Source organism: Stegodyphus dumicola, chromosome X2, assembly GCF_044657685.1.
Source record: "Stegodyphus dumicola isolate Sdum_Otavi_A_Nest chromosome X2, ASM4465768v1".
Lineage (NCBI taxonomy): Eukaryota > Metazoa > Arthropoda > Arachnida > Araneae > Eresidae > Stegodyphus > Stegodyphus dumicola.
In genome coordinates, this window is record NC_140781.1 from 188,562,590 (window position 1) to 188,634,678 (window position 72,089).

General features: G+C 33.6%; 1 protein-coding gene across 1 annotated transcript; it reads left to right on the forward strand.

Moving 5' to 3' along the window:
- The first annotated feature begins 3,938 nt into the window (after positions 1-3,938).
- Positions 3,939-32,774, forward strand: LOC118184790 (14-3-3 protein zeta-like). Its single transcript, XM_035354550.2, has 6 exons — positions 3,939-4,092; positions 7,167-7,474; positions 18,740-18,863; positions 23,680-23,843; positions 26,840-26,935; positions 31,552-32,774. Exons 2-6 carry the CDS (start codon positions 7,181-7,183, stop codon positions 31,609-31,611), a joined length of 738 nt encoding a protein of 245 aa, XP_035210441.1. The 5' UTR covers positions 3,939-4,092; positions 7,167-7,180; the 3' UTR covers positions 31,612-32,774.
- The last annotated feature ends 39,315 nt before the right edge of the window (positions 32,775-72,089 follow it).

Genomic DNA, 72,089 nt, shown 5'->3' on the forward strand with positions numbered 1-72,089 from the left:
CGAAAATAGGTCGATGTGTACATAGATAAAGTTAAGAGTGTGCGCAATGCCATTTTTGTGCAATTCTGGGATTTTTTTTTAAGTGAAAATAGGTCGACGTGTACATAGATACCGTGTATGTGCAATTCTTAAAAACGCGGCAAGCAGTTTGCGATTCTGCACTTTCTCCTGATTTCGCACCTAATCTGCGTCATGATTAAGCATTTTTGTTCCATAAAAGTTCTACTATAAGCGTAATTCGGCTAGCAGATTTTTGGAAAAAATGTTGAGTTAAAAAAAACATGCCTTTACTTCGTGAAAACAAAATGGCGTCCAAAACAAAACTAGCAGGTTGCTGTAGGAGGGTTGGTCGCCAAATTTTCGCCAAAAAATCGCCAAGTTACAATAATGTAAATATTTACCAAAAAATGAGTAGCTTAATCCGAAGACCTTGGTTGGAACAGTAAAGCATAAGGCTCCTATATAGAGGAGCTTTTACTTTAGTAAAGCATGGTTATGGAGATGTTCTTGTGTGAAGGTTTATATCAACATCAGGATGAAATAATTTAGTGTTCATTGATGGCACAATGAATGCTCTTTATTTAAACATTTTAAAAGATAATTTTAAATTATCCACCCAAAATTTGGATATTGGAAAGTACTAAGTAAGCAAAAAAGTACTAAGGCTATATAGATAGGCTTTGTAAAGTAAGTATATTTTTCCCTTTCTCGTCTGACGGAGCCACTCCTGCTTTGGAGAAGCGTTCGTTCTTAACATACATGCTCTTTAGTAAAAGCCTTAACAATTCGATAGAAACAGGCTCTTGAAAGTATCATTTTACCTGCGTTAGCAGCAATCGAACGAGATGGACGTCATTCTTGCTTGCTACGTCATTCGCATCGAGATCTTTTTGGATAATGTTTATCAGGATTTTAGAAATACATATGTTTGATAATTTTTAAATGTTTTGAAATTTATTAGCTAAATGATAATAATCTACTTAATATGAAATAATATTCTACAATATAAAATTATCGAGAAGTGTTAATTAAAATCCTTGGGTTTACTAAGAAAATAAATTACATAAGCATTATACAAATCTCATTTCAAATTTATGGAAAGATACATGTTTATAACATTATAAAAGCTGAGTATTTATTCAAAACTAATCCTACTTCAGAAAATTCTCAACACACAGTTTTATAGTTTTACATATATGTAACAATTATGAGTACAATATTATAAAAGTAACATAACCTTTTCATTTGTGGTGTCAAAAATCAAGATCCGAAAGAGCTTGAAATGACCTACTGACACCTACTAATTGTTTTTATAAACTGTATTAATCTATCACATGAGAAACTTGCAATATTTTCACATGAAAATATTTAGCAGAAAATTATTCGTAAAGTATAGACGAATTCATAAAAAATGTTTCTACAATTGAAATTGATCAGAAAAACAGAAATCACGACACATGTAGAATATATAATAATTATTCAAATAAGTAACTTATTCTTAGCGCAGGCGGCAATCCAGTAAAATCAAGTCTTCAAACAAAAGCTGTTAGTTCAGAACAGAATACAACTGTTTATCTTCCCTAAATAACTTTATAAACTCCTTAACAGATAATGCAAACGTATCCAGTCTGCTTCGGAACATTCTTCTTTGAAGTGAATTACGATGATGTATTCAGTTTAAAAGATACATCGCTAAACATTCATCCGACGCCATTACTTTTCGATCGCAAGATTTTTAAACGGTTGCACATAAGCAGCCGAACACCAGACGATCGCTACGCCGCACGAAATGGTTTCGATCGGTGCTCGAGGGTTGCAAATTGTCGCTCCGCACGAAAAACCCATCATATGTGACTTCACTCTTGTATCGAGAACTCGTCGCACGCAAGGAGGATACGGCCCGAGGAGACCCTCTATAACAGAGGTCGCCAACCGGTGGTCCGTGAAAACTTTTTGATGGACCGCAGAGAAACTGAGACATTATTTACATTTTTATGAAGATTCAATTTAAAAAATGACGAGTAACAAAGCCTATTATGGAATATGGATTATACTTTTTTTAAAAATTTAGCTACTAGTTTTAGCGAAATTCCTTTTGAATTTAGCTACTTTTGCAGGTGTATCTAGCGACATTTGAAAGTGAGAGTTGGCATCCACGGATATGCTGCTGTTATCAATAATAGCGTAAACTGGAATTCTCTTTCCTTTTGAATTACAAACGTATGCTATTGTAGTCCTTATAACACAGTTTTTCTTCGTATCAATAGGCAACTTGACGGATTTTTATGAGAACCATCTGCATTCTTGTTTATAATTGCATCACTGGAAGTTTCTGTTTTTGTTTTGTCTAACTGTTGATCGATGGCGCTATTGCTGACTAATTCATGAGTATTATGTTTACAATAATTAAAAATTGGCGGCATAACACTTTCAGTTTATTGATATTGCTTTGCGTTGGCCGGTTTGTTCTTGCTTTTCGTGAAGTTCCTTTTCAGTGATATGGAAATGTGAAGCTTTCTGTACAGGACGGTAAGTTTTTTGTACTTTTCATATAATTTTTTAATATGAACGAAATATGTGTATCAGTAAGATGTTAATAGTATTTCAATTGTTACTCATAATCAAGGGCGTAGCCTGAATTTCGATAAAGGCAAATATTTCGAAAATTATATTAACAAATGAAAATTAGAATTACATGTATTGGAAAGTTGAATATTGTTTTTGCGTATTAATATGTTATTAAAAATTGCATAATAGGAAATTAATTTAATGTATTTAATCAATATTGTAAATTCGCCAGATTTAAGGTCTGACATGATAATTCTTTTGCTTCATTTGTGCAGATCGCAGTGTGATATATTTGCAAGTATAATCAGCAAATTAATTATATAAATCATTGTTAATATTTGAGCAGTGGTACGTTTAATGCTGATATTAGCAAAAAGCCTCATTGATGTGTCTTGGGACAACAGTTTAAAAACTAAATTCCACTCATCTTTATCAAGATCTTATTTTGGGCTCTCTATAAAAGATGAATACCCATTACTGAGTGAAAAAGCAATGAAATTTTTAATTCAGTTTTCAGCAACATATTTGTGAAAAAAGACATTTTCATCTGTAAGAGCAATTAAATCTCAGTACCGATCTGGGCATGCGGCTCTCCGTCTTTCAGTGATGTCATTGGAACCCAAAATTTACAAACTGATTTCAAACAAACAGGAATAAATATCAGCTAAAAATATGTAATACTTAAATTTTCCATTTTTTTTTTTTTTTTTTTTTTTTTTTTTTTTTAATAATTTCTCTACAGCCTTGTTACTTTCCGTGGCTGCATTTCGCATTAATAAAATAAAAGTTTTCTTATTATTATTGTATAAATATATTTACCTTTTTTTTAATTCATATTAGTGGTCCATCAAATATAAAATTATATATGTAGTGGTCCATAAAGTTCTAAGGGTTGACGACCGCTGCTGTATAAGTGCTTTCTAGTTGCGGAACGTTTGTTTTAGGAACAAGTTTGATTTCTTTTTACTGTTCTTCAACAGGTCGCTGATAAAATTCAGCGGGTTTACTTTCTTGTCATTTCTTATACTTTGTAGCGTACAGCACACTGAGGTTTTGATTAACTTTTGTTGTTACTAAGACAAGCATGACTAAGCCTTGTTCTTAAGCATGCTCTTTAACTTACAGATAACTATTAATTTTTAACTAAAATGTATAACTGAAGTATCTTTAAAAATATATTATATATCTATTGATTTTTTTTTTTTTTTTTTTTTTTTTTTTTTTCGGTTGCTAGGTTTCTTATCTTATATTTCACACTTTTCGTTTTTTACATAAATTAGTAATGATATAAAGTTTTAGTATTAAACTAATAAATGTGGCTGTGCCCAGAAAAATTCAAGAAAGAATTAATAAAACAGCAATTATTAAATGTCATATTTTAAAATCAGAGCAAAATTTTGCATGCAGTTGACGTCAGTTATTAGTCATCTCTTGGCTGTGCAGAAAGTAGGTGTAGTACAAGTGAAAATTTTGCTGGTGTATTCTCGTATCACAAAACTAGTTAGTTAAACTTGATCTCACATTGTAAGTATGTTTTTTCAGTCGAATTTATTTAGCTAATTCTTTAAGGCCTTTCTGTATTTTGAAGTTAAATTTCACGTTGGATATTTAATATTTACAAAACGAGATAAGGACTGGAATGTCCGCCATGTTAGAATTTAGGCTAATTTAAATATTTCCTTTCGTTATATCACGAATAGCTATTATTATTTATTAAAGAAAAGTTTGGTGCCCCCCCCCCAATTTCATCGATTAGTGTTTAGGTTTTAATTTTTTAATATACGGATTTTAATTTACTTCTGTATAATTTAGCGGGAGAATGTAATTATGCAAAGTTTCCATTAGTATAAATTTAAATAAAATAAGATTAATGGTAACTAAACTTTCGTCTTAACATTTATTATGATACAGGAATTAGGTTATGGGCTTACGCAAATTGTGATCTATTCTGCTGCATGTGAGGATGCAGTTGTGAACTTCCAGCATACGGTGATGACAGATTCCTGCATGTTTTGGTATGTCGTCACGAAGTTATACATTGAATTTTCCTAGTACTTTTCCAAATTTTTTATGAAAACTGTCAGTGCTTAAATTCTAAAATTAGAAGTGCTGGACCTCTATGGAAGGCCGATAGTAAACAGAAGCAAAAATAAATAAATAACTAATAATAATTTAATTAACTAAATTAATAATTGTTGGAATAAAAATTTTTACAAATTATCCAATTTATGTTAAATAGTTTAATAATAATAAAAATAGCGGACCTTGTCTTATTCGGGGCTCCGACTCAAATTACAATTTCGCTCAAAAACTAAGAAGTAGCTCCGCCAAGCTCTGACTGAATTTAAGCCCTGAAAATACAGTATGATGTACTATTTCAAGGCGTGATAGAAACAAAAATTATTATCCCAGCATACTGGTTAGAAAAGGTAGTATGCTTCAAACATCATTAATGAGAATACAGAGAATGCTAGAAAAAGTATGAGAGGCTAATCTTTAGAATGTGGTAACAGGTAGTTTCGCGACATTTTGGTTAGGCGATAAAGGTTACTAGCTAGGACTTTAGCAATAATCTGAGAAGTACACAGTTCAAATCGCAGATTATTTTGCCTGAAATGAGAGATCATGAGACATGTAATGTGACGTTTTCCGGAAAATTCCAATCGTTATTTTAGCTAATAAGCACTTTGAAACGATTTCGCTGCTAAAGTGCAGAATCGCCCAGTTATTTGTTTAGCGCTTTTTACAAGAGTAAGAAGAATTGGATTTTTGTCAATTTTCTTTGACTTTTTAAGTGAAAATAGGTCGATGTGTACATAGATAAAGTCAAGAGTGTGCGCAATGCCATTTTTCTGCAATTCTGGGCTGTTTTTTTAAGTGAAAATAGGTCGATGTGTACATGGATGCCGTGTATGTGCAGTTCTTAAAAACGCAGCAAGCAGTTAACGATTCTGCACTTTTTCCCAATTTCGCACCTAATCTGCGTCATGATTAAGCATTTTTGTTCCATAAAAGTTCTACTATAAGCGTAATTCGGCTAGCAGATTGTTGGGGAAAATGTTGAGTTAAAAAAAAAAAATGCATTTACTTCGGGAAAACAAAATGCCGTCTAAAACAAAACTAGCAGGTTGCTGTAGCGGGTTGGTCGCCAAAAAATCGCCAAGTTACCATAATGTAAAGATTCACCAACATTTCTTTCAACGCGCGCATGCGTAAAGCATACATTACGCATAGTCGAAATTAGAAAATTGCAACAAGAAAACTATTTGATGTGTATTCATGATGTTTATAATGACGAGGAATTTGATTTAAATCATATCAAAGACTGAGTACATTGAGATGAAATAGTACATTTAGTAAGGAATTGTAAGCGGAATAAAATAAAAACATCTGCCCTGAAGATGAGGATAGTGCTGACAGGTCAACTTCCAGTTCATTGTGCGCCGCGACGCCCCCCCCTCCCTTTTTCCTTTGTGTAGTGCTTAGAGATGCTTCAAGATGAACTTCCTTTATGTTATTTCATTGTTAGATTTAAAATGTAATTTATTGAGATTAAATATATATATATTGTTTGGCTCTAGTGTAGAACTTGGTGCTCCTTTGACTTTTTAAGTGAAAATAGATTGATGTGTACATGGACAAAGTTATGGGAGTGGTGCACAATGGTACATTTGTGCATTTTTTGTCATTTACTGTAAATATAGTTAATCACATACTGTGTGTGTCGTACAAAAATGAATAAATCTAAAAGATAATCTAATAAATATTTTAGATTAGTTTTTAGTACTGTCAGAGAGATTGTCTAGTTTTTAGTACTGTCAGAGAGATTGTCTAATTTGTTTATCAAGTTACAAATGGCCTGGCAGGAGTGCTGTTTTTTCACTCTTGTATATTAATACTAGAGCTGCCCTGCTTGGAAGCCAGCTGACATATCATTTGGCTTGAGTCTGAATCCTGAAGAGGCATGGATGTTCGTGAAGATATGATACTGACTAGTCGAAAGTTCGGATGCTTTTTAAGTGAAACATCGGGCTGTTTTTGGCTGTAGCCAAAATAACAGGTCAAAGAATTGCACAAACTCATTTCCATGTATCACCAATTTTCACCAAAGGGCACCCGTAAATATATATTTTTACCAATATTTATATAGTTCTGCAACTGTAGATGTATGTGAAGTGTAAGCTGCTTCATGTGAAGTAAGATTTAAAATATTATTGGAAGTTTTTGCTGTAATTATTGGTTATTAGAAAATTAAAGTACAGGAGGTAGATCTTAAAACAACTTAAAAAATGTTTAGTCACCAGGCATGTTCATAAAAGCTTATAGAATTAACCATATTTAAAGCTACCAAATTTGATATGGATATTTTAATTTTAAAAACTTGGAATGCCTAGAATAAATTTGCTGGGACCATTATATAATGAAATTGACTTTATAAATCTGGCAACATTAAAAACTCATAATGAGCTTGGGCAACATTCTGAATGATGCTAAAGTCATGATTCTGCAGTCCTTTCTAAATTACAGTGAAGATTAAAGAATTGTAATATCTCTTTATCAAAAAATTATTTTTTAATTCTGGTTTTTTTATTTAACAGGAATTTTGTAAAGAATGGATAAAGGGGAACTAGTTCAAAGAGCTAAATTAGCTGAACAAGCTGAAAGATATGACGATATGGCTGCAGCTATGAAAAGTGTCACTGAAACTGGTATAGAACTAACAAATGAAGAAAGAAATTTATTATCAGTTGCATATAAAAATGTAGTTGGGGCAAGGCGTAGTTCTTGGCGAGTGATATCAAGCATAGAGCAAAAAACAGAAGGCAGTGAAAGGAAGCAACAGATGGCTAAAGAGTATAGAGAAAAAGTAGAAAAAGAGCTTCGAGAGATTTGCTATGATGTATTGGTAAATATTTACTGTTAATTAGCTTAATTTTCCTTTTTATAATCTCCAAGAGCATTAATAAAATCTTGTACAGTCAAAAGTCGTTAATCCGGACTCGTCGGGACTTCGGCGATTCCGGATTATAGATCATCAGTTTAAATCTGGTAAAATGGCATGCAGAAATTATAAAATTAAAAATATGAAACTGTAATTTACGAAATAAAGAACAATTATGATCTAAAGGGTATCAAAATTTACAAAAAAAAAAGCTTAATATTTATTTGTTTATTTTATTAAACATTTCTTTCAATGTAAGTTGTTTAAGTTGCTTCGTTTTTTATGTGATAATACATTCTCCTTAATTCTATAAACAGACATCATTTCTTGTTCAGTTACAAAGTTTCGCTGTTCAAGTCCTATAATTGCTGTGTCGAGAATACCGACTAATTTGTCAATCGAAATTTTTTCGTTTTCAATAACCTCTGTCACTTTCTTCGCTATCGGAAGCGAATTATAATGACGAGGCATTTGATTTAAATCATATCAAAGACGGAGTACATCGAGATGAAATACTACATTGAGTAAGGAATTATAAGCCAAATAAAATAAAAACATCTGCCCTTAAGATAAGGATAGTGCTGACAGATCAACTTCCAATTCTGCACGCCGCCGTGGCGTTAAAGATAAACAAAGTTTAGATAAACAAATGTTAAAGATTAGATAACCAAAGGATATGCCTTTATCCATTTTTTGCAGCACTTCCACTTTTTGTTTAATGGACTCCGAAAGATACTTTCGCTTTGTATATCCTTTACATATTAGTAAATGTATATCGAAAATTCAATTTGACATAATCGAAAGTTCAAGCTTACTTTTATAAAATTGCTCTAACAGTCTGCAAAAAATAATAATCCGGATCCAATTCGAAGATTAAGGAACAACGCAATCTGCAACATTAACTGAAATAGATAATTAGATCATTTTAGCTTAGCTTATCCCGTCCGTTATACATTAAACGCGCATTCGTAAATGTATTTTGCGCACGCGCAAATTCGCAGCGGTAAAGGTCTTACGCGCATGTGTCAACGCGACGTAGCTTTGAGGTCCGGATTATGGGTGTCCGAATTAACGACTTTTGACTGTATATCATTTATTGCTCACTTCGTCAGACAGACAGAAGTCTGTTGAAGTTTAGTATGTGCGATGAGTTACTGCAAAATTTTGGTGATACACACAAAAATCTTCTCCCCCTCCTATTTTCTGTAGTTATCTTAAATCACGTACTGCATGTGTTGCACAAAAATGAATAAATCTAAACATTTATTAGATTTTTTAGTATTGTCAGTTCTATACTAAAAAGATATTGTCCAAGTTGTTTATTTATTGGTAGTTAATGCAATTCCTATTGAATCTGTATTTCTATGTTTTAGGCTGTGTGTAACATTATTAAAAGCCTGTTTTCCTTAGAAAGCCCATGGCATACTTATCTTTCATGTTTGTCAGCTGTCGTGTGCTTTGCCATATTCTTTAAAATGGTTAAAATATCCCATGTGATATTTGAATTTGACTTCTTTCATATCTTTGAGGTTGTTATTGTAAGTTACCTCTCCTCATTTTCAGTATAAAAAGCCGTCCTGTTAATTATAAAGCTGTATATAATTGTAAAACTAGTCTCATTGTATAGTTGTTTGCTATTTTTTTATCATTTCGATCACATAAATTCATTTGGAAATTTGTGTCGCTACTGATTTAGAAAAAGCTTGTTTTCTACTTGTATTTTTTTTAAAGAAAAAACTAAACTAAACATAAAAAGTAAAGTTTGGTGAAGTGTATAAGAATTCTTTATTATGTAAGAGTACAGGATTTTATGCATCATGTGACAGCTTTTTCTTCTCATCATCAGTATTAGCAAAAGGATCATTAAGTAGTTTCTTTAGCAAGTGTTAATTGCATAAGGAAAAAAAAAGGTACTTGCGTATTATCGCAACCAGGTTGGCGCGATTTGTAAGTTTGAGTAAAAAAGTATGAATAGAAAGAAAATGTACATTTATTAATTACAGATAATTTTTTATACAGTTTTTTATATTATTTTGTTTACCCTACTTATGGCAACCTTATGTTAATTTATTAAAGTGAGGTGTGCGCAGTTCGTAGATTCGTTCGTTGCCTACATTGTGCCATTCGTAGATTTTTTTTTTTTTTTTTTTTTTAAGTTAAAACATGTTGCTGTGTACATGGATTCTTGTCAAATATTTTTGGTTAGAATCTTTACGTTTTTGCTATCTAAATTTTTTGTTTTTGTTTCGGATTTTTAGCTTAAATCGTGTGTTCAAAACGTAGTTTTTGCATGTGCGAAAACCGCGTTTTTGGAGACATTTTAGGCTTAAAGTTCGAAATATAGACGAGAATCCATGTACACTGCGACATGTTTTAACTTAAAAAAACATCTACGAATGGCACAATGTAGGCAACGAACGAATCTACAAACTACGCACACCTCGCTTTAATAAATTAACATAAGGTTGCCATAAGTAGGGTCGCCAAATTTGGCGATTTATGTGAATTTTGGCCTGCTTGCGTTAAAAAATTTAGATAATTTGAAATATTTTGTAAATAGGTTTGTGAAAATCCCTTCAGCAAACTTAGCAGGAAAATGTTACTATATCGAGAAGATCAAACATAGGTTTTAAATTACGGAGTACTCTCAATTATCTGTGCTAATCCGGGGAAGCTGGTCATAGATAACTGAAAAACACCCATTATCCAAATTATCAATTTTCATACAGATTGGCATGTGTTTATTTCTTAAAAATTAAATGTTTGTCAAATTTACTGCATATTTTTCGACTTGTTATTTTATTATTGCATTTAAAATCCCTTTTGGATGATGAAGTCCAATAAAGTTTCAACAGACGTCATTGTTATCTCAGGGCTAATTCAACTGTCAGTATCGTGTTCACTTGTATTTTCAGGATGACTTCTTGTAACATTTGAAACAATATCTGCATTACTGAAGCATTGAAAGCCCTACTCAGTCGAATTACCCTCAAACCATTCCTCAGTGTTTTCCCGATCAACATTTTTGAAGAGCTTTACGTTTTCAGTTTTTTTTTTTTTTTTTTTTTTTTTTCCTCATAGCATTGAGTGGACATCTAGAGGCACCACCAAGCATCAGTAATCCACATCCAGATATTTGAGAAAGAATGTAATTAAAATGCTGCAAATAAAATACTTTTTGTGTAAGAAAATGCTATATGAAAAATTGCCAGAAAATACCTGTAAATGGTATATTTTGTAAATTTAGTAACTTGACATATTCTCTCCCACCCCTCTTCCCCGGAAAGTAAAATAACTTTGTTTCTTTCTGATTATCTGTACCCCCCCTCCCCAAAAAAAAAAATATTCACTAGACAATGCACCATGTCATGCCAAAATAGTAATGTGATAACTTGTAACATCATCAAAATATATTTAGCAACTCAAGCATATGGGCACATTTCAACCCTCCAAATTTGATAATCATTTTTCTCATTAATGTTTGTTTTTGTACTGAATACATAGTTTTCTTATAACGAATTATAATGAAATTGGAATTTGCTGGCCAGTAAAAAAGAAAACGTTGCATTTCTTCAAAGATGTAACATTTTGCCCAAGAGTAGAGAATAAAAAAATTCGCATTCCGTGATTTCTTAAATGATGGAAATGCAGTGTGAAAAATTTTAATCTGGAATATCAAGCTTGTTCACATCTTCAGCAAAATTGGATCTCTGTGTGCATGGAGAGAACAGTAGCCAAATTTGTAAAATTATTTGATTCTTTTAAGCAGATCGCTGTGTACCTGAAAAAAGTTGACCCCAAAAAAAAGTTACTTAAAGATTGCTTGGAAAAGGGGTTTTATTACAATTATTTCTTGTTTTAATTTTACAGATTGTTCTTTTATAGAATTTTTAATTCATCATCATTTTGAAAACGCCTTTTGTGTAATGTAAATGATTTTGGGAGAAAATAGGGATGCAGATAATCAGAAAGTACCATAATTTTTAATAAAGTAATACAGAAGAAATGTAATTTAAGTAAAAGAATTTTATACCTTGATTATATTATACAAATTTTAAGATGTAATTGCTGGTGTCAAATTATACTGCCACTTCTCAGATATGAAGAAAGTTGACTATTCTAGTTTCAGAATGCTACAGATAATTATAGAATGGTGTACTTCATCCTCCCTTTTTTTTTTAATAGTTTATTATTAATCTGACATTTAGTGTAAAAAAGTTGGTCTTGATATTATTTATAATATTTTATTTCAGTGTTGGTTATCAAATTTTTGGGTATATAAAGCGTTAATGAATTAATGAATCCTCTCATGCCAGCCATCACTAAAAATGACCGATATTTTTGGACTGTAAAAGTCAGGTGCAGTTATTATTTGTAGACAACCATTTCTCAGGTTCATATTTTAAAGAAATATCCATTTGGGTGTTTTTTTTTTTAATAACATCTGTATGCACAGACAAAATAAAGAACTCTTTATTACAGAATGGATTGTAAAATGGATTCAAAAGGGAGCATTTCTTTTTACGTATAGCATAACTCAAAAATGATTGACGGTAGAACATTGAAATTTTTTACAAAGAACTTCTGTAACATCTAGTTGTGCACCTTTTTATTTTAGTCGGCAGTACTAAAAGTGTGTGTTAATTATACCCATCCCCTTGCCTGGCCTTTATTTTCACAATCGTTTATTGTAATCAAGTGCATCCAGTTACAGAAGTATTTTAAGTAAAAAAAAATATTCGTGTTTTGGCAATGTCAAATTTTAAGAAAATTTCAATAAATAATAAAATCTAACTTTTAATGTGATCTCCTGGTTCCTATAATTATATTTCGGAGACCTGTACCCTCATTATGAAAAAATTTAAATGATAAGTTTTACTATTGTGTAACAAATTAACCGGGATATTTAATTTCAAAATTTGTAATTTTTTGATGCCATTTCAACTTTCCTTGAAGTATCGGTTGAAATAATTTGAGGAAATAAGTTTAAATGAGATGCAGAAAAAAAAAATGTGTATATTAAGAGGCTATGCAAAGAAGGCCGTTCTTCTCCAGATGCCACTGTCTCCTTATACCTCTAACAATAATTCTCAAAATCTTCTCTCAAAGACTGCAAGTATTTCTTTATCCTTTTTCATCAGTGTCCAGGCTCCAGCTCCATACATCAAATCAAGACTTAATTAAACATTTGAAACATGCAATTTAATTGTTCATTTGATAAAGTTTGATTTAAGATACTTCTTAAAACCAAAGAAGCTTCAGTCAGTAAGTGTTACTATTATAAATCTCGAGGAGAATTCAAATTTATAGTTATCGGTTTCAAAGAATAAAGGACTAAATTTTGACCAAGTGTATGGCATATATTGGTTTTCTTCGGTTGATGCTTAAGGGGATTTTAATGAAGATTTTAGACATTAAGGTGCATTTCCCTCCAGTGAGAGAAATGTACATTTGAGTGCTTCAGGAGTTTTACCAATTATGTCAGTATCATTTGCAAATGCCAAGATTTGAATTGATTTGTTAAAAATACTTTCCTTAGCATTTATTTTTGAAGCATTAAAGTGGAGTCAAGCCAAAGCATCTACCTGTCTTGAACCATTTATAAAAGGAGCAGGTTCAGAAAAATTATTTTGTATGTTTACTCTTAGTTTAGCCGGTTTTAAAATAATGGGAACAAGCATAGCAAGCTTTTCGGGGATGCGATGCTGAACTTCCTCATCGAATGAATACTCGCGTTTAAATCAGTCCCCCAATTTTGAGAAAATTTTCAGAAAAACAAATTTGTTGCATGAGCAGGGGCACCGATAAAAAAAACAGCAGGCCAATTTGTTTGATAAAATGACACTCGCACTTTAGCAAATTTTGTTTTTTATTTCCATTTTAGCACATGATAAAATTTTTAAATATGTACAAAATGTTCAACAAATTTTATTCGAATCCTTCAAATTCTGATTCAAAGTCAGAATCTGCAAATAAATCCTGAAATTCTCTTTCGGTCATTAGCGAGTCATCATAAATTTCATCTCAGCGGGTGTTATTATCATTACGTGAATAGATTGCATCATCATCTGTGCCATCAAAGATATTGGAAATGCAACACTTTTGGAATGATTTCATTATAATTTCAGCTGGAATCGTGTCCCAAGTGTCTTTCACCCACCAAGCAATTAAACTTATGTTCGGTTGCGACCTTTGGTTTTAATTGGCAAATCGGTTTGTATCCATTCCACCCAATGCTTGCGCATATTCACCTTGAACGACTTATTTGTGCAGACATCGGGTTGTTGTAAACTGGATGTCAGCCCTCCTGGGATCACAGAAATTTTTTTTGAACTTGCTTTTGCATGCTTTTTTACAACTTCTGAATGATGCATTCGAAACATGTCCCAGATCAAAAGCGAAGGTTTCTATAAAAGTGCACCTGGTTTTTGGCACCATACATTTTGAAACAAATCAATCGTTAGGGTGTCACCAATCCAACCATTTTTGTGAGGGTGAACAAGAACACCTGCTGGTAACGTTTCTTTCTTGAAAATAATCATGAGATGCAACTTATTCCCATTTGCTATGGGTAAGAAATACTGTGAAAAGAGTTTTCTCATGACCAGTTGTTTTTACATGAATTGTTTTTCACCCTTTTTATCAACAGTAAAATTTTCAGGGAGATTTAAAGTCATGGGAGTTTTATCCATGTTTCTTATTCAGGACATTTCAAAATTGGTTATTTTTTTCAATCGCATACTTTTGGAAGTTTATTAATTTATCTTCGAGTTGACTCTGCAATTTCGATGAAATTTTAGTACGATGGCGTAAACATAGTCCATAGCTATTCAATTAATCTTGTGCACCAATGTTGTGATGCCCGAAAAGAGTTTATTTACATTAGCAAATTTTTCATCTTTCACAAGTTTCATGTCTTGCAAACATATCGCAGTTCAGGTTATGACATAACCTTGCCATCTGTTGTCTAGAATCCAGTCACTTAAAGCTTTTTCCAGTTCTCGAAAAGAAGCCGATCCATAACGCAGGGCGTTTTTAGATTTAGTGGTTTTCTTTAGTATGGGCACATTTTTCCTTCAGTGACAAATCATCTTGTTCACGCCGAACTTACGTGATGCAGTACAGTTTGAAGGTCGTTGAATAAAATCTCAAGTATTAATATACTTTAAAGAACAAACTTCTTTAAATAACTTTATTGATGAGGAAACAGGATTGAAACAAATAAGTAGCTTTTTAAAAACTAAATCCCAATGAATGATTTTCTTTCGAACAGTTTCTTTGTTGCCATCTTGCAAAAATTAAAACTTACAAAAATTAAAGATAAGATGAAGAGGAAACATAGAGGACGCTTGTTGCATATACATTCAACCAGTGTAATGTTATTTTCCCTTTAGTTTATCTTTGAGTGGCAACAGTTGTAAGAAGTTATATACGAGGGTTAGAGCTTTAAAAGTGACAACACAGCTGAAAAAACGTTACAAAACAAAACCAAAGAATATCGCGAATACCACACATAAACTACATACCTAACTTACCTCTCAGCAAAAAGACTCGTCCTGCCTACGTCACGCGCATGCGGGGTGACGCAAAGAACGGATTCTTGTATTAGCTCGCGATCTAAAGTAAGTGTTGTCAGGATGTTTTCAAAACAAGAACAACGATGTTGGATAAAAATTGAATGTGCCAGAGGTCATCAAGAGCTTCATGGCTTGCGGGGAATCTGCATTGCCTTACAGAACCATAGCAAGATGGGTGAAAGCATTCGATGAAGGACGCCAAAACGTGGCAGACATGCTGCGGCCAGGTCGTCCGAGTTTCAATGATGCAGACGTGCAAGCTGTTGTTGCACTTATGGACAGTGATTGCCGCCAAACGATTCGTCAGCTGGCCGGACAAACAGGATTAGCGCATACGACTGTGCTGCACATTCTGAAGGAATGACTGTCCATGAGAAAAATTGCTTCACGGTGGGTTCCACATCAATTGACGGAAATGCAGAAATGCCTACGATACGATGCTGCTCGAACTCACCTGGAGCGCTATGAGCACGAAAGAGATGCTTTTTTACACTGTTATGAGACTTGGGCCAGAACTGAAACACCAATCAAACAAATGGCGTCATCACGAGTCACCACGACATTCGAAATTTCGTCAGAACCCCAGCAATGTGAAAGTTATGGTGATTCTCGTGTACGACTGTGATGGTGTCATCCTAACGCATACCGTTCTCCCACAGCAGACCGTCACTGCACAGCATTACTGCTCATTTTTGGAGCACAATCTCCGACCAGCTTTGAGAAAAAAAAAAATGGCGACACTTTCTGCAGAACGCTCCTCTCATTTTGCATGACAATGCTCGGCCGCGTGCAGCGCAAGCTGTGACTGATTTGTTCAAGCGATGGGGCTGGGAAGTGCTTTACCATCCACCATACTCCCCAGATCTAAGCCCTTGTGACTGTGACTTAATTCCTAAGATGAAGGAACCACTTCGTGACACTCGCCTTCCAAACTGTTCCTGAGATTCTTGAGGCAGTAGACCGGTCCATTCAAACTATCAACAAAACAGGCGCTGCTACAGGTATTCTGCGACTTCCACATCGTTGGAAACGGGTTGTACACAATGCTGGCGACTATATTGAAGGACTGTAAAACATGGTGACATGAATCACTTTTGTATTCCTTGTAAATAAATAGTTGCCACTATTAAAGTTCCAACCCTCGTATTTGGTAGAATAAGCTTGTTTGGTTGTGTTTAAATTTTTACAGAGATTATTTAGGTAGAAATAAGTTTATGAATGGAAAAAATGGTGAATGTTTACTGTCGTATCTAACATTTGGTAACTCTCAGTATGTGATAATGATATAAAAGGTGAGTACTTAAGAAATACTCGTATATTAATTCTGTTACAACCCCAGCAACTCTGCTCAAAGCTATAACACTAACTGTGTAAGAAAACAAAGCAAAACAAAACTTATCAACTGGGCTATCATTGAGTATTCACATATGTTCTTATCAGTTCTTGCTTAGCAGTCAACAGTAGTGGCAACACCTAAGGTTCCATTATGAATCATGCTGGATATGATTTTACTTCTCATTTTAACCTATTCATTCTGCTTGACTTAAAATATGCATTAACCACTGGAGAGAAAGTACAAGACAAAAAGAGGCTTAAAAGAATCAATCAGCTACAGCTTTTTGTTAAATAAAATGTCACTAGTCATCTTTTAAAATTTAAGTTTCAAGAATTTTGTTATTTAATGCTAATTATTTGATAAATTTTATGAAGTTATTATTATTCTCAAATTTATTTTGCAATTTTATTAGTATTGCATTATGTTTAATAATTAATAATATTCAACAGATCTGTTTTATTCTTAGAAAGGTATTGCAGGATTGGAAGTTTCGGGCATAGATAACTACTTTAATTTTTTTCAAATCCCATTTACAGATAAGTCCTTAAAAGTATAAATTTGTCATGCAGTAAGGTATATATATATATATACAGTCAAAAGTCGTTAATTCGGACACCCATAATCCGGAATGATCTATAATCCGGACCTCAAAGCTAAAAACTTTCTGCGCATGCACCGCGTTGACACATGCGCATAGGCGTTAACGCATGCGTGTAAGACCTTTTACCACTGCGCAAGTGCAGAATACGTTTTCGCGTGCGCGTTTTATGTATAACGGACGGCATAATCTAAAATTATCTATTTCAGTTAATATTGATGATTGCGTTGTTCCTTAATCTTCGAATTGGATCCGGATTATTATTTTTTGCAGACTGTAAGAGCAATTTTATAAAAGTAAACTTGAACTTTCGATTCAAAACGAAAGTATGTTTCGATGTCCATCAAACAAAAAGTGGAATTGCTGCAAAAAATGGATAAAGACATGAAGAATGTGACAGAGAGGTTAGTGAAAACGAAAAAATTTCGATTGACAAGTTAGTCGGTATTCTCGGCACAACAATTAACGGGACTTGAACAGCGAAACTTTGTAACTGAACAAGAAATTGTGTCTGTTTATAGAATTAAAGAGAAAGTATTATCACATAAAACGAAGCAACTTAAAACAACTTACATTGAAAGAAATGTTTAATAAAGTAAACAAATAAATATTAAGCTTTTTTTTTTTTTTTTTTTTTTTTTTTTTGTAAATTTTGATACCCTTTAGATTATAATTGTTCTTTATTTCATAAATTAAGGTTTCATATTTTTAATTTTAGAATTTCTGCATGCCATCTTACGAGATTTAAACTGATGATCTATAATCTGGAAAAATCGATAATCCGGAATTGCCAAGTCCCGATGAGTCTGGATTAACGACTTTTGACTGTACGATAGATTTAATGTTCCGGTTACAGAAACTTGTAAAACTAGCTCCAAACATTACCCAAATCTAGCTTGAAATAAATTTGTTCCATGACTTACTGGTGGCCTTTTCTGTAACAAAAAGTAACATCTCGAAGAATACATTACGCAGGATCATTTACAAACTTTATGTGCTGATCTGTTACACCACAAACAAGTTTTACATGGGAATTTTTGTCCGAAATTGTGACCGCTGCAATAGAGCAATGTTCACATGATATTTTGGAGCAGAATCATTTCAAGCAAGGATGTCGCTGGAGAAGAATGTACCGATTCACTAGCGAGGAATTGGCCCAAATGCATTATGTTTCTCGGGCCATGGATGGAAATGAACAGTCTACAAGATGCATGTACCAAGAGCACTTCTCAAACAGATATCTGCCAAATGACCTATTGTTTGGATAATTGCACGGCTAATTAAGTGAGGCTGGAATTTTCTAAGAAAGCAGCCACATTGGTTGGGCAGCGTACTACACGTACACTTGCGTAGAGGAAGCTGTGCTATAAGAAATTTAAAAAACCCTGGGAAAAATATATAAGAGCAATCGAACACAGCTTGGATGTACCTCATTCCAGCATTTTGCACATTCTGCATAAAAATATGCTACATCCCTACCACATCCGTAGACTACGGGCATTGAGCAAAGTCGATTAAGTAACCCCTTTGAACAATTTGTGTGCAAATGCTCAAACTTGTTAGATGAAAAGCATCAGAATTATTTACATTTCATGAAAAAATTCTCGGAATTTAAACTCTTAAATAAGAGGGAAAATGTAAGTTATTTTGTTTTCATGTTTAACATTCGTTTTGTGAATTGTGCCCATTAAATATTCTTTATTTTTGTTTTCTTATAGGGTCTGTTAGATAAGTTTTTGATACCCAGGGCAAGCAATGCAGAAAGCAAAGTCTTTTACCTTAAAATGAAAGGTGATTACTATAGGTATCTTGCTGAAGTGGCCACAGGTGAACAAAGGACAAGTTAGTTGAGCTTCCTTTTACTTTAATATATATGTGTAATTTTTATATAAACTGGTAGAGAATATTAAAAAAAAAAAAATAGTGTAAATATGTTGTGACTTCATGTGAAATTCTCTTTCTACATGTGATGTTGGTAGTAGTGATCACTTTTTTATAATTATTATTGTTGAGCACTTACATCTCCAAGTTAATTTCAGTGAAATTTAGTTCTTGGATGTGATTCACTTCTGAAGGCTGATCACTCGTTGTTTGTAAATAAGTTATTCTCCCCATAGGAATTGATGTAAATTGAGTTGAACCATTACTGATTTCTAGATGTTTATTTACACTTTCACAGCAATAATTATTGTGCTAGTTCATAAAACAATTGAAATCGTTAAGCTGAAAAAGTGAACACAATACTAAACATAAAACAGGGTTGAAGGAAAAGAGAGATTGCTTAGAAGTTCCATTCCGTAAAATATCAGATAAGTATCTTTTGGGGATTTCATGTCTCTAGCACTATTTTGACTCTTATTTAGCCTATGTCTCATTAAAAGGTTGTCTTATTTGATTTGTTTATTTGCATTGTAAAATATTTCTAAAGAAAAGCATCATACTGCCATTGAAAATGTTTGTATTGCGTTTTGCTGCTGTATCAGGGTGCAAAATCACTCCACAAAATTTTACCTCATTCTCTTTCTGGCCTTCTGAACATGTTTCTTCTACAGTTGCCTTTTTTTTTTTTTTTTTTTTTTTTTTTTAAATTAATGAAGTATTCCAATCTTCCATGCTGGCCTCATTTTTTTAATCTTTTAGTAACTCTTGCATCTTAATTATTAGAGGCTTATGATTTTGCTCAAAGATGTAGTATTATTGATAAAATCTTCAGCATCAAAGCTCAGTCTTTGTTTGCAACATAATCTGATAATTTTTCCCATTATTAATTTTTACAAAGAAGTCTGCATTATTTTTGATTTTTGTCCATGGCCCTATTATATCGGGAATTATTTTACAGCAACAATTCTAACACAGTATTCATGCCATACTTGCTCCTGTGATAATCTTGTATCTCTGGTTTTGCTTCATGATTGGGGCAATGTATGTATCAAAACATTCTTTGTTTTTATATATGTGCATGCAGTTACTGGTCTGTGCAATGAGAGTGGTTTGTAATATTTTCTGCTTCTGCAAGTCGGTGAACTACTTTAGCAGTGGTCTTTTCTTTTAGATGAGTAGCATATTTTCCTGTTGCTTGCATGTCATTTTATTGGTATTCCGACATAACGAAGTACTGTCTCAGGGTCTTGCTAATGAATAAGAGAAGCCGGTTTAACTCGGAGTACCTAGATCTACTTGCCTGATACAAGTACATTAATTTTTATTTTTCTGTTTAACATGATGTAATCTGTATGCATATATATGCATGCACTCTTTGATTTGAGTGGATGATTTTGCATTTAAACTGTTCCCTTTTTCACTTTTGGTGAAAATCTTTCACTTAAAACAAAATATCAAGTGTCGATTTAAGATAGTTTTGGGTAAGTTTATTGTATGTACGCAATATTCCTTTTCATGCTGACAATGCTCTAAAAATTTATAATTAACTTCTCCCTGTACTTATTTTTCACAGTTTATGAAGTGGTATTGAAAGTTCTGAATTTTGGCTTTAGGAACTCTGCAACTGGTTTTTATCTTGTAGCACAAAGTCACTTAACTATACTACGCTCATAGCTAGCTGTAACTAGCTTCTTTTACCAGTTAAGACCAGTAACTTTCTTATCTTCTCTGTGTATCCACTGTACCTTACTTCAGAAACCAAATCTCCTAGTTAACCCTTCAGTGGTTGTGAAAATACAAGCTGAGGTCATTGATGGCCATCAAAATGTTAATGAAAAACTAGTAAAAAAAGATATAGTTTTTTTAAATGATTTTGGTATACTTTTTGTGTCATCAAAAAATATCTGCTTAAGGTTTTATTTCAATAGGAAGTTTGGTTTTTGCAGTTTTGGTACTTTCTTTTATGCAACTATGCACTCTTCAGGCAACCATGTTCACAACAATCTTTTAGTCGAGCAGTGTTGCTGTATTTACAAGTATTCATTTTGTTGTATTTCAAATTCCTTTATGTGTGTGTGTGAGCAAATTGTGATATTTAAACTCAATTTTACAATATGCGCTTGTATAATCTGCCAGCAGTGGATGTTTGGTTTATTTGTTGTGGGAAATCATGCAAGGACTGTCAGGCCTAGAGAAGGGCATATTTGTGGAAGGCTTTCTAAGGGAAATTTGACCACAACAACAGTGGAAAATGTGTTACACTGGAACGGGAAATGGAATGAATTGCGAGTAAGGTTGAATGTTCTGTGCGCAGAGATTTTTTAAAGCAAAAACAGATTGTTCTGCAGATGGAGGGAAAAACAATGCAAAAAATAAACATTTTCCAAAAAATGTAACCATTTTGTTAATGTGTTGTATAATCCTCATTTAATAATTATAATTTGCATTTTAACCCTTTCAATCCTAATGGGCACATACATCCCAGATATTAGATTTCATTCCCTATTGGATAAATAAAACCCACTAAATGGGTTTTACACTTGCAGTGTTTTTAAGGGATTAGGGAACAAATATACCAATGGGACATATTACCCCAAGAGATATCTGGGAAACAGGCAACGTTAAAAACTTTAAACTCATAATACACTTCTTTTAGCATGTCAACATTAAATTAAACTATTTTTCATAGTTAAATTTTAATCGTGCAAAAGTCGAGTCGAAAGGGTTAAATTGCGAAAAGTGTGTTTTCTTTTGATATATTTGACAATCTTTTTAAAATGAAGTAGCCGAAATCACCACCTTGCATCCAATAACTATTTTAATACTACGTTATACCTAAGCTTAATACTAATGAAAAGGCTAAAGCCATTTCATTAGTAACAAATCCCCAAATTGTGCCAAGGTGCTTGCATTAATGTTCAAGTGCCCTTATCTTTTGTAATGAGTTGAACTATGGTAAGCGATGCATCTGACTGTGTTTGTGGCTATCTTTATCCTCCAAAAAATGATTTTTCTCTACCATTTATGTATACCTCAAGGCAGAGGATGTCATTAGGCAGAATGGGTGAAGTACCTTAGGAGCACAGCTCCTGATATTGCCGCCATGGTGATGAAGACCATTGTAATATGCCAAGCTAAAGTATAGCAGGTAAAGCTCCTTCAAGAGATTATCTTGCTAGTGATTGGGGTCGTAATCCTAGAGCCCCCCAGTCACCTTTTCCTCTCTTTCTCCATTGTGGTTTTCATTTATGGAGGATGGAGCTCACTGTGAGGTATAGTTACAACTCTTTTGTTTCTGTTTCACCATGGTGAGAAAACTGCCTACACTCTTGACGTGCATGGAGACCCATATGGTTGAAAAGATAGATTTTGGTAGTTGAGGGTGAAGTACTTCCCCAACATGCTGCTTTGGCCCTTGCTTGAGATCAAACCGGAGACACTTAGCTGTCACTGATTCTTCTGTCAGTGGCTCAGAGGAGCTACCGGAAGTGCATGGGTGAGCAAAATATTAGTGTCTCCACGTAATTCTTTTAACACATCCTGTCTCTGAGAAAGAACTGCCTGAGCAAAACTTATGTATGACTCCTCAAATTAAAATCCATAGGGATGGGCAACTTCTTAACACAAAACATATCCTGATGTTCTTATCTTCAGAGATACCAAAGACCTTTAAGGCAGGGTACCTGAATTGCCCCATCAGACCTTGCGTGCTGAACCCACTGTTCTCAGTGTCAGTGGTTTGGTCATGCAGAGGCTGCATGTCCTGGAAACCTGGCTTTTGCTCATTGTTCTGTGACCGGTAATGAAAGTCAAAATGTGTAAATTGTGCTGACCATCTATCATACTCGCGAAGCTGCCCTAAATGGGAAGAAGACAAAGAAATGCAGCCTATTTAAAAATGCTCTGAAGCTAAGAAACTGTTTAGTTTCCCTTAGAAAGTCCTTTCCTTAGGCAGAAAACCCTCGAATGTTTTGCCATAATCAACTAAACTAAATCTGTATCTTCAAGAATGCAGAAACTACATGCTTTTCAGCAAACAAGGACCTTCTATTTGATGAGTCCTTGCCATTGTTTCACCGCATCTTCTACCATTCTGCTCCTTTAGTCTGGGGAGTTATCCATTTAATAGTGACCATTTCCCAATCATAATAAACTTTGTAGGAAATGGAAGTTTTTCTGTCTCCAGAAAGCTGTGATTTTTGTTAAAACACACTGGAGTTCCTTCTCTCATCATGCCTATTTCACTGAATAAATGGTAAAAAATATGCAGATTAGATCATGCTATGAGGATTCTTACCAGTAAAATTGTTCAAACAGCTGATATATCTATTTCGAAATAGTCTGTAAAATTCCCAAAATACCTAAGACACCGTTCAACAGATTCAATGTGCTCTTAGGGACAAAAAGGTTGGGGATCCCTGATATAAAGCATTAGAAAACAATTGCATGATTTGCTCCCCACCAATGGCTGAATGGATAAGACTGCTAAATATTGATAATTTGTGCATAGCTCTCAGTTACAGAAATGGCTGTATAGGGGGATCCCTTGTGTAACGTGAATTTAATGTTTCTTTTAATGAGTCATCTACCAACTTTGATATTTTGCCATGATGCTGATATAGTTTTACATTGTTCTATTATGTTGCAGTATTAGTTCATGAAATTGACATGAATATTTTCATTCTTTCATTCAAAACATTATGCATGCATACATTAGTAGTTTATCACAATCCATATATATACTGTATGTGATAAATATGTATAAATGTTGTTCTAGGTGTTGTTGAAGAGTCTCAGAAAGCTTACCAGGAGGCTTTTGACATCAGTAAAAGTAAAATGCAACCTACTCATCCAATTCGATTAGGTTTAGCATTAAACTTTTCAGTATTTTATTTTGAAATACTATCATCTCCAGATAAAGCCTGTCAGCTAGCTAAACAGGTACATTAATTTCATTTTTAGTTAAATATGTTGTCTGTTTTACTGTGTGTTAAGCATATATTTGATTCTCATTCTTGTTGTGTGCATTATTTTAAGTCTTAACGTAATGTGGTTAAAAATTTCTCCCTGAAAGCTTATTAATTTTGAACAATACAACTTTTTATTATTACATTTGTAAAAAAGTATGAAGATTTTGCCTATTTTTTACTAATGTAATTACTGCAAAGTGTGGGTTAATCTGGATATGTCAAATGAAGCTTATAATTTTAATGAAAATGAGGTTTGCAAAACATTATTCTAAATGTAATTCGAAATGTCAGTGTTTGGCTTTTGATAACTTATCCATGTGCTTTGGCATTTATTTTTCCATTTTTCACGTGTGTGTTTTGCCTGATTATCATAAAATTAGACTTTGATGAGATTTAAAAATCGAGGTGTTTTTTTTTTTTTTTTTTTTTTTTTTTTTTTTTTTTTTTTTTTTTGACAGACTTCCTTTTGTTTTCAGCTTTCTTTTCAAAACTGAGAATGATTTTTGATTGGGATGAGGTCACGTGAGCTTCTTTATCATTTTGAGGACGCAGGCTTAATGCTTCTACAAAGCACTTGCATCTTTTATGGATTTGTGACACTGAAAAATCTTATGTCCGTCAAGTCATACATTTGTTAGTTGTAATAATTCTTTCTATAGTTTTAATATATTTTTCAGAATTTGTCAAAACCACGCACAGGTACAAGAGGCCCTGTACCATAGCTAGGAAGCAGCCCCGGATAATGTTTGCCCCTTGTTAAGGAACTTCTGAATGACCTCTTGATGTACAGTAAACTCCAATCCTGAACGGTTAAAGAAATCTCATAAGGAAAACAGACAATTCAATCTTGATTCCCTGCAGAATAGTTCCCCCAAATTAACCCATTTTTCTCAGCTCTTTTGTCAAATTTGAGCTCAAATAGCTTTACTACCATTTTCTTCCTGATTTATAGAAGCATGCACATAACCTCCAAGATTAATCTATTCTTTTCATACATCAGAACTGGTTTACATGTAACCATTTCTTTTAACTTCTTTGTCAAGGCAGAATCATCTGTGCTATTTGTTTCATTTTCTATCATATTTTTGCATATTCATCTAGTCGGTGAGATCAGTATTTTTGAAAATTTTCTGTCTCCATTTTTATTTCATATAGTTTGGTATTTTCATCAGTTATAGAAGTGTGTGAATTCTATGATTTTCTTCCTCTTTTTTGCAATACCAACTGCAAAATTTGAAGCAGGCACTGTTGATATGGTTAATTTGACTGAGGGAAAAATAATAAAATTCCTAACATGGACTGAAATATGACAGTTAAGCTCAAAACAGCATGCAAAACAGTTCTAACATTGAAATGGCTTGAAGTTAGTTGTGCTCCAATTATGTGATCTTGGAAGGTCATTAAACAGTATTATCTCACTAATGTTTTAACAAAATTATGCATTTAGTTTTAGTTTTTGCATTTATTATTATATCTCTTTTTCTGTAATTTTTGCTGATGTACCCTCATTAATAAGCGATGTCTGAAATGTACAAACTTCAGGTGAAGAAACGTATACATCTCTTATTATTTTGAATTAGATCAGTAATTTTTAAATTTGAAGAGGAGGGCAGATACTGTATAAAACCATATTACAATATTAGTGGAATCTTATTACTTTTCCCATAATTCTTTTGACATAAATCTGATACACTGTTTTGCAGTAAAGTAATCAGCTTGCTTGCATTGTGCAGGAATGAGCTGCACTGCTTTCCCTATGCACGCATGAGATTGGATAACATTGCTCAACTTTTAAAATAAATTTCAGCTCTCAGCGTTGCTCTATGTGCATTGAACTGTTAAACTGTTTCACAAGTCTTATTGTGATATAACAAAAGAGAATCATAATTTTGATTTATGTTGTACAATTATAGTTTAGTGGGAAGCCTGAGGAAAATGCAACTGAAAAAGGTGAAATGGCAAATGGAGATATGCTTTATTGAGAGATAAAGAGTTTACAGTGTTGTGAAATCATTCAGGATTTTCTCTACAAAACAGAACTTCAGACCTAGGCATGACAATCAAAGCATTTCATTGCCAAAAGGGCAATTATAATATTCAAAGTCAAATCAATGGATTGGAATTTTTTACAGTGAGAATTATTCATAAAAAGATCATGCTTTAATCATACAAAAACTCCTATGCTTTATGAGGTAAAATTTGAAATTTATGTTTTTTGCAATTGTTAATTTTCCTTTTTTATACTGGGAAACGCAAAAGAAATCTTTCTTATACTGGATCGTAATGAATTGGTGAAATCTGTTTTGGGGGGGTAGGTTTCATATGTATGTATACAAATTTGGGAATTGGAACTTTTTCTAGTATAACTAAGTTATTCAATAAAAAAAATTTCGATAAGGGTCAAAAATAAAAAATATTTTACATGTCAGAGATTTTAAATAGGGATTCCAGGTAATTAGTTATCTTTTTAAATTTTGAAAAATGATAGTTTCCTGAATGAATGTAATTTTTGTAAATTCTTCAGGGATTATCTTTATTAATAACAAATAAATGTTACAACTGATTTCTTGAATTTCTTGACCAATGAAGTATAGTGCACTAAATTTTAGATGTTAGAATTTTAATGATGTTCCTGTTTTAACCTTTTAACTGTCATATACTTGGGCTAATTTTTTTTGAGTGCATCGTATTGTCATACCCGAATATATATCATGAGAAGTTTATTTCGGCTTCAGTTCAACAGATGGCAGCATTTTACTGAAGGTTTCAAAGGATAGAGGTTAAAGTTCAAAGTGCTCAGCATTTTTTTGATTTTTTTGACTGCGAGACTAACATTTCATTTTTGAAATAAAACAAAATTGACAATTTGTGCACCCAAATCATCAAAATAACTTGACAGTTAAAAGGTTAAGTACATAACTGATTTCTTTATTGTCAATTTAACAGTATCTGAATCTGTTTTGATAGGCATTTGATGATGCAATAGCTGAGTTAGATACATTAAATGAAGATTCATACAAAGACAGTACCTTAATAATGCAGCTACTTAGGGATAATTTAACAGTAAGTGTTTTGTACATTCATCATGAAGTAGTTTTAAGTGACCTTTTTAAAAACTGTCCATATTTTTATATATTTGTATTTCATGAACTGTAATTTAGTTTTTGAAAAATCTGTATTCGTGCTTGGATTGTTCAACAACATTATTTTCTGTGAGACTATAATTTGGTTTTATAATTTTTTATAAGCTTTTAGTTCTTTATAGCCATTAGAAATTTTGTATGCATTTTTGGATTCTTCAACAACTTGGTTTTCTGTGATACAATCTTTATACTAAAATGTTATGAAATGTAATATAGCTAAAATTTGATTATACCAGTATGAAATTTAACGTGTTTTTTTTGGGGGGGGTGAATAAAGCCTGAATCTCATGTACAAGTCTCCATTGTAATAAGATTTTAAGTATTAAAAAAAAAAGTGTTTAAGTAAATATACTTTCCACCTTAATGCCAGCATAACATCTGTTTAGTAAAGAAGTACAGTAATTTAATTCAGTTAAGGGCAGCATTCATAAATAGGTCTGCTTTTCCCTCTCTTTTTTCCCCCATCAAGCGGTATTATCCTTTCTATATTTCACATTACCTAGATGATGAAGATGTCTACCACATTTATGATTTTAGTGTATAAATTGCTGATAAATACTAATATAGTTTGATAAAACATTGAAAAAATTATCTGCAAAATAAAGCTGAAGCAGTAGGTGAATTTCAACTTTATTGCAGTTATGAAATGCTGCTCTCCTAATAAGGTAAAAGTTACTAGAAAGTCACAGCTAATCAATGCATTGTTTTCTGGGATGCTGTGATGATTAGTAAAGGGTGATTTCCATGCTCAAATCTTAGATGATGCTTGTGATTGTAGTGAGTGCCTTTGCTGAATAATAGCAATTTGAATAAACATTCTTCTTAAGAAGTTGATATTAGGGAAAGAGGCATATTCCATTCAGAGTACCAACTGTCAAAATTTTTATAAAGATGGATATATGTAAATATATATCCAAAATGTTATGTAATGAATTTCAGGGAAATGTGTCGTTCTGTTGGTATACTATATATTTTTAACTGTTCCATAATATAAAATGTTGTTTGACTTCAGAAATAGAACCTGTTATACTTTATCCAAAAATGTTTAAATGTATTTCCCATAGAAATTTAATCAGAACATACTATTTCACCGAAGTATACTTCATTGAATAATTCAGTTTGCAATCCTCATTTGGTAATATGAGCATATATTTAGATTACTTAGAGCTATTTCAGTATTTATTTTTATCACTTATTTCATTCATACTGCACATAATGAATGTACAGTCCCTTTTATTTGCACATTTAATATTGTTTCATGTTTACATTTAAAATACATCACAAATAATGTAATTCTATGAAAGTATTCAAACTAGTATTATGAATAATCTGCTTTAGAACTAAGCAATTGATAGTTCAGTCTTTCACTTGCTTGTAGGGTTGTTTTGAAAACAACCTCTCTAATAATGCGCAAAAAAGGGGGGGAGGTTTCATTCTACTTTGAATTGCTGTTGATTCAGCTATCATGAAAGTTTGCTGTATCCTTGATTTAAAAAAAAAAAAAAAATCACTTTTGAATGTGGGGTTGGCACAAAAGATCTCATCTGTACTCAGATATCTTTCAAATTCATCAAAATGTGAGGTGGAGCATATTTTCTTTCTAAAATCACCATGTGGCAGTCTGGGATACCCATATATCATTGTGGCTTAAATACCCATACTTCAGATTATCGTATATTGTATTTTGGGGGGAGAGATATTTGGGTTTCTCTAATAGTTACTGAACTGCGTAGTGTGTATTTTCAACAAAAGTATCTTTTAATAGTTTCTTTATCAAAAGGTGGTTGTCCAGAGGCGTCATCGTATTTGAGGCTGAAATTTCCACACTTCAACTTCACAAATCACCTTCAAACTGTGTCATCGGCATTTTCTATTATTTTTCCCTTTTGTAAAATAAGAGAGCATACTGTGACAAAAATAAACCTTTAAGTTCTCCATTCTTAGTATAGCTCTCTGGGGGAAAATTATGTCACATCATGAGCAGAAAAGACTTATTGAAACATCTGCTTAGATCATCACTCTTTACACTGTGCCAAAATAGTTTCAGGTGCATGATGCTCTGTGTATGTGGCTTTAGTAGTGCGCCATTAATGTGCTGGTGCCAAAGTAGAAAAAAAAAAGAGAGATACTAACAAACCAGTAAAAGTAATGCACTTTCTGAACTATAGCCTTCTCTGAATTTATTTCTGTAAAAAATTTTACTAAACTGTCTTGCAGTGATATATTAAAGCTAAAATGAGAAATTGACTATGGAATATAATTAAAAAATGTTTGTACAAACTGGATTTTTGGTTGCTTATGAGTAAAAAGGATATACCATAAGAAAAATGAATGTTGAACAGAAAATGAGGCTGTGCATCTAGTTTTTTATTCTAAAATTTCAAAGGCTGAACTTTGAGGAAAAGTTATTCATGCTGCTAATTGAAAAGTCTTTTATGCAGTGCTATATTTCAAAATGTGTATTTGATTAATACATTTTCATGCAAATTGTTTTTGAATTTCAAAAATGCCTTCAAAATATAATCATAATTGTATCGAATTTACATTCTAACTGTTACATAGACCTATGGTCTGATTTTGGGGCTGTAATAAAATTTTGATATACCAGGGCAAACAAAAAGTCTTTGGAAGTCACTGGTCTGCCGGAATCGAAATTGGGTCTGTTTGTTTTGGTGTTATTTGGCAGATGTATACAGATATTTTCATAGTTCACTAAATGTGTAATTCAGAGATGGTAGACATATTACAATTTTTGGTACAAGTAAGATTTCAAAGCTAATTTATGTTTTCAATACAATGACTGTACTGTAAACTAAAATCTCGTAGATGTGTATCTGCATTTATTAAGCAGCTACTGTGTGACCAAACATCTTAGTAACTCTTCCTGCACCTCGCCTGACCTTCCATCTATAGCTTTTATAAGACCTGTTATACAAATGAATAATAAAAGTATTTGTATATGTAGAGTCAGTTATTTTGAGGCTAACATATGATATAACGATTGCTTGCTTGCAAAATTAGCACCTGTGTTAAATCTTGCTGCTCCCAGCATCACAAATTTCCATTTGTGTTGGTGAAATGAGCTATAATATACTGGCTATGGCACACTGATTTTAAATGTGTAATTATTTGAAAGTTTTTATTTTGAAATTACATATCAGGAGATATACTTTTTGCATGTCCTTTCAGATTAATGACTTATGATTTTTTACTATGCAGGGTATGTTTTATCAGATTGTTTTATGTGTAGATTTCTCTTGTATTAAAAATCAATATTCTTTATCTCCCATTTGTGGGCGGCCGAGCAGTAAAGACGCTGAACACTGGTAGTTTGGTCCGAGGTTCGAAAACCCTCAAACGGGCTGGCTGCATGGGTGTTTTTGTGGTTTTCCCCATGTGTAACGGGTATACGAGCCAGTGTCCCTTAGAAAGTCCTCCACAAAGGCATCCCTCCCTTTGGCAGATAGCCCTCATGTGCTTTGCCATAATTAAATAATCCAATCCAATCTGCATGCAGATTCTTGTTCTCAATACAATCAATGTACTATGTTAGCGATAGAAGCTTCATAACAAGATTAAATTAATATGTTGTTGGAAAAAGTACATAAGAAAAGGAAATGTCTTAGCTATTGATGTGCTTGACAACAGTTGCAGTTTTTTAGTACATAAATTTTACCAGTTTGTCATTTTAATTGACATATGCAGCTCATTATGAGGTATTTAAAGCATTTTAGCTTGCTGTATAAGAAATGGGTTCATGCAAGTATTATTATGGTTGACTGTGCTGAATATAAAAATTTTATATTTATTAGATACTTTGCCTTTTTCTAAATAACTGCTTATTTTTTGTTTCATATACATGTGAAATTATAAACTCCGTATGCAAAGTTAAAAAAAAATAGTTTTTAAATGTGTTTATAATAATGTATCAAATGAAAAAAGCTCTTTTTTGAATGTTCATTATCAGTGAAACATTAAGTGCTATTTTAAATTCTTAGAAATTCCATTGTAACCCGTAATATTGTATGCATATGTAAGCCCGCATCTTGTTAGCTGTGTTATTTTTGTAATCACCCTGAGCATTTTAATTTTTTGTTCAAGACATTTTTTTAATTTGAAATGCTTAATATGAATAGTTGTTGTTAACCCAGAATAAGTAAGAACACATGTGATATTGATTAGCTGTATTATGTTTTTATGATTTTCCTCAGAACGGAAAAATCCTTTAACATGGAGAGTCCCTCCTTACAGCCAAAACTTACTACAGGTACTTTGCCCTGATAACATAATAAAAAGCAAAATAGATTATAGTTTTAAAATCTATTTCGTATGTTTTGCATAATTTTTTGAACAAAACAGCAATTTGTCATCAGTCCCTTTTTTGGGGTTGAAGGTATTTTGCTTACTATTATAGCAGAAGACTATGTTAAGGAGTTTTTATGGATTAATAAATTATAAATTTGGGTTTATGTGATTACTTTGATATGTACAATTGTGTTTGAATCATAACATTAAAATGTGTTATTTTATTTTCAGCTTTGGACATCTGATACTCAAGCAGAAGATGGTGAACAGCAAGAGAATGCTGATAATTAAATCGCTTTTCTCATTCCTCATTTTGGTTGTGTATTCCAAAGCAGCCATTGCTTTTTATGTTTGATATGCTGTTTTGAAGTATGGAATCAGGCTGAAGATTTTTCAGTTTGCATGGAAGTGAGTTTCATCATTAACATTATGCTTTACTACTCATCAAATAGTAGTTTGATTTTTTCCCCTCTTTAAGTCTGTATACAGTTAACAACATGGAAAGTGTTGACATTTGAATCTAAAGTGCATTTCAGCAAAGCAGTGCCTCATCAAGGGCTCATCAATCTAGCTTTGCATGCTCATTTCGATTTTAGGAGTAGCCCTAGGCCAAAAATGTCTAGATAATAGTCTGATTAGGAACTAGTTATCTGAAGCTACAAACTTATTTTTTCATACTTCTGAATGAGATGACTTTTCCTTCACTAGATATTTTTTGTGTGCTGAGGCTCATATATTACTATAGCACACATGAATGAAGAGAAAAACTACTCGACTAATTTGATACTGAAATTTTACTGTTTTGTTGCTTTTCAAGCAGAATTTATCTTTTTTTTTTTTTTTAAGTCTAACAGTTGATGCTGATATTGATCATTCAGTGTTAACTTTTGAGTACTTAATATTAAAAAGCATATCTGTATCTTCTGTTGGACTTAAACTGTTGATAATGGAATGCATTAGCTATTACCATTATATACAGACTTAAGTTTTGAGAGTTTTGTTTTTGAAATTTATACATTTGAATTTTATATTGTGATATTTATGTAGAAATGTAAATTTTGGCAATAACTGAATACAGCTCAACTAGTCTTATTAATTGATGCACAGAATTTTTAACATTGTTGTCTTTTTTTGTATAATATAAAAATGCTGCATGAAAAAATGTTTAACATCTATGCACTAGATATTTCCTGTTAATACATTTTTTACAATCTGAAATGTTTGTATGTGAGTTTTTGTCAGTTTTCATGTTTCAGCAAATTTGTTTTTATAAATCTTAAAACTTTATACCTCGTTTTAGTTATTTGAAATGTTTCAATCAAATTGTATTGTCCTTTTTGCCGTGAAATGTAGCAAATTATTATTAAATTGTTCATGATATTTATTGCACTTCAGAACATTAAATTTTTGTTATTCTGTGATTATGAATGTTAATAAAAATGAACAGAAATTTTGCTTTGTGTACATTTCATTGTGGTTTTGAAGCCGTGTTCAGTCAATCCAAGTTTTTAAATATTTTAGTTCTTACTTTCTTGTGTGTTATTATTCCAAAAAAATTTCATCAAAATATTAAGTTTTAATTTAGATTTAAACAAATAATAATTTTCTTATTTGGGTAGCATTTTTATCTAAATGTAAAATTTACTCGATGTATTATGGATTAAAATGGAAATGTTCAAAGATATTTGAAAAATACCAAATTATGAAAAATGTTTCATGTATCTTAAAGAACAAATAACATAATAGGGCTGCACGTCTGTGCTGGAGTAGTTGTAAAACATTTGTCAAAAGTAATTCAAACTGTTTTTACATTTAAACTTTTTAAATCTTCTTTGTCCAGTGTATTGAGAATTACTTTTGAGCCCTTAAGACTGAAATGTTTACTTTGTGTCAAGCACCTAACATGTGAAATTCCTATTGTGTTTGCTTTTAATTAAAATCTCTGGATTCTGACGTATGCTATTTATATATTTTAAACAGAAAATTTCAATTCTTACTGTTGATAGTTAAAATGCAAAATTTCTAATTAAAAGATATATACATCAGTGAAGCTGGAAATTATATATACAGAAATCAATGTATATTACAAGTATGTTCTATTATTGTTACACTTTTATTAAAAAAATTTAACTTTTCCTGAAATTTTGAGAGTATTCGGTACATACAAATACTGAGCTGTATTTAAGGAATAAAGCAGCAAGACCATTTAAGGGATAAAGCATTAGGATTGTCCTCTATGATATTTCATTCATTTCTGTTGACGTATTCTATAAACATGTAATGGTATAATTAGACTTCTTTTACATAATTATGATACAAGATACACGAGTGACGTGTTAAAAGCAAGGATTTTTGTGTCTTAAAGCATTATTGTGTATTAAGTATTTGAAGGCTATTGAGTTCAGAATACAGACCATTGTGCATTCTGAACTCGTTAGCCTTTTTCTTTGTACCGAAGCCAAAACTAAAACAACTTTTCCTTATGTGGAATGTTAAGATGGTGAATCAAACTCCCGGAAATAGCTTTTCGCCTCTTTCTCTGCATTAATGTAACCTTTCGTGTGCGCGAGTCCAGATAGGTGCACGTTCTATTGGTCAAAGAATTGCGAAAGCGGTAGAAAATTTTTTTACATTTCATATTATTTTCCTCCCACCAAAGACTACACATGTTTTAATTTCTATCAAGATTTTAATAACTTGCATTCTCGTTCCGCGTGGTCAGTTCACATTTGCGTTTATTATGATCATTATGCTTATATTATGAGCATATGTATAAATATTTATAATAATGTATTTGCAGTAACTGCTGAAGTATAGATAAACTTTAAAAATGGGTAAGTGTGTTTTAACACAATTAGCTTTCTAAGGAATAATATTCGGAATGGCTTAAATAAAGTAATCGATAGTCAAAATAATTTCCTTTTTTGTTTGCCAATGCATATTATACAGTACGGAATTTGGGAGGTCCTCTTTCTCTGCAAAATCTCGAATATTAAAACTGTTACAGTTTGCAGCAAAGCAAGCAACGGACTTTTTTTTTTTTTTTTTTTTTGTCACTTCCCAATTTGAATTGAGTAGGATTAAAAGTTCTTTGGTCTACCAACCCAAGTGCAGAATGATTCTATTCCGGAAATTTAACGCAGTCTGTTCAAAATTAGAACGAAAAACACCCCAGATTGGTACGTCTCTTTTCCTTGATTTAATTATTTGTTCTCTGAATACCGACAGCTGTTTATTCCGATTGCATAACATCACATGCGGAAGAATTAAGGCACACGTATTGTGCAATAACATTTGCGATATATTGCAGAGATAAAAGTTTTACTGTGCTTGCTAAGCAGGTTATTTTTTAGTTCCATTGGGCTATTTTTATATGATGTACATATTGAAATGTCAAAAGCATTATTTAGCTGAAAAATCTAAAGAACAGCTACAATCTAACCCCCCTCCTCTTTTTCCAGTTACGCTCGACTATATCCGCATTTTTCAGATATTCTTCAATTTCCGAGAATAATTAAGCTTTAACTGGTACAGGATGACTACATGAAGCAATTTTCAGCCTTCTGATTTCAGAAATGTTCCTTTTTTACTTATACTACTTTGCTTGCAATATCTGTTATACAATGAAAATTTTAAGTTAAATTATTTAAATATTAATATGAGTGGAAAAATTAATTGTATTTATTTTCTCTATTTCAAACTGAAATTTCATCATTAAATTTTGTAATATAATTTAGTTCTGCATAGTTTTTTTTCTTCTCTCATTGTAAACTAGTTCTGTAAATTGAACTTATTTAAAAAAAAATGTTTTCCATGATTGAGTAATACTCATTCTCTCTTAACAAATATTGAATTTCTCATGTTTTAAATTACAAGTGTAATTATTCTTATAAGGTTATGCAGTTGTGTATAGTGTAATTAGACATGTGCTTATTTTTTATTAAAATGTGCGTATAGGTGCTTATTTTTTTTTAACTAAAATGTGGCTAGAAGGAAAAAATTTCAGCTTTACTGAATGGAAATTTAACATAATTTGTGAATAAGGTATGTGAAATTTTCTAGTTAACTTGTATTTAAAGTCATCATAGTGGAATGAAGTTTAAATTTAATTCTATGTTACCTTTAAATCCTTAGAACAAGTTAATCTAGAATCTGAAATTTTAATGCCAGAAGCTTTTTTATGTTGTAGACATTAAATAGGTTCAAAAATTTTTGTTCTTTCTGTTAATCATTACTTCAGTATGTTTCAGTTCGCTTTCCTAGCGAAATGACTTGGTAAACGTCCTCTAAGTGGTAAATTTCTGAAATGTATCTGAAGGTCTTCTAAATGCTGTTAAGGCAAAGGAAACTTTTCTGGTGTTCATCTAGTGTTCATGTTAGATTGTCATACCAAACCTTATTTGGGATGATGTAAATCTGATACGTTTGAGGAAAGTGTTCTTGTAAACTAGAAGGGATAAAATTTCAGCACTATTTACTATCCAGTATCAGTTTAATTAAAATAAATCTAGAATTGGGTGATTAAACATTTCTACATGCTTTCTAATTGTAGGTGCTGAGAAGTTTTCTCTAGACTAAGAAATTTGGTATTGATTACATGCTGGTGCGTGATGTAGGGTTGGTTACCAATCTTGTGCCTGCAGGGTCTGAAGTATATGTTAACTTTGTTTTCATGTTTCTGGGCATTATCTTAGGTCTGTGCTTGTGTAGTATAGGCATGGAAGTGCCAGCTTTTAGTGTTTCCATGTAGCATGAGCAAAGTAAATGGCAATTTACACAGCCTTCCTAAGTGAGCAAGATGAGAATGTAAAAGACCATTGACAGGTAAAGAACTTGCAGGATAATTGGAAGGCTATTGGACAAGGTTAATTAGTTGATTCAGTGTCTCAGGTAAAGAAGATTGTCCATAACACAGATGATTCTGAATATTTGATTACTAAAATGCATCAAGTACAGAAATTTCAATACAAGAATTTGTTGCATTAGAAAATTTAATTTGGAGAGATGCATTGTCAACCTATATGAAATCGTTTGCTTAAATTAGAGTGACTTCTGTTGAAGCTTTGTATATCTACAATGGTGGTGAACATGTTAAATACAATAAAAGAAAGTTTCAGCCTGAGAAGTGAGTGAGTAATGGGTGCTTCAAACTAGAAAATCCAGTTATACATGAGAACTTTGTGATATGTGAAGCTTTTTTATTAGTTATTCGATAAACATCTGCCATTTTAAAGATGTAGTTTTTACTGTTAGTTGTTCATGATATTGAACCAGGAACATTTAAGGCAGTTCTTTAAAATAATCCTATCTTGTAGTTGCCCTCATGTTTATATTTGCTAGCCGGTGTAATTCCTCATACGTCACAAGGTTTGAATCTCTCCGGCATTTGCTTTTGCCTCATCTCATAAGAAATATATATGTACTTCTATAGTGTGTTTTCGCAATACCAAAATAGTCGCCATAAGACTGTTAAGCTCTGAAAATGAGTTGCCATCTGAAATATTCCCATGGGTGGTCAAAAATTGAGTTAGCTGTTTAATCTTGGAGTCAGTTACAGTTTTGTTTTGCTAAATCCAGACATTTCTTGCCAAATCATATTTTAATCTGTAAAGCTTTTTTTTTCTTGTCTTCAGAGCACACGGCCTGTCACTTATGTTTGTAGTTTTTGAATGATCAGGGGCAGCAACCTAGGATGCCAACTAAGTTGTCCTTATCAGCAACAACTACATAAAGGTATAATTTGTTGGAATTTTAGTGTGTTTATTTTATATAGGGTGCTGAAAATGTTGGAGCTAGACTTGGTCAATATAGGTGCAGATTACAAGATGAACATTTTGACAGCACCTGTAATAAATGGCTTTGATTTTACTTAGAATTTGTATGCATCTTTTGTGGTCATGACTGAGGTCATTAACAAAATTTTTTTTAACTTGGAAGGGTTCAGTTTTAAATTTTGTCTCAGTTTCTGTAGCATTTTCCTATTTTCTAGATGCTTTTCAAGAGTTCTTCTGGCTATTATGTTATCCAGATGTATGAGACATACTTTATGGCAATTATTCCAAAACCCTATTGAATATTTGAATGCCACTGAACAATAGGCCGGTTTGATAAGTTGCATAGTTTAAAAGGGATCATTTTGGCATTTAGTAATTTTTGAGTAAATAAGGACGCTGTCAATCCTATATTGCATTTCTGGCTTGTAACTACAAATTGAATCTTAATGGTATCTTTTGCATGCAGTGGCATATGTTTGCAATCTAGCATCGAGAATTGTGGAAGTACAGCAGAAAAGTGAATTTTTCCATAATGGGATAGGGTTATATACAGAAAGTGCTCATTTTTTCATACATCTAAAATAGCATACTAGCTCTAGTGTTTATTATCATTTAGAAGGTAGATTTGCATTCTCCTTCCACATACAGTCTGTGATCTCCCTGAAAATGAAAATATTATGTAAAACATAATGGCTGAAATATTTTTTTTTTCATTCAGTAACTTCTTTTTAACGTTTTTTTTCCCCTCAAAGCAGTCTCTAGATTTTAAGCAGAAAACATTGCTTTCATAACTGCAGTCCAACACTTTATTATTATTGCTTTGTGCACTTAAATGGATCAAGAGCTTTAAAGTCTTCAGAACAGGAGCATTCCTAAAGGGGCTATTGCTGCAAACTCTTGAAACACTATAATAAAATTTCCTGTTGACTGTTTTGAACAATTTTCTACATTATATATCTCTGAAAAGGGAGGGATGCCCCGTGGTCTTTTTAAGGGAAACTGGCTCGTATCCACGTTACACATGGGGAAAACCACGAAAACGCCCATGCAGCCAGCCCGTTCGCCGGGACTCGAACCCCGGAACGAACTACCAGTGTTCAGCGGCTTTTAACGCTCGGCCGCTGGTGGGCCGGAGGTTGGGGCTTGTCATAAGAAACTGAAACAGCCCTTGTCTCAAGTTTTCGAGTGGCAAGAAAACTGCCCACATGTTTGCCGTGCGTGGAGACCCGTGTTGCTGGAAAGGAGGGTCCTGATAGTTGGGGGGGGCGAAGTACTGTCCCCAACACGTTGCTTTGGCCTCTGCTTCAGCTAAACGGGAGGCACCTTAGTCGTCCTCACGGGTGTCAATCGGCTGGTCACTAGTCCTTGTGTCAGTGGCTTGGGGATAAGCTGTCGGGAGTACCTGCTTTTGGGAAAGCCGAATGTGAGGCTTCAGTTTGCGTATAGGTCTGGCTAGCCCTATCACAGGAATCTGTGTTCCCTTGTTGGGCTTCGTGGTGGGTGGGGCCGTCGGACCCGAATCTTTTTTTCTTCAATATGGCCAACTCTCACATTTACCTAATTAAAGACTTCGAAGTCGCTCAAAGCTCTAGTTCTGAAAAATCTGCTGCTAAAAAGTACGTACAGATGCAAATGCAAATAATCCTAATAATAGTCCCCGTTTCCTTGATATTTCTAGTCCTTCTGGCGAGCTGCAGAAGATGTCTCCTTTTGTAATAAATAAATACATACGATTGATGAGACTTTTGCTGCCGTTTCTTCTAGCAGAAATTATTCACCCGCATTTCTTTCTATCAAGCAGCGCTCTGAGAGAAATCCCATCACTTTCAACTCTTCCAACTAGGAGCCTTATAATAGAGATTTTGATATGCAGGAGATAAAGAGAGCTTTGTTGCAGACTCATAGGTCTTCTCCGGGTCCTGATGGCGTGTATTACGAAATGCTGAAGCATTTGTCCTGTAAGTCACTAACTGCCCTTCTCAGTCTTTACAATAGGGTGTGGAAGGAGTGAACTTTTCCCAGTGCATGGAGGAGAGCTGTTGTGATTCCTATTGCTAAGCCAGGGAAAGACCCAAGGAATCCTCGAACTATCGGCAAATTTCTCTTACTAGCTGCGTATGCAAACTGTTTGAGAAAATAGTAAACAACCGCTTAGTCTATTTCTTGAAGAAAAAGAATATAATTTCCTCCTATCGAAGCGGTTTTCGAAAGAGAAGATCAAGGATAGATAACTTGCTTCTTTTGGAGACATCTATTCGTAAAGCTTTTGTAAAAAGAAATCACCTTTTCTCAATTTTCTTTGATATAGAGAAAGCTTATGATAAGGCATGGAGATACGGTATACTTCGTGATCTTCATGATAGTGGCTTGCGTGGCAACTTACCATTTTTCATTCAGAATTTTTTGGAAGCTAGAACTTTTCAAGTAAGAATTGGCTCTGTTTTGTCAGAAGTTTTCAAACAAGAAGAGGGTGTGCCTCAAGGCTGTGTGCTTAGTGTCAGATGAGTTTGTACAGGATTCATGGCTAAAGTGACTTAATCACTTCAGTAATTGTTTTAATAAACCAGGATTTTTAGTACAAGGTGCAATCAAATGCTGTCGATTCACTGTTTTAGAGGACTTAAAAGAGGATATCGTCGAAGTGTGGAGCAAAATTTCATATGCCTACCAGAATGCAGTTAGCGAATTTACTCGCATATTTCTGGCTTTCACATAACTTTCTCCCTAGCTTTCTCAGCATATAATTTAGAAATATTTTATTTATGATAACCATACAGAAAATAATATCTATACTGTAAAACTGCACTATATAAGTAAGAGAATAGTACTGGAAACTGTAATTATAGCTGACGTCCTTGAAATATAAAATACAGTAAAAGTAGTACGTCTATTCTTAGTTGTTTTTTAATGTATTACCATCGGTCGAGCGGAAAAATCGCTGAACAGTGATAGTTCGTACTGGGTTCAAGCCCAGGCAAACGCGCTTGCTGCATGAGCGTTTCCGTATTTTTTCCTAAATTGTAACGTGAATACAGTTTCCCTTAAAAATTCCTCCTCAAAAGCATCCTTCCTCTTAGACAGATAGCCCTCGAGCGCTTTGCCATAATCAAATAAACCGAATGATTTAATCTACTGCGTTATTCTTTCACCCCTTGCCTTCAAAACTGGTAGATACCCAGCGCGTAATTTTTCTCTCTTAATTTTCAGATGTTAAAGCTGGTAGAAAATAGGAATGATATACGCGAGTATATATCAAGATCGAATTTATCGCACTTAAGCATATTTATACTGATAACATGCATCCATAGTTACTTATGAATTAATTATTTTAAGAAATAGTGCTTTTCAAAAGAAATTCTGAAAACTCTTGTTTATAATGTAAAAATCTTAATAGGTAAAATTTAAATTTCACAACTTAACTTACCGCTGAAACGATAATGAATTTCTTGTATAAGACATTCTCTCATAAAAGATAATTAAAAACAGAAAAAAACATGAATAATAATTAATAATAGACAGAAGCATTTTCGCATGAACAGTAGTCAAAAATAGAAAGCTCTTGTACAAAATAAATTTGTGGGAAGGGGGGAAGTATGATTCAAAATCATGAGAATTTTTAATTTTGAAAAAGCTGTATTTTATTCTTTTAAGGTCTGACCAAACTACTTCAACAACGTTTAGCTTTTTATCAATCCTGTAAAATAATAAGGGACTTTTAATTTTCCCTTGATTTTACAAAAGCTGCTTGCTACTGTATAATTTCTGAAATCAAATTTGTAAGGTTAATTTTTTTTTTTTTTTTTTTTTTTTTTTTCTTAAGGAAATGATTGAATGCACTCTTTTTAAATTTTTCAAGAACGCTTGTTTAAGGTGAGAGAATGTCTTAACATCATGTTGACTGTTTAGATTAAATAAGAAGAAACTGATTATGATAATTTTTATATCTACCTCAGATAAAGAAATAGCTAAAATTCAATCGTTCCCTTTTTTGGGGGGGAGGGAGGGGATCTTTGTAAAGGAGATATTAGTTCTAAGTATTTGTAAAGGAGATATACAGTATTCTTCTTTTGCAAAATGTAGCGTTTTACGTTTATTGCCATAACTTTATTTCTAAACACATGTCTCAAGTATACTTTTTTCGGCTTCCATGAATTCTACAGTTTCTAATATTCTATAGCAGTTATTTATTAGGTAGTTGGACATTACACTTCTAGAATGCATGGTTTCTAAATATGGAATACCAGTCAGAAAGTTGGAATTTGTCTTATAGAGCAATGATAGAACTTGACAGATAAGTCACAGTTTCAGTTCCTGCTAGATACGTAATCGTATAATAATTTTGTTTCTTGATCATCAAACTTTTTAGTTAGTCAACAATAAATTAATTAATTTTAGATACAATAAATTAATCAAATTTAGTCAATAATAAATTAATTTAAAAGATTAAAAGTTAATCTGAAGCGCGCAAAGTATAAGAAACTAAAATAATATAGTCCTATTGTATTATTTTTATGTAGCTGCTGTTTTGTAAAACACACTGGCCATTCTTTGGCAACAGCACTCAGTCGGCAGTCATACTCTATGTCTATGCTCTGCATAGAATCTCATAGTCTTTAGATAGAAAAAGTGCTCATTATGAAGCTACTATTTTGTAAGAGCACGTAATCCATTCGACCAAGAGAGCTCAGATTCGGTTCCTATTCAAAGCAAGTCTTTCTTCATAATTTTGTTGCTTGGCTGCGAAACATTAAAAAGATTAATGAAAAATGTATAAGTAGAGATTAAAATTATACTTACTTGACAAAACATTACATACAATAAGCACAACAGAATATAAGTTTATCTCTAGCTCGAACAACTGCCATAATACATCCTGGACTCATGCTTGTTATAGAACTGACTATAAATTTGCTCGACACAAGCGAATCGTGTGACCATGGGTCTAAGATTACGCCTTATGACATCCTAAATATGATTTATAGGCTTTAAATCTCCGATTAGTGGATCACTACAGGGTCTCAAGCTCAGATAAGTGTACTATGTAGCCATACTATGTAGATACGACCATGGTGCTATTGAAAAACTATTCGATTCAACATAGCTACAGAAATGCCAGAACAGTGGTAGCTTACAATGTTTCACCGGCACAAAAAGCCTTAATGAATACCAGAGACTGCATCATACATAAGCTTGGAACCGCCATTGCCTAAAACTGTGTCAGTATGGCAGAAGAGTTCCAATGAAACCGTATGTTACTTTCGCCACACTTGGACCCTGCCGTCCGATGAAGTTTGAAATCAAGATTCTTCTCATTAGACAATATACTGGAAGTCTGCGGGTGCCTCATTTCGATAAAGCTGACACCAAACTAATTGCCTTGCTCGATGACGGAAAGTCAACAGTAACCCACTTATCGTCGGTTTCTGCCTTTTTAAGAAATGCATCGTACAGGTCTTTGTTGGCAAGCTCTAGGCCCGTCCCTTCCTCGCTTAAAACTCCTTAAAAAATTGCATTTGGTTGCATTCTGCGCAGCCGTCGCCCAAATTGTGGTATGTACGAAATTCAGCAGCCTGTGCTAGCCCCAGTCTACAGGGCAAAGCGACGCCGTTTTCTCGTTAGACTGTGATGTATCCATCAATCCAAAATCTTCTTATAGTCTTCTGAATGTTTTCCGATGAAAATAAACGGCCTCAAATCAACTGTTCCATAAATTTGCATAAGAAAAATGCAGATTTTTTTTTAATATTCTTTGAAAAATTAGATACTTGTGATATCTTTTAAGACCTCCAAAATTTCGTGAAAATAATGCTTTAATTTCCTCCACAAAATAATGATTGAATCATTACTCTCCGTCGAAGACTTTCAACACAAAACTGGTTTTCGGCCAAACACTAATTCTCTTTAAAAGATTCTTGCCCATTTATCCCAATATATGGATGGATCATCCAGTGCGCTGGTCCTACCTCGATCGAGTTATTGACATTTCGAAGTTATTTTCTGATGACTAAAATGCGGTATAAAACCCGAGTCCAAGAAATGAAACAACATCCGTCGTAATAAATGAATGGCTGAGCAAAAAGAAAATGCTTCATCGAAAATTGTAAATTTATATCCAAAATTTGGAAGCATAATATATAGCTAACGGTCTTATCGTGCATCTGTCAAAACCCGTTCTTTGACCATTAAAGAATTTCGCTCTCTTTAGAGAAAGTTGCAACTGATGATTACGAAAACATTGCCCTAAAGCTGTCTTGCTCATTTTTCACGTCTACCTTTTTTTTATCCCAAATAATTTGTATTCCATTCGTCTATTTCATATTAAGTAAAAGGAAATTTTCTTGCCTAAGAGCATCCAAATTTCTCGCTAGGAAAGAAATAACGCATCTTTGTTTCTGAGCTTTGTTTAAAGTATTGCGAGTTTCATGTATTTAAAATTAATTTATTAAAACTTAAATGTAATTTTTTTATGCCTTTTAAGACGTTTTTGATGCTAGGCGAAGCACCAAAGGCTCTGAATAAAATTTTAGTGTCAGTCAGTAGAACAGTGTTATCGGTAGAAATCCAGTTATCGGGATTATGTGGGATTACAGCCCATTCGAATAATGAAAAAAAAATTCCGATAATGGTATTCTTTCTCTCTCTCTCCTGCAGGCAAAATTACTCCTAGTAAGGTAACTGTATTTTCTTGCGTAATGTATTGTATTTAAAGGAAAACAGACCGTTAAATGTATTTCGTTATTTTCATCAAATTTTAGTAAAGATTTATTTTCCTGAACAAAGACAAAAATTTCTTACATGCAAAGGTTTAACGAACATTCTATTTTCGGCAAAATTTTTCCAAGAACACAAGTCATTTCTATTTTAATTAAATTAAACAACGAATTTTTTTAGTTACTAAATATAATCTTTTTGCTTTCACTGTACTTAACTTTTTTTTGCTTGAGTAAACATTGCTAAGATAAAAATTCGTTGCCTGGAGCGGAATTTCATTTAAAGTCATCCACTTTATTTATTCTGTTTTTAGGAAAAAATTACGCAGTACCTTAAGCAGAGTAATACTCAGAAAACTGCAAAAATTGGCCAGTGTTACGCGTATACTTTTATACCCAATAATGCGCAAGCTATTGTTTCTTTCAGGCTAATTTAAAGATCGTTCACATTCACTCAAGTTAATTTAATACTTTCATAATAAAAATTTCCTCTGTAGGATTTTATCGCCACCCAGTCCGTAAAGGGATTTGTGATGCTGACTGCCGTACCAGTGGACCCGGGTTCGAATCCCGGAGAAGGTATGGATGTTTGATGCCTGTGCGGGATGAGTACACTCAAAATACAGGCGAGTCGAAAGTCTTCTCAAGTGGTTTGGTAGTAGGGAAAGACAGATAATATTTGTCGGACACGATTCTGCCCACCTAACCGTTATAAAGATAGTTATATGACATAAGAGCCCCGCCGATAGCAACTACAAACGAGGACATCCAGCGACCTAGACGACGGAAAGAGGGGTATGAAATCCTCGGCTCAGGCGAAATACTTTCGATGCCATTTGGATACCCGCGGATGATACTAACCCGGTTTAACACAAATTTAGCGATTTTCGAATCCATAAAAGTTTCTAACAAAATTCTCCAGTTAATGAATAAGTAAAAATATGGCACTCCTTACTGGAGTATTTCACATACAGACACTTCGTAGTCAGAGATGTGAAACCGAAAGCCAATTGATTGCTAAGCCACGACTCACTTAGCCAAAGAAGACGTGTAATAAATGCCAGTTACACAAAAACTGATCACAATTAAAAAGTCTTAAATAGTAGATGAATGGGTGATTATGATTGTTAATAGTCACATAACAATAATATAGTACAATATGTGGGTAAGGTATGAGATTTGTCTAGCAGAGAGATAAAATATTACCTAGTTACATATAGAGTTTGATACAATACAATACAAGAAGTGGATTATGAGTAAATAAATGTGTGAGTCACACATAAGATTCAGCATAGCTACATAGAAGCAATAAATACCAAAACATGAATGCAGTCAGACACAGAAGATTAAGAAATTAAATTAAGTTCCTTAAGACCGCAAAGCGGCTTTTTTCGATTTTCATGTAAGTTATAGTCAGGAACAGGAATTGTTGGGTTATAAACTTCAGGAATTTTCCTGAAAAATGAGTCGTATAACATAGCCATATAATTTTGGATTTCAAGGATGTTGAGCTCACGAAGGACTGCCGAGTTCCTAATGAACCATCTACAGCCCATCGCCTCTCGTAATATAATGTCCTGAACAATTTGTAGTTTTTGCATATGCGTCTTACAGGCACATCCCCAGACAGGGCAGGCGTAGGGATTCAACATGGTCTTGTAAATGAGTATTTTATTATCACTAGAGAGAATGCTGTTCCGAGCAATTAATGGGGCAAGTGTACGTTTACGAACTCGGAACTTAGCTAAGAGCTGTGTAATGTGTGGGGTTTAAATGAGCCAGCGATCAAGAATAACGCCTAAGCAACGGACCTGCTTAGTCAGTGGGATGGGGATGTTGAACATGAGTATGTTGTCCGGATCCAGATCCTCAGACTGGTCCCCGTGGATCAAAATTAGGGCGGAGCTGCGCAGTTAATGCAATGGGACTGACCCACTGGTGAAATTCTGGTGTTCCACTCACTTATCCCTGTAGTGTGTTATCTTTTCAAACCATTTAATTCAGTGAAAAATTTAACCCGTCCAAAAAGATAGAAAGAAGGATCAAATGTAAATTGCTAACAAGCTTCATTTTACTTGCTCCAAGACGAGAAGGACTACCGTATCGAAGGCCCTGGGTTCGAATCCCGGAGAAGGCATGGATGTTGTTAATATCTAGTATCTGTACCGCATGACGGCTCTTAAAATAGCCCAAAGTTTTCTCAAGTGGTTCGTGGTAGGAGAAGAGATATATGAGACACTCGGCCCGTCCCCCGGGGTGTTTTTCTTCAAAATAATGGCGAAATCAAACAAAGTCGCACTGTCACCTGTATGGTGCTCAAGGTTCTTGCCAACGACAGACACGATTTTCTACTTCTTGGTACGATAAAATTAAATATACGATAAATAAAATACGTGGGTTTTTTTCGTAGGTCAGATAAGTGAGATTAGTCACTACAACAACCCAACAAGAATAACAAACAAGATGAAGTTCTGAATATCCGTAATTGTTGTAATTGGATCCGCAAGGATTGTATCAGTAATCCTTCTAATTCCAAACTGAAGTTTTGGATATCCGTAATCCTTGTAATTGAAATTCTGCTCAACCCTATAAAAATAATCATGATAGTTTTTATTTGTATCATAACTGCATAATTAAACTCACATTTCTAACATTGTTTTATTCTAGTCAATCTCTAGTTTCATGCATCTAAGTGTCAGAAACATGTCCTTCCTGAAATAATCTAAAAGTCATACATCTAAAAGTCAGAAACATGTCCTTCCTGAAATAATCCTAGGCTTGTTATTAGTAGTTACACATGTATAATCTGGCACCAGTGTCGTTTTAATGCATAGACTGTACCCGGGGGAGGCGTGAGTATAGGAATTCATATTTAGGCAAATTTTTGCTTTTATTATTGAAAGTGTTGGTCCTAGAATATTACTAAAGCAGAGGATCCATGATTCGGTCAAGACGACCTTGCTGAGCACTGCTTGTGAAAATATCGAGTATGAAAACTGAATATCGTTTTACAGTTTCCCCCCCCCTAATATTTTCCATTATAATTTACTTGAACTATTGAGGGGGAAGGAGTTTGCATGAGGTTTATATACGGAATTTTATTAGTAGAAAGGTCAAATATGCTATCAAGGCAGTAGCGAAATATTTTTATGTGACAGCAAAGTAAAAGAACTGCAGACATTAATTTCCTGAATATAAATAAAGATACAAAAGGCATTGAAAGCTTAAATTTGTAATTCAGTTTGATTTTTCCTGAACGTACTCCCAACCAAAGGAAGTGCAAGTTTTGTGTTCGTATATTTGACGTCGATATAGGTATAAAGATTTCATTTTATTTTAATAATACATTAAAGGCATTTCTTTCATGTCCTTTTGCTGTGTACGGACATCTCATGAGCCTTCGTGATGTATTCGATTCTGGAAACAGTCAATTTTTCAAAGATCTTTCGGAATTTTCAAGAATAAATATGGGAGGAGAGGAGCGGAATTCACCTACTTGCGCTTAAGAGGTTTCTAGCATTACTGCATTATGCAAGAAATTGTGGTAAGCCCTATTTTCTAAATATCATGCAGAACTGGAATTTCAAATAAAATTTCAGATATACGGCTATATATATAATCCAAATCAATCTATAAAACATCTCACTAAGTGATGGAATGTATTGATTTCGACCATACAAGAGATAACTTTAATTTTACTTAACGACAGACCGAGAGGCTTTTGTCTAAATAGTTTTGGACAAAACGTTGTTAAAACTCATCCATATTTATTGAAGATATCGTTATAAATGTAAGACAATTCAGAAAAATAATTCAGATTAAATGTAAGAAAAATAACTGAATTTCAAGATTCATCTTCTAAAGGGCATTTGGAGGTCATAGAGGCAGCTGCTGCCGGTTTCCTTTGTATTTGTTCTCCTCCTTGCGTTCACCTTGCAGCAGTATTTATAAAAGTTTTTGGTTCCCCTGTTCTCACCCCTCGAGAAGAATTCAGTTCATTGTCAGATACCGCTGAGGGGAAACTGATATTACAGTAGTACAGTAAAATGTTGACAGTGCTGTGGGGGATCCCCGCTTATATTGAGTTCAAAGCAGGTTGAAGATTTTTTTCCCTTCCTATCGTTTTGCCCTCTTCCCTCCTCTTTTCCCCTTTCCTTTTCCCCATACACCAGATGGCTTCTAAAGGTAAATACTGGATGAAAATATCATATGGGAGAATATTACGGCTTATAAATATTTCAAATTAGAGCTTTGTAACAACACTATTAATAGTTTTAAGAACAGGTCAAATGTATTCTCTTTGTATACATATAACTAGAAATTTTTAGTTACTTTAAATTTTAAATTACTCAAATTTAAGCTTGTGACCTCTACGACCTTCAACACCATCAGGAGCCTGAGAAATGAATGAGCGTCGCACGGTGAACTCACGCGCTAGTCTGACCTTACTGGAGAACTAATTTAAAAAATAATATATCCAAGAAGGTACCTGACTTCCTAACAAACAAAAGGAAAAAACAGATAGAAAAATAGGATGTTGTTAGCAGTTGCAGTTTAACACATTATTCATAAAAGAATCGGATTGGTCTTGAAAGAACCTTAAATGAGAAGATAAAGTAATGCAAATTTGGCGATCTTAGATAACTTTAGTTTTCCTTCTTTTTCTCTCCTTCCTTCCTTCCTATTTTAAGGATGAAAAATGATGATAAACTTCATTAGTTACATGGGATAAACATTAAACTTCATTTAAAATCGGAAGATTTTGCATTTTAAGTTGTATGTGATGTACATTATTTTACGTGTATCAGTTTTCACGTTTGATTTTCTCACTTGCGTGCCTTACGTGCATAAGTTCCATTTTAGCCCTGGTGCGAAAGTGTAGTGTACTTGATTAAAGGATTGGGGCGTATAGTCAAATGCACTACAAATCGAAAATCTCCACTAAACGCTTTAAAAAAAAACAACCATAGGCACTTTTTTAATATTATATTGTGATACGCAAATCATTCTTGTCAGACAGAGTATTCTTTCTTTCTCCCCCCTTTTTTTGGGGGGGGGGCGAGGATCTAAATGATTTGTGGAATTTTTATTTGAGGTGAAAAGAAACATTAAAAAACTCCAATAAAGATTAGTTGAAGGTGTACTAGATAAGTCCTATCATTTTTTTAACTGAAATATTTTAAATTTTATAGAAAAAATATTAACTGGGATTTAAGAACCCAGTTGTCAAGTGGATACGACCGCTGAATAGTATGAGAATTACTGCAGTATTTTCCATATAGGTACAACGTTAATACAAGCCAGTTTTCATTAGAAAATCCTCCACGAAGTCATCCCTCTCGTTAGGCAGACAGTCCTCCCGCGCTTAACCGTAACTAAACAAATCAAACAATACACGGCTTATATTTTTTTACCATATTTAACTATCTAGACGTTTCTCAATAAATCTCTAGACTTTTTTTGATTAAATATTAAATTCTATCAGTTGTTTCGATACTAAATAAGTACACTATTCCATTCATTATGAACAGATTTTTTTTAAAGAAAAGTTAAACTCTGCCATAGCAACCTAGTTTAAAATTCTTAAGTTGCCAAGTCACTGGAAAATAATTTAATCACTTTTATCCTTTGAACCAAGGACCAAGGCGTTCGGTTACGGAGTACCTTTGCAAATAATTGCAATTCTCTCCACATCATCGTTAATAAGAATTAATTAAATAAGAGAAAGCATTCGCTAAAGAAAATGTCTTACTGCCACTGTGTGGCTGCTCGAGCTCGATGTTCCTTCCCCCTTCACAGTTTTATTCTTCTATTTGGCATTTTTGTGACATTCTAATCATTTACTTTACCATTAATTTACAACAGGCATGGCCGAACTGAGGTTTTTTTCCCCTCCTTAAATGCTGCTGGCTTGTAATAAAAAATAATTTTATTTTTGAAAATTAAGTGCAATTTGTTCCGGATCATGGTAGTATATTTTCTGAGCAGCAGTAATAGAATTATTTATTTGTAGTTGCATGTAACCATCATATAATTACATAAAAAATATAAAATTCTTATTACTTTTATTTCCGACGTTTCTTTCCGTTCAAAAACCGTGTCACCACTTTTAAAAGGATATAAATATCAAGTTGCGGTTTATGAACTTACCTGAATTCTAACGAGGTTATCATATATAACGACGCGACACGCTTTTAAGATATTTTACGTAGAAACTCATTTCTTCAAGCCCTAGTTTGAACGGGAGGTTTCTAGACGAAAGAGTTGCACTCAGCAATTTGCCGGTTTTTCTCATGTGTAAGGTGAATACGAGCCATTTTTCCTTAGAAAGTCTTCCATGAAGGCATATCTGCCTCATATACTTAAAAAAATAATTAAAAAAAACAGCATATGCTTAGTCTCTTCGGTATTTCATAGTACTGCTAATATTCCCTCCACGATTCATTTTGTCCATTTTTGATTGAGATTGAAAATAAGGAACTAATGCTGTCCACTGTTCAATAATTTAACAATAATTTTTATTAGATTGCCGCGAGATGCTCACCAGCGTCCGAGCAATAATGTCATTGAAAACTAACAGTTTTCGTCCTGAGTCCGATTCTAGGGGAACGGAATGTCTGCTTGAGAGTTTTCTTGGTTTTTCGCATGTGTAATGTTGATTATGTGCCACTTTCTCTTAGAAAGTCCTCCAGCAATACACTCTTTTCCTTAAATAACTCCTAGGGTGTTTAGCCATAATTAAATAAACAAAACTACGGAATAAACAATATGTCTGTGCTAATTTGGGGATTTTATGCTGGGCACTATGTAGCATTATCATTATAAGGGCATAGCCCCGATCCTCCTACCCGGCCGTATATTCAAAAAATGGGACTGGCAAGAAAAAAAAAAAAATAAGAAAAAAACAAAAAAACTCCAAAATCTGAGTCTCAGTGCCGAATTCCAATTCTAGCTTTGAGCACTATGCATAACATCTTGAACCTTTAATCTTTTACTGCTATGGGAAAGTAATGAGAGATAGCTTTTATAAATTTTTCTAGATTTCGTGGTAGTACCTTTCTGAATGACTAGCACAAATACAGACACATCCTATGTTAAAGACTGATGGTACATCTTTTATTTTAACAATGAATGGACTCACTTTTAGTATCCACCATAGTGGCAAAATTACCACTCCCAAAGCTAACGAGATTACTTATTGGAATGTTGCTTGCTATAAAAAGATCATTTACAGCTTGGTAAAGCCCTTCTGAAGTACCATTTTCGACATCAACAATGTTAACTTTGACTATGGAGTATAAAATAGATCAGTTTCTCTGGATTTCTAAAACGTGCAAAACAAGCTCTCTTCATTCTTGCTGTTCATCTAAATGTGATGGTGATGAACTACACTAGATTTGCTGCAAATAAAAAAAGTCTAACATTGACTGCAGAAGTAAGAAATTGTTCTTCATTTGTTGCCCAGTAGTGCTCTTATCCACATTCTGTTCAGCTGTTGGAAACTATTGTGCAACTTCTCCTTTGCAAGTGAGTGTATCATTTCCTGTCTTAATCCTTGAGAGAGAATGTCTCCATCACCACCCTTACCCGAAGACAGTTCATCGCTTTATGAAAAGGCCTTTATAAATTTGTCACCATCACCGTCCTCGCACAAAGCAAGTTCGTCACCCATATGCAAAGATAGTTTGTTCTCTTCCAAAGAAATGTAAAACTATCCGTAATATGATGCAGTCAATCTTTAAAGATCAGATCAAGATCGATTCAGATAAAGAAAAGAGTAGTGAAAAACTTTAACTTCCTTTCTGGATGTTTTAACAGCTGCTTTAAAAGATGATGATATGTTTAATCTTTCATACGAAAACCATATTATACTGGCAGTTCATATAATGGTCTAAGAGTTGCTTCAGCATTTGAGTTTGACACTGATATGGTATTACAAGTCCCTCAACAGATATCTTTAATGGTAGAATTTTTCGAAATATTGTGGCATTTGCAAAGATTAAAATGGGAGGTGAAAATTGATCTTCCTGAAAATAAGAGTGATATTTTAAAATCCTAAAGTCACATTCTGACTGTGGATAACTACAAAATGCGCTCATAAAGTAATTGAACAAATTTTTATAAATACAAAACTCATTACTAACCTTCGAATAAATTTATCTCCTTAAAAAAAATCGCAAGAGGAGTTTGTAAAATTTTTTATGATTTTTTATCGATACACTGCTTATAGGCGCTTAAACTAGTGACTCGCAAAATAAGCGTAACATTTGAAGTTGAAGGGCGCCCTATCTTTGGTTTATCGTGACGCTTTCGTTGCGCGAAAGCGTGAAGAACATCTAAAGCGGTTGTACCACTCATATATATGTACTCATATAAATATGTATTCTTGATAATGATGCATCCCCATATACTGTTCGAATCACATCTAACGCTTCAGTAACGGATTTACCTAATTTGTAACAAAATTTAATGTTATAACATTATTCGATTTCGAAGCAAATGTTTTCGTACAATATCTTTTCAGTAACTGAAAAATGATATATGCATTTCGATATGCAAATGACAAAATAACCAGTTTAAACTGGTTTTAACTAGAATCAAAATGTCACTCTTTCTAAACATAAATTGATTTTTTCACTGTTTTATTTTAGTGTTTGGTCTTTTAATTTGTCGAGTTACTTTATTGGTGCACCTTGTATAAACGATTTTTTACCATTACTGTCTAAAGTTTTTCAACTACGGATAAATATTACATGGGAAAACCACAAAAGTACCCAAGCAGTTAGCCCGTTCGTTGGGATTAGAACTGAACTTCCACTATACAGTGGCCTTATCCACCTTGCCACTCGAGTTTTGATCCCTCGGAGAACAGAGCGAAACAATAGCTTATTTTATTTTGATTGCATAATGCGGCAGGTATTTGGTAAAAGTAGCTTTATAGAATGCGGAGAGACATTTTCTAATTGTTCAATGTGGATTCGAATCCTAGTGTATGATAAAATATATATTCTTATGCTCAAATAACTATAAACACTAAATAATATCTGTCTATAACTGCCCAAATTCAGCGTAAAAGAATAAATTAAACAGCAAAAAACTTTTTTCTGTTGTCTTTTTACTATGTTAAAATGACCTTATTTGGTACTCTTCTGTTATCAGGACCAGATTCAGAAATGTATGTATATATGCATTGTATGAACGGATCGATATGTTCATGTATGAATATGTATATGTGTGTACGTATGTATGTCTGTGTATACTCACACATACATTTCTGAATCATGTCCCGATAACAGAAGAGTACCCCTTATTTAACCATGTTTCACTTGGCAGTTTCTTTTCTAAATACAGATTCTGAATATTAATAGGTGTGTTACTGTGCTTCCAACTTAAACGCAATTTTATTCCTGAAAGCATTTTAAGTATGATTTGATTTGATTTATTTGATTATGGCAAAGCACTCGAGAGCTAGCTGCCTAAGAGGAGGGATGCCTTCGCGGAGGACTATCTAAAGGAACCTCCCTCGTATACACGTTACACATGGCGAAAACCACAAAATAGCATATGCAGCCAGCCCATTCGCGGGATTCAAGTCTCGGACCGAACTACCAGTGTTCAGCGACTTTACCGCTCGGCCGCTGGTGGGCAATTTTAAGAATGACTTTAATGAATGACCGAAATTGGAGTAGTGTTTTTCTATCCTTAGTTTCCTATGAAGAGAAACCAGCTTCGAATTCTTTTTGCTTTATCAGGATAAGTTATTCGTACGATGCATAAATATTAATTTTTCCTCTAATTTGTATCAAAACTCTTCTAACAAGTTTGTTACATCTTCAACGCCTTCGTTAAAAAAATTAACAAATGTTTGGCCTTGATGTCATGATGAAATCAAAATCTAATAAAAGTCTTTGGTAATCTTGAAAGAGGAGATTTATTTATTTATTTTTTGTGGATTTGTTTGTCATATCAATCAAGGTTTAATCGGATTTCGTTAAGCTGTTGTCGAAATTTTATATTTTGTTTCCAATTCCAGTGAAGGTTATTTTACTTGTTGATTTGATTTCTTTACTTTTTTAGGATATTTTTTATTTTATTTTATTTATTCATTTACTTTTAAGATATATTTTGAGCTACTGATAAGATTTTCTTTGCTAGGAACTATATGAAATTTATTTCCCAGTAATTTTTAAGGAAATTAATTAATACCGATTCCAAAACTAAACATTGATTCAAAACCTGTAAATGAACTGAATACATCTGTATCACAAATCTTCAATTAATCACACGTTTAGCAACCATTTGACTGATATTAATTGAAATAATTTATGGAAAGCACATTTGTGTGTTACTAAATTTCGGTATTGTGTAATTAGTTTTAGGGACAAAAACAAACAGTAAAACAATGAAGAATAATAATTCTTCTGAAAACCTCAATTAAAACATTTTCTACTTTTGTAATTTTATTTTATACAGTTCTGGACTTTTCTCACTGCCTTGATTTATATTCTTTTTGAGTAATAGTCCAGCCGTGGGCCAATTATCGCTGAATAGTGTCAATTCGACCGAAATTCGTTTCCCGGCGAAAGGACTGGCTGTATGGACGTTTTCGTAATTTTCCCCATTCGTAAGTAGGATGCGAGCTAGTTCTGCTTGAAAATTCCTCCATGAAGGCATTCCTCCCCTTGGGCAGATAACACTGGTGCTATGGTTCAATAAATCAAACCTGAAACAGTTTTGAACAATACTTCTCTTTTTATGAAAGTTACTACTAAATAAAGATTATGTATTAAACTTTAAAACTGTGGGATGAAAGAATGAAAATATTGTCCGGCCGTCTTATTCATATAGTCTTATGCTAAAATATTTACAAATATTTATATTATTTCCACCAATGGCATTAAAAATACAAATAATATTTTTTAATGCTATGATAGTAAATAATTTAAATATCTGTAAATACTTGGCTTAAATTCTGCACTTAATATAAGCTATAACTCTATCATATTACGTAGAATGTTTCATGTACAGCAGACACAGCTTAATGTGATCGCAGTTAATATTATTATATGGATATTGTTATCGAATTGTTACCGAATTCCCGCCCGTTTGTATACAAAAATATGAGAAATCCCTCGTTTATTGCAATTCGGTTAATATGATCAAAGTAAATTCATCTTAATGAATTTGTTTTAAACTTGAGTAATGGGCGTTTCGTATTTTCCCAACGTGAAAACGAGCTAGTTTCCCTCAGAAAGTCCTCCACGAAGGCATCCCTCCCCTTAGGCAGTGCTTTGCCTCTCCTTAGATAGCGCCTGGCGTGCTTTGCCATAATCAAATAAACCAAGCTGAAATGAAGTCGCCAAATAAGGTAAAAATATATTAGAAAAATTGCCAAGTGATAGAGAAATGTTGCCAAGTAAAGGATTAAGTTTACAGACAGCTTGGTTTGGATTTTAGTCAACTAATTAAAATTATGGGAAAAAGCAACCTTAGCTTTGTGTAGATTTTGACCAACTCTATCGATTTAAGTAAAAATAACACGCCGACCAAATATTAATTTAGGTGTCAAACAACAAAAATTAGCTTTGCCATTTGCTCTTTCGCAGCTGAGGATGATGGTTCGGTAAAATCATCAAAACCAGTCCTGTGAAAATTTGCAAATATAAAAATATAACGCTGATTTTTGTTGTTTGACTTCTAAATTCAGTCTTTTCTCAGTTCATCAGTTTTCTTAACAAGACGACCTACACACCTTTTTCTTTGTCTTTTAAACTTATTAAACATCACTTTCTTCACGAAGACATTACATAAAATTCATCAGAAAAATCAAATTAAAAAAAAAAAAAAGCATACCTTTAGCATTCCCGATACAGTATTAATGTTGCTATATATATTTTTTTAGGCCAGAAGGGCTGTTAGTATCGACCCTCACTTTAGCGTCCGATCACTTTTGTTGTCCGTTTCGCTTTTCCATCACCTAAAATTGTTACTCTAATAAGACAAAATATATAGTGCTTGCAATAAATCCAGCTAGTATAATTTCTCGGGTCCAGCTAGTAATTAATAACAGAGATAAAGAATTCTTTTATTGCTTTTAAATCATAGTTTGTTAATAAATAACAGATGAATTAAATTTAAAAAATAAATATCTTGCGCTTTATCAAATGGCAGGAACCTGGCTCGTGGTAAATAGAAATATTTTATATTGGGAAGTGGCAACACATTTCTTTTAAATAATTGTGTTCTTTTATTAAATTTGAAAGCCTTCAAAGGCCTGCCATAAGGAATATCGCCACCAGCAACAGCGATAATTTACCGATGCGATGTTGCGAAAACAATAATAATGTTAATAAATAACAGATGAATTAAATTTAAAAAATAAATATCTTGCGCTTTATCAAATGGCAGGAACCTGGCTCGTGGTAAATAGAAATATTTTATATTGGGAAGTGGCAACACATTTCTTTTAAATAATTGTGTTCTTTTATTAAATTTGAAAGCCTTCAAAGGCCTGCCATAAGGAATATCGCCACCAGCAACAGCGATAATTTACCGATGCGATGTTGCGAAAACAATAATAATGTTAATAAATAACAGATGAATTAAATTTAAAAAATAAATATCTTGCGCTTTATCAAATGGCAGGAACCTGGCTCGTGGTAGATAGAAATATTTTATATTGGGCAGTGGCAACACATTTCTTTTAAATAATTGTGTTCTTTTATTAAATTTGAAAGCCTTCAAAGGCCTGCCATAAGGAATATCGCCACCAGCAACAGCGATAATTTACCGATGCGATGTTGCGAAAACATATAGATAAGTAAACAGTGTGTTTATTGTTATAGATATTAACCTTTAACGAGATCGAATTGCACAGCTAACTCGTTCGAATGCCTAAAATAAACCCGGGAACGAAATACTAATGTTTTGTGTCTTTGGTCACTTCTCCACTGATTGACGGGGGGGGGGATTATATGATACGTTTGAAATTAAAAATGATGTCTAAGATGAATACACCTCCTTTTGCAATGAATACACCTCCTTTTGCAAAAAAGAAAAGGATTCAAATCATAGCATATGCTTTGGGCAAACTTATATAACTATATGCATACGATACCCCGGAAAAAATCACAGGAGAAAAAGAATACTGAAATAAACTCACTGGGAAAAAAAAAAAAAAAAAGAAATCTCAAATCTGGTTAAGTAATATCGCAAACGTAGATTTGTAAAACAGGAGAAATTCTCATTCAACAGTCAGGGTTATAGCACTCTTTAGTTTATTTGATTATGGCAAAGAAATAGAGAGCTATCTGCTTAAGGGAAGGGTTGACTTCGTGAAGAACTTTATGCTATTATGTTTAACTAAACTTTTAATTCCAAGAAAACGAAACTGTTAAATTTATTTCAAAGAGATTGCACTAAATAATAAAATCAAAGCAGATCTTACTTCGGCAGAAAACTGAAAACCTATTAGAAATAAAATTGTAAAAACTTATTAGAAACAGAATTGAAAAAACGCAAACTTACTGAAATCATATGACGTCCTTCAAACGAAAATTTACTTAATTCTTCAGATGACCAAACTGAGTTTCTTGTAGTGGTTCTAAAGAAGCCGAAGATGGTAGTTCTTGGAAAAAGTATGCGATAAGGTTCAAAGCGTCCAACAACAGAACAAAGTATTTAAACATGTGTTCAAAAAATCTTATACTGTTAAACTTTGTGAACGGGGGTGTCAAACGTGGGTGCGATCGTAAAAATTAAAGTCGCTGAAAAGTCGCTTTTCATTAGTAAAAGCGCACCCTACCAAATAACATTCAGGTAGGCGTTAGAAGTCGATAAGTGACTCGGTGAAAAGGCTGCAGCTTTCTCATCTGCAGATGATTAAGTCCTGGTTCGAGTTTCAGTCAAAATCCATTTGCCTTTAAGGTAGAAAAGTTGTTTTCAAATTAGCTTTAGAAGGTGAGAATTAAAACAAAGAGGTAGCAAAGTTTCAACTGGCAAAGTAAGCAACTTGCATAAAATGGAAAATCAAGTAAATATGAGGAAGAAAAAGAGAAAAAAGGTGGGGAAGGTGAGAAATTTAATCAAGATCCATTTAAAATTTTGCTAACATTGCTATAAACTGATTTTATCAGCTTATTATAATCATTACTAAGTTCATAATAAATTTGGGATATAGTTAAATGTAATGTTGATCAGAAATTTACTCATCCTGCGTATGACTACTGTTAAATTTATTTCTTATTCTAATTTATACAAATTGTTACCTTACTCTTCAATAGCATTTCGATAAAGAGGTCTTTTGCTGAGATTACACCACTGTTCTTCTGAAATATGTTTAAATAAGTTTGTTCATAATGACCTTAGGACAATCTTATCCAATTATCTTATGGGTAACGCTCAATGCATTGTATCTAAGTATTTTACTGAAATATGCAGTAATGATACTTTTTAACTTCAGTTATTGATTTTCTCAGAGTTTAGAAGCGAAAACAGATTAAGGAAATTCTGATAACAGATGTTGAAATTACCAATCTAATCAGTTTTGTAGCTTCAGTGAGTTTATCTGAAAAGATTTTCGAACTCAAGTAGGGCATTTAACCTGTTCTTCATGATGGTATTTTTATAACAGTCTGCATTGTGATTCCTCATCTGTACGTAATATTTTATTTTAACCGATATTTGGACCGAGAACTATCGGTTTATCGGTGGTCATCGAGTACTGTTCAAGTAAGCTCTTGAAACCATTTGACTCTTATACTTTAATTTCTTCTTCTCTTAAGAAACGGAGTGTCTTTATGAGTATAATATGTGTGTATGGGCTTTTGAAATAACTTATGGCAAAAAATACAGGGACTAGGGTTCAAATCTCGTGGAACAGGCTGGCTAAATAGGCACTTTTTATCAAGTATTACGAGCCAGTTTCCCTTGGGAAATTCGCCATGGATGCATTCCTCCCTTTATGCACACAATCGTTGTGTGCTTTTTATTAATAAATTAAGCAATCAACCAATCGTTGGAGGCCAAAATGAACACTATTTGGAAATGCAAAAGAATAAATTAAAAGCTGCTCTCGTTATTTCATCGTGTTTCGATTCATTCACGTAATTTAAAGTTTAATATACACTTAAGGTTCAAATGCTGTCATCCATAAACTTATAATGCGATTACAGTAAAAGCTCTGATTCCGCAACATCTTAATTAAAGAACACGAATCATGATTAGGATAAAGTATCGCAGAATTAGAAAGGCAAAATTCGCGATCGATAGTGAGATAAACCGTTCAGTTTCGTGGGCTAGGATTTACACTAAAATGTCAAGAAAATATCCGTATACGAGAATTTACAGCATCGTTTCCAAAAATGTCTATTAAATACAAAATAGTTACATAAGTAACCTAACATACAACTAAATATGCGTTGTGTATGTTATTATATTGATGGTGACACTTATGAACCAATCAGATTCTAGGAATCTTATCACATCTTTTCATCGGATCAAAATTTCCATTTAAGTGGACGATGCTTTAAGACTCGATGTTGCAAAAGCACACACACACACACATATATATATATATAAGCATATACACATGTATATATATAATAATAATAATAATAATAATCTGAAATTGTCTGATAGGGGGAATGAATCCATGTACCAGCTTTTGTGCGGAATAAATCGATTGGTGAAGAATCATAGACGTCGTCGTAGCTTAAATTATCAGATGATAAGTTTAAAAAACAGGATCCATTTATTATTATTCAGGAGAAATAGCAGTTACAAAATCAGATATCCGGAGTAAATAAAAAGAATTACTAATAACTTTTTGTATGAAGTTTACTGCATCGTTACATTAAAGAAAAGCCCCCGATATTCTTTTGCGAGTCCTTTTAAAGCCTCTGGAAAGGCGGAGCTTCAAAGAAATGACATGAGCCTCGTCAGCCAATCCAGTTCGCTCTAAATATTTCCAGAACATTCTATAACTGTACGTGTAGAAAAGGCGGGAAAAACAACTTGACTGCGGGGCTGTAGATTTAATTCCACGTACTTTCAAAATAAGAGAACGTCGCCATTAAAAATGAAAAGAACATACAGTTAGAATTTTAAGTGTATTCTTGACTATGGAATTTTATTATTACACACATATATATATATAATCTGAATAGTCCCAAAATTCTGGATTTATTTGATATTCTCAAAATCTCTGAAAATTCTCCAAAATTAGCAAAAAGGTTTGCACAGTTTTACACTGCGATGATATTATTAATCTTACTTGTGACTATTTGTACCATAAAAATTAAAAGTGCTGTAGTTTGTTTACCTGACATTAGTTTCAATCTCAATTCTGTATTTAACTAATTATCAAATTAATTTTTAAAAAATCTGTTGCTAAACAAATGAACAGTGATCAAATAATTAATGAAGAACTAAAAAGTTTCTTATTTAATAACATATTGTTTTAAATGGTTTAATCTTTCAGTTACTGAACGAATAAAATTGCTAATATTTATGGCAAAATTCCGAGTTTGGTTGTTACTGTATTGGTTTGTCTGCATGCTATTTTCTCAGTTTTCCTCATGTGAGCCCTAAATGCAAAGTAATTTATTTCAGAAAGACATCCATGACATAATCTCTTACCAAGCAAATAAAATTTTCGTATTTTATATGTATATGCACGAGTACACATTACATAGTAAACTACTTGCATACCATACATGTTATAAGACTGTAGAAGAAGCAAATGTATAATTGAAGTCATTGAATTTGCTGTAAATACACATCCAGATTTATATTGTTACTCTGAATACTGATGCAGTTAGGTTATAAAGACTGCTTTATTCTATTTAAACTTACAAATTTGAAAAGGAATAGTCTTAAATTTCTATCTGGTGCAAAAAGAATATGTAAGATCTAATCCTAAACCTAATTCGAATCATTTAAATGGCAGAGCAACTTAAAAATTTAGGTGATTAATAAAATCCTTACAGTTCCATTGTAAAAATTAAGATTTTCATGTATGATACAAATATAAGAAGCATTGTGAGGTCTCGGGGGATGGATATGAAACATTATGAGGTCTCGGGGGATGGACATTGGGAATTCAAGAATTACTCCGTGACTTTGTTAGAACTCGACATATGTAATAGTTAAGCAACTGGAAAAATCCGTAATTGGTTTGCTGCTTTAATTCACCCACGTAAAATTTTTATTATCATCATTGTCAAACAAGTAAATGTTTTTCTCTACTTAATTTCATTGGTTCAAATTCCTTATGCAGTTTTGAGCTATAACTAAAACTGTAAATTTACTCACTTTTTTAGACATAATATACTGTCATATCTGAAACATTACAATAAAACTGCAGTAGAAAAAGCTTTCAGCCATATAGTCATGTTGATCCAATATCTAACGGAGAAAGTTATTCCCCCTCTAACTTAAACATCTGAACAAATTTTTGTTAATTAAAGGCATATTTTCATTCTTTTAGAAAATGTTTTCCTCCCCTCAAAGAAAACTAATAAACATCATTGTCAATTTTTTTATAAGTTTATGGCTTGTATTCGACGAAAATATTAGGTCGTGTCGTTTAACAAAAAGTAAAATCTAGGAATGGCATATTTACTGGGAATATTTTTTTGCCCCCTTGTCTTCAAATATTCCACTCAAAATGTCGTTTTCTGCGCTATTATACAACACTTATCTATACCTCTCAGATTAGCAATTATCTTTTTTAATTTATTTTTAAAGTTTACAGTTGGTATAATTAATGCCTTCATAGGAATAACAGTGTTGCATGAATGGGTTCAGATCAGTTTCCTACTTGAACGAACCGTGCGTGAGGAATCGTACTGAAAAGGACTTCATAATCACAAATAGCATAAGCCGAACCGCCGTTGCTAGGCAAACAACCCTTGATATGTCAAAGAAACTGCATAAAGATTTTCTCTAAATGTTCTAAGGAGGTTCTAAGCTCCATATTGAACTACACTCTTTTCACAGAAGTTCTTTGGTTCAACTTTGTGCAACGTGGTATAAGAGCACACCAATCACATTAAAGCAAAAAACAAAGTCACATCCGGTGGACAATTTTTCGATGAGCAGTGATTGCAGAATGCCCTTTACTGACTTTGCTTTATGTTTTTGTTTGAGTGAATTAATTTATTGTCTGAACTTATTCCACTTGGATGAAAGTGATGATCAACATGACTATGAATTATTACTGATGAAGATGAAAGCCTCAATGATGAGGAAATTCAGACTTATGCCGATTTCGCTGAAATTCTGAACAATGAGGAATTAATGAATCGGTACAAAGAAGTATTAGAACTAATTAATGAAGCTGAAGACAGAGCGCTGGCACGATACATTAAAGAATTAAAAGCTATTCATTCGAAAGTTGAAAAAACTGCAGCGAACTACTGGAGATGGCATACTGCACACAGGAAAGATTCCGCACGAAAGATGAGTATAAATGAAATCCCAAGAAGAAATGATGGACTGGTTGATCACCTCATTCCTAAGACGTTTCCTTTCGCTAGAAAGAAGAGAACAGTCAACAAAAAGGCTGCTATCGCAGGCAACTGGTGTTTTCCAAAGAAATCCGCAAACGAAGAACTAGCGGATCTGACGATGAATGAAATAAAAAGAGTAATAAATTCTAATCTGTCACGGATAATAAGCACAGATGAAGAGATGGAAGCTCCACTGAGCCACTCCCCACCAGTAAAACCAAGCAGAATTCCCCAAATAACAATATCGGGAACAAAAGTTGGGTGGAAACACCACAGAACTCAAATGCCGGTACTATGATGTAAGCAGTCTGTTGCGGAGATAAAAAGTGGCCAGTGGGAAATTTAGTGAAAATTTGAAAATTTTCACTCAAATTTCTGATGATTATCGCAAAGCTATAAAACATCTTTAAGATATTGTTGTGGCATTAAATACATTTTTATTACCAACTAAAAACCAGTCGGTCTATACAACCAGAGCCATGCATTTTTCGCGACTTCATGAAAATTAACAGGGCACCCCACAATACTGAAATTAAAATACACTTACTCGAGGTAAGTTTTGTAATACGAGTAGCGATAAAAAGCTTCAAACCACGCTCAGAACCTAAGCAATGTTACAGTTCTCAGAAATTTGGGCATGCCAAAACAGGTTGCTTCATTAAGCCAAGTTGTGTGAAGTGTTCGAAAGAACTTTTATCATATTAATGTGATATGGCAGAAAAAAACCAGCACGCTGCATAAACTGTAACGGAAGACAGTTTTCCAGCATCCAGCATCCTAAAGGGTTGTCCAAACTACACTAAAATGTTCAACCAAGACCTGAATCTTGTCTCCGGAAAGAAGAATTTCCACATGAATAACACTCAAGTTGAAAGTACAGAATTAGAGCTTGGAAAGATAAAAACCATATAGTGACTCTCTAAAAAACGAAGAAAACAGATATAAGTAAAGGAATTAATTATCTTAAATTCAAGTACAAAAAATATCAGACCTTGGCAGAAAAGAGAAGACAATCAAGACTCCTATTGAGAAGATAAGAATAGGCTTGAAAGCAGCAGAGCTGCTGGAAGCACTGAGCAAGGCAGAATGAATGTATAAAATCGGTGAGCGAAGATGGCCTAAAGAAAAGAGCAGTTTCCGGCAAATCAGACATTGTGGATAGCGCGTGTTGCTGGGGAAGCGGAGTCCCAGAGTTTTATTCCAGCCGACAACTTTTACAACAAATTTTAATTTTTAACAAGGAAACGTGTTATGCATAAAAACGGTTTATTCTATGCACAGCCTATATCTCTGCGTTAAGGACTTCAGAAAAGATATCGAGTAAGACAAAATTGAAAAAAAAACAAACAGACAACATCATTGACGCCAGGCGAAGGAGGTAGCGAGGTGACTCGAAAGGAGCCAATGACAGTCAAGGGTAATTCAAGCCCGAAATATCAGTCATTTCCTCATTTTCCGCATGTAGAACCAATATTATAGTGAAGCAACTATGTTACGTAGACCAGTAAGTGGACATCCAAGGATCACAACTCTCAGAATGACCATTCTCTGCGTCTGCAAGCGTAAGTACACAAGGCAATCACTGCGCATTAGCCTACTTTCGACTTTTCAACGTCGACAAGAACAGCAGTATCTACGCAAATTGTTTACATACTGCTATATACAGGTCAGCTGTGTGCAAAACGACCAGTAGTGTGCACCCATAGGCATATTTTAAAGAAGAAACTCCTTAAATTGGTATCGAGATCACCTTAGCTGATGAATGGGGCAGTTTGGTGATAGTTTGATCTACAACAGTGAGGTACCGATCTGTTTATGGGTGATTTCTAGTTTGATCTACAGCCTAATTCTTCGCAATTACTAGTACTGAGAACACCTGGCATTCATTATCACCGCAGTAACGTCGGGGAAATGCACGATTACAGAAGCAGTGGTTTGATGGTTTCGGAAATACATTGTTATTCGAGGCTTCATTGATTTTTTGTATCTTTTTTCACGGTACTGTGATTGCAGTGGGGTATAGAGATTATATCCTTGCACAATATGTTCGCCAGTTTCTTGCGGCTGCGGGTCTCGGTGCTATTTTATGTATGGTAACGTGCGAGTTCATAAGGCTCTACAATGTCTCAGTACTCAGAATTGGAATGGAATGGCCAATGAGATCACCTGACTTGAATCTCACAGAACTTGTATGGAGCGTGCTTGGAAGACATAGAGATAAGAATGTGCCTGCTCCTCCGTAAATGAGCACAAATATTCCAAACCGACCTTGCTCTTTCCTGGAGATATCATGGCATTTCGCATGAACAGACGTGCATTAAAGAACTCTCATGCCCCCAAAATCTGGTGTTTTGAGTTTGTGGCGTTGATTTTTGTTATTAGTTAATTGTTTATTGGTCACATTTGCATTTCTCCACTCTAGTGTTTTTTATTATACCCCCAAATATCTGTAGAAATTTCAATGAATTCGAGCAAATTGTTTTTTCTTTTTATCCGCTTTTTTCGCTTTGTTGCTTAACTTTTGGACTTGTGTTTCTAAAAAAAAAAAAAACTCTGTTCAATATTTTAGGTTGTCATATGGGTTATGCAAAAATCAAACCAAGAAATTGACTTCGATGAAACATTTTGAGAAATTTATGTAAATTTATTTAAAATGAAAGTTTTAAAAACACAGCTCAACCTCTTTTGACCAAGGAAACGGAAAATGCATATAGGTATAATCAGATAATCCAACCTACTTCAAACGAAAAAAAAAAAGACTTTGGAAAATAAATGTTCTAGGGAAGGAGGAATTAGTCAAGGTCTTTACAATTAAATATTTGGAAGACACAGAGAAAACCAAAATAAATTCTGTAAGTAACCCATTTCCGAATAAAAGTAATAAATTCTTAGAATGAATTTAAATAAGAGGAAGGCTTCGAACGAATATAAGCTTCTGCATGCAAGATGTCAAATTAGGCCGGAAAAACTACGTTGTATGGGATTAGGCAAAAATTTGCAATTCGCATAAAAATGGTCTGGTCGATTGGCAATGAGAGCTATACTGTTCCCGGCTAAATTCCTGTGGAGTTAAATTATTTTTTTTTATCTTAATCCTACACCATCAAACATACCTTTTGAAAATGAGAGTTACGTATAATGAGTGGTTTCAAGCAATTTATAAGGTATTTCCTCCCTTTTTCCGCATGTCTTCGTGTTGTAAGACACATTAGGTATTTTTTTCGAAGCAGGAGATGTGAAAAATGAGCAACGCCTTCGCCGGGAATCGAACCACGGACCTCTGGAATACGCGTCCAGCATGCAGACCACTACACCACGAAGGCACGCTAAGAAGGCAGGAAAAATACTTTATAGCATAGTCGCCGCATATTCGAGAGGTCCAGAGTTCGAGTCCCGGCGAGGTCATTGCACATTTTTTACGTCTTCTGCTTCAAAAACAAAATCAAATGACTGTACAAGTTTAGCAACCGATTCTGTGCCTAAATAAGCAATAATTATTTTTGAAATATGCATTTCCTATAGAAGTATTGTAATTTAATGGCTGTTCGTCCAACTAAAAGCATTTTACCATGAAATCCTACCGAAGTAGTGAAAGCTGGCTGAATCCCTTTATTGATATTACAGTCAAAAGTCGTTAATCCGGACTCGTCGGGACTTCGGCGATTCCGGATTATCGATTTTTCCGGATTATAGATCATCAGTTTAAATCTCGTAAGATGGCATGCAGAAATTCTAAAATTAAAAATATGAAACCGTAATTTATGAAATAATGAACAATTATGATCTAAAGGGTATCAAAAGTTGCAAAAAGGAAAAGCTTAATACTTATTTGTTTACTTTATTAAACATTTCTTTCAATGTAAGTTGTTTAAGTTGCTTCGTTTTTTATGTGATAATACATTCTTTTTAATTCTATAAACAGACATAATTTCTTGTTCAGTTACAAAGTTCCGCTGTTCAAGTGCTATAATTGCTGTGTCGAGAATACCGACTAATTTGTCAATCGAAATTTTTTCGTTTTCAATAACCTCTGTTACTTTCTTCGCTATCGAAAGCAAATTATAATGACGAGGAGCTTGTTTTAAATCATATCAAAGACGGAGCATATCGAGATGAAATACTACATTTGGTAAGGAATTATAAGCCAAATAAAATAAAAACATCTGCGCTGAAGATAAGGATAGTGCTGACAGATCAACTTCCAATTCATTACGCGCCCGCAGCGGCGATCCCCCCCGCCGAGCAGCGTGAAATTGATAAACAGATTTCGGATTTCAAAACATACTTTCGCTTTAGATCCTTTACATATTAACAAATATATATCGGAAATTCTATTTGATATAATCGAAAGTTTAAGCTTACTTTTATAAAATTGCTCTTACAGTCTGCAAAAAATAATAAGCCGTATCCAATTCGAAAATTAAGGAACAACGCAATCATCAACATTAACTGAAATAGATAATTAGATAATTTTAGCTTATACGTTCATTATACATAAAACGCGCACGCAAAAACACTTTTCTGCACTTGCGTACACTCATACGCGCAGTCGTAAAAGGTCTTACGCGCACGCGTAAACGCCTATGCGCATCTGTCAACGCGGCGCATGCGCAGAAAGTTTTTAGTTTTGAGGTCCGGATTATAGATCATTCCGAATTATGGGTGTCCGAATTAACGACTTTTGACTGTATTCAGAATCAACCTGAATGATAACAGATTTCGCACAGCAGAAATTTAAAATAATAGGAGGATATAAAATGCTCAGATGATAGCTAAATGGTTTTGAAAACAATCATTTTTAAGCCATAGATTTGAATCTGAAGCGTTAAGTTTTTAAAATTTGATTTAAATAGATTTTTCCTAATTCTGTTTTATTTGCTTCTATTTGAAAACAAAGAAGATTGAATTACTTCTGATGTAATAAAGAAAATTTATTCTAACGTAATCGAGGAAATTTTAAAAAAATCTTTATGCGTATTGCTAATCACTAGAAAAAATTGCAATTTGAATAATCCTTTTAATGTACTAAATGTTTTAAAAATGGAGTGATACGGTTAAATTCGGAGAAAATGACATTTACCTGATTTGCCTTCATCCATACGAGTGTCGTTAAGTTCTTTCTAACAGGGTGAGTATTGCGATACCTGCCAGTAATTTCGTAATGACATTCATCGTTGGCAGACTTCTCCTATTCCGTTTTCACAAACAACAGTATCCAACTACAATTAAAATAATGACTTACTGGAAAAGGAAAGAAGTAAGGACGTTCATTATACGACCGGAAGAAAAGGAGGAAGAGAAATAAAACTCTTGATCATTAGAATAATACTTGTTTTTCATCCACTCTTAGCCTTCATTTCCGTTGAAAGCAAATATTACAGTTTGGAAAGAAATATTGCTGCAATTAATTACTTCTCGTTGCAATAAGTGGTCATGAAAGCCAGCTATAACTAGAAATGTCCCTTTCAAATTACGTTAAATGAATCATAATGAAAGAAGATGCAGGTGTTTACAAAGTTTCGAAGACGTGTCCAAGTTGTTATAACTGTGTAAGCCTAACACTTAGTTTTAAATGAAGTTAATGAAAAAAGAAAATCGTTTGTGCTGGCATTAACAATAATTTAAGAATTTGAATAGCAGAATGCGAGAGAAAATGACCTTAAAACAAGAGATACTGTTCAAAATTTACCGAACCGAACTAAAAACCACTTCAACCGAACCCGTTCTTCAAGTCTGACTTGATCTTGTCACATAAGCAAACCGATCTGAAAATTTAACAGGCTTCTCAATACTCATTGATGAAACGTAACAGCAGTTTGGTATTTATACGAAACTAATATTCCAAAAGATTATTCGGTTATGATATTGAATCTAAAGTATCAAAGTAGCCAAAGTAGTATTACCAAAGTAGCCGTAAAAGATTATCGAACGAATTTTCATTCCGTCTCACTTAGCTAGAAGTATCACAACCGAAAGAGTAGCTAGAAGTATCAAAACTTCAAAATAAAAAATATATAAATATATCGACCTGATGGGTACACAAACTGAATCGAATAAAAATAAAACTTGAGTGTAAAATAACAGCTTCTTAACACAAATTCAATGTAAATAGAACGTAATTCGCAGTATCGGTAAAGCCTGATTAGTCTTGGCTCCACCTGAATATTCACTGGTGGAAAATTACAGCATGCAAAATCCTTGTCAGCAGACTCAATGCAAACAGCAGAAAAACGAGTAAGCAGTCAGCCTAAGTTGCCAGATGCTCTCAGTTAAACTTTGAAACCATCTTTCGTTTTTACTTTAAACTAATTTGCATTCTGGTGGAAGATAATAAAAGTAGGAGTATAGAACACAAAAAATACTTAACAATAGTTCGAATGAATATGACCTATCTACATATTGAAATTTTCAGGTTTATCCAGTGCTTCAAGCGAAGTATCCTTTGCATGTGTACATAAATTATGATATTTTTCATTTTATACGTTCTTTATCACTAATCTAAATTTAAGCGAATCTACGACTGAAATGTGTTCCAGGGTGATTTATGAAGCTCACTTAACCGTACAATTGATAACACGAATTTTTGTAAAGCATATATTGTTTAAAGATTAAAATTTGCTTTAATCAGAAGATTAAATTACGTATCAATTGAATTATGTAATTTATTTCTCACAAGATACCGAGGTGAAATTTACGTTCTCTTTCATTTCCTATCAAAAGTCAAAGGGTGGAGAGCAAAGCTTAAATGGTTAAAAATATTATAGTATCGTCTTAGTGATTAGATCATGGAGATATATATATGGTTAAAAGCGACTGTTCCGGGTGCGAAGGTCTTCTCGGCGCATTCTTGAAACGAAATATGGAACAAATGAAAGCTGTATTTCCAAATTGAGTCAGGAATAATCCGAGAGAATTTTCGGACACATCATTTTTTGTTGCTGTGGAAATACAGTTTGGGAGCTTTATTTCCTCAGTTAAAAGAATTTTTATCAATCAGCTTAGTAAGTACAACACCGAAAAAGCAGGTAGCAAAACTTCCGAATAAATGTGGATATTACAAAAAGATAAACTTATAAGTCTTGAAACATCAAAATTCAGTTTAACATTTAATTTAATGTAACTAATATTTCGGCAATCCTAAAGACGTTAGTTAATTTTATGCGGAATGCTTAGTGAATTATATGCTTCACAGATTACTCATACTATTTCGAAGAACTTTGAAATGTAGACCATGTTTTAAAAAACGTAACTTAGAAGTTCGGGTTTTGGAAGTCGATATCTAATTAACAGTGAAACTGTGCTTAACCGAGGCAGGGAAACAACTGAAACTGAATCGAGAAGCCCGAAAGCTAGGTATTTCCAATTTTTTTATTAATAGTTTTTTATCCTATCCTCATTGTTCAAAAATAAATTCATATTTTATAATTTAAACCCGTGATCACGGTATATTTGTGAGCAAAAATAGTGGGCTGTTAATATCTGTCCTGGAAGTGAGCTCTAACTCGCTGCGGCGGAGCAAGCAGTGGTTTTCATCAGAGTTGACTAGATAAGCAAAGGCAGGTTAAGCGGCTGGAGAACCTGGAAGCCACCAAGAACCCCGAGCTCCAAAGGCGCCCGTGAACACACACTCGTTTGGAAACAGAAGCTTTTTCTAATAAAGATTGATAATTAATCAAATTTGTTTATTACAATTAGCTTAATAAAATACTACATTCATCAATCGAATTTACTTAAAAGTAACAAATCGTAAAAAACAACAACAATCTTGGCTGCCCCGCCCCGTGAACTAAATCACATTACGGGTCCACTCCCCCTTTGGGCACTTCGTGGAGTTTCAACCTCCACTATTACCCTTCCAGGGAAGCAGCACACCACCTGGATATGACACCAGGCAGCACTGGTCGTCAATTGCTCCTGCCAGTCGCATGGGCGAGCCCGTCGCAGTGGCCCGTTACCCAGCAAATCGAGGGGAACTAGCCCTCCGGCTACGGTTCCACACCGCTCAGGACATGCCAGACCCCGAGGCCGGCCAATAAGTGACCTTTCCCAGGGCCTTCAGAACCACCAAGTTTATAAATTTTATACCCCCGTGGCCGAGACTGCCTAGATACAGATCCTAGCCAGTAGCTTCGCAGAATTCTCTACGTCGACCCCCGGGGGGGGGAGATCGTAAAAAGCAGCAACATCTTAAATTTTATCACATTCTCCTATCTATTTGTCTTCTTCTGTTTTTAGAAATGACATATTTTAAACTCCCAAACAGCCATATCTAGTTCCAAGCAGTTTTGTGCTCCCACAAAGATGACTGCTTCAAAGAAAATGACTACTATTGACGGACTTAATTTGTTTCATTTTCCAAGGTATATAAGTTAGTTCCAGACATTCTTATGGAAGTGGCCGCTGTGAAAAGTTTCTAAACGCTTTGTTTGACAGTATCACTGAAGCTCTTTTATTGACAACTATAGTTAAGCAGTAAACGACCTTCCTTATATTTTTAACTAAGTTTGTGGGTGCTATATACGATGGATAGTTATAAATCATCAATCTAAACTATTAAAATCTGCGCATGTCTGTCTGTTTGTTTGTGACATCATCTCCTCCCGAAAGGCGGGGAGTTCAGTTTCGGGAGAAATACCTCCGAATTCCAAAAATTCGCGGGAAGGCGTTTCGACCATTCTCATCTTCGTACGACATTAATCAGTCGAGATATTAATTAAAAACTCTGAAAACGCTAATTTTCAAGTGGCATTTTTCCGAGTGGCAACAGTCTTGTCCGCTGGAGATAAAAATCTGCTGCATTTCGAAAAGTATTGCCGCTGCTCGCTTTGAAATTGTAGAGTTTGTTAATTAAAAATTTGTAAGTTTTACAAAATATAAAATAAAAATAGCATTGCAAAAGATTAAATATATTATTTTAATACAAGGTCACATTCTGACGTTGAAGAAGAAAGCACGCGATTTCATGGGACGTAATTGTATGTCAAGAACCTTTCGTTAATGTCAGCATTTTAAATAAATAGCTGCTGCTGGCAACTTTGTTTCAGGTTGGGATAATTGACATGGTATGTTACTGCCACGTTGATTCTTTTACTGATATTGACAAAAAGTTGTTATATTACATTAAATTTAAATCATGACGTCATACATATTAACCTGAAATGTCAAAATTTTTGTTTTCTGGTTTGGCAACAAAAAATTATATACGAATGGGTTGCTGGTTGGAAAGCATGAACTGGTTTCACTCATATTGAAATTTTTTTATACATTTTCTTCTCAGGTGTACATAGAATTATAAATTTTGTTTTGGCCGCAGTCTCCTCATATGGCAGTCTTGCCGCTAGTAACTAATATAAATCCTGTCATGTGCTGTTAAGATTTTAAACATTGTCTGCTGTTTTGCAGTGTCGGATTCACTGCTTCAAATGTGGGCCGAGTGTGCGTCGTATATGGTTTATTTTGGTGAAAATTGTTATTACTGTTTCGCCTTTGTTAAAATTGAAAGTATAAGCTTTTATAATGAATATTGTTTAAATATCTTTCGCGAATAAATTAGCATTCCAGTTTAGTTACAATTTAAAAGTATACCATATTATAGAGACTGATTTAAATTTGAAAGTTGCCATATTTTGCAAGAAAATTTATATTTCTTGCTTCTCAGATTTAAACTCTCTTCAATTTAGCTTCGATTAATATAAAAAAATTCCCTTTGGTGTTAATACTATTTAGATTTTGGAGTCAACCCGGCATAAAAAAAAATGAAACTATTGCCTAGT

Coding starts and splice junctions, on each gene's coding strand:
- LOC118184790 (XM_035354550.2), top strand. CDS start 7,181: ATGGATAAAGGGGAACTAGTTCAAAGAGCTAAATTAGCTGAACAAGCT. Junction 23,844..26,839: donor CCTGTCAGCTAGCTAAACAG/GTACATTAATTT, acceptor CTGTTTTGATAG/GCATTTGATGATGCAATAGC. Junction 26,936..31,551: donor TACTTAGGGATAATTTAACA/GTAAGTGTTTTG, acceptor TTTTATTTTCAG/CTTTGGACATCTGATACTCA.